The sequence below is a fragment of the Dipteris shenzhenensis genome, chromosome 17, assembly GCF_047967505.1.
Source record: "Dipteris shenzhenensis isolate YYH24624 ecotype China chromosome 17, Dip_SZ_1.0, whole genome shotgun sequence".
NCBI lineage: Eukaryota > Viridiplantae > Streptophyta > Polypodiopsida > Gleicheniales > Dipteridaceae > Dipteris > Dipteris shenzhenensis.
This window is the reverse complement of record NC_141612.1, coordinates 37,222,303-37,294,391: the sequence shown is the minus strand read 5'-3', so window position 1 is coordinate 37,294,391 and position 72,089 is coordinate 37,222,303. Positions and strand designations below refer to the sequence as shown.

Below are 72,089 nucleotides of genomic sequence, written 5' to 3'. Positions count from 1 at the left end.
GGAGGAGTAGAAGGGAGGAGGAGGGAGGAGGAGGAGGAGAAGGGAGGAGGGGGAGGGAGGACGAGAGGGAGAGGATGGGTTGCAATGTTGGAGGAGAGGGGAGGAGGAGCTACAAGGTTAGGACATGCTTTTGGATGTGGAGTGCAAGGAAGCAGTGCAAGGAAGCATGGACACTTGAGATAATTGCTTGGAATACCAAAGTAGAACTCAACACAATGCCCCAAAGAGTGTGGGCTTCATTCCATTATGGGGTATTCATACAAGTTGGAGATCTTCTCTCTTTGCTTGTAGGAATTGTGAGGCATTCTCTCTCTACATGTAGAACTTGCATATAGAAGTTGCATGTAGGAGTCGCAAGTTGCATGTAGGAGTCGCAAGTTGCATGTAGAACTGGCATGTTGCATGTTGCATGTATAACTCACATGTAGAACATGCATGTAGGAATTGCATGTAGGACTTGCATGTAGGAGTTGCAAGTAGAACATGCATGTAGGAATTGCATGTAGGAATTTCATGTAGGACTCACATGTAGGAATGGCAAGTAGAACTTGCATGTCGAGGATTCCTAAGAGAGATTATTCCTAGCCTTATGCAAGTACAAGCGAAGCTTTGCTGTGCTAATCTACACACATTCTGTACTATCTAAGTCCATGTTAGCACAGAGAGGATCTACATTGATGAGATCACATCCTTTATAGACCACCTAGGAGGTGAGGAATCAATGTTGGCCCAAGCAAAAATAACTCATACAAGCCTCGAAGGGGCTGAAGCAAAGCGCATGATGCTAGGGCCCTTGCCGCGTGCTACACTAAGCTAAGAACTCAAGAGCTCTAACAAAACTCAAATATAACTAAAAGATGGGCCTCAAAAGACAAAACTTGCCACTGTGGTGGCTTGCTGGTGGGCTAGGAGGATATATCGAATCTATGTATGCCAAGCTGCCTTTCACTGTGGTGGCGGGAGATGTCGTCTCCTCGATCTCTAAATCCCATGGGCCATGTCAAGAGTGATGCCTCGTCTCTGCCAGTCCCCTATGAGGAGAGCTGAGATAGGTCAGCTCGATTGTATGTGCTCTTGCCACTCTCCGTGTTGTGTGTGGTCTTTGCATCCCTCACTCGACAGGATCCTATCGACTCTCTCTATTGATCTATACTACCCTCTTGTTAGCTAGCCTCTCCTCCTCCACTCCACTGTGTCCTGGTGGAGCTGACTCAAATGTATAAATATGTGTGACATGCCTATGTGCTCGGGGTCTATCTTAATGACTTGTGGCACTATCACCTCATGTTGCTCTCTGATTTGTCACAATAGTGTCTCTCTTTGTTGTCACATCTCAATCAGATAGAGCCCAATGTAGACCTAGTCATGGAAGTGGATCAATCATGAGAGTGAACCAAAGCCATGCCCCTCCTAAAAGAGGCAGTGATATCATCCACATATCTCATAGTAGGAAGGGTCAATACATAGAAAATGCTCCTCTATGTCGACCTTCCCTAATGTGCATAACTTGCAAATCGCTACTCTCTCGATATACCTACAGCTCTCCCTAACTCAATTCTCATCTAATGGGACAAGACCTGCATCTATCCAATGGCAATCCTCAGTGTATGCGAGACTCCTCTATCATCGAGGTATTGGTGTCTTATGATGAGTCCATCCTTGATACTCTCAAGAAGTGGTCATGATACAATTAGATCTTGGTGAGGAACTGTTAGTCCCCTTCCCCAAAGTCCAAGACGTATGGAACTGGAGGAGATCTAACCATATGATATGGTTAATCTCATCTCATGGGATTGACTCAAGCGGTGCATCCATGTTGCACTGAAAGGGGGGAAGCCGGACCTTCTAAATACCATGGCTGGCAAACCATGTGGATATGTGTGCTTACCATATTGTATCAACCCTTCTCTCTACTAGTTGTCTGGATGACTCTAGTGCTAGTCTGGGTGGATTGAGGGATTACTCCAAATCATCCTAGACCCCATAGTCACCTGTAGTAGTGTGGGAGAGGAGAGCACACACAAAGGGTTAAGGAGACACCAAAAGTGGTGGAGCCAAAGCTACTCCAGCTTATTCCTCTATCATATATATATGAGTATACATGGGCACTATACAAGTGGGTGGGCACACTACCCTTTACCCCAACAACCACCCACTTAAAGGCAGTGTGCCTTTAAGGGAGTATAGTACACATATAATACAATCAGCCATAGGCTAAAAAACAAGATGACTAGACCGTCATCCTATGCCCATCGGCACTTTACAATGTGCAAAGTGCATAGAGGATAAGCATCAAGTTTGCAAGATAGAAAATGACAAGCTGTAGATGCCTGTCAACCAAGATCTCATGCCAGATCTCATTGGGAGAGTGAACTCTCACCACCATGTGCTCCTGTGCTAAGTCCATAGCACCCGAACAGTCACTGTGCAAAGAAAATGTCTATGTACCACCTGTGACCATAAGCACATGACCTACAATAGACCTCTGTTGGTCTACCCAACCTGCATCACCTACATGCTACTCCTGGAAGCATAAGGACCTGATGTCCACAACCGCTTCCCTATTGCCAAAATCTGCCATAATCATGCTACCAACTCCCATTGCAATGGAAGCAAGAACCGGAAGTGTAGCCCCAATGGCAAACATGTGAGAACCAAGTCTCAACACAGTCATGGATGCATGAAGTACTATGGCTGCCATATCAACCATAACTTGCTCCTCAACTGATTTGTGATCATCAAACCTGCTATGTTTCAAGTATGGAGCCAATACAGGCAATGGAGTACTCAATAACTTCCCCCTCTCCATACTGAAACAACCAAGTATCTGACAAACATTATCAAGACCATGCAGCTCCCACTGCAAAGCATCCCTGTCCATAAGGAACCATATGGCAAGTAACCTCAAAAGGATAGCAACCTCCTAAATACTGAGACCATAACCTGTCTCACTACGCATCACATCCTGAGCTCTCATAATGGTATCAAACCTATGAAGCCAAGCTCGAGGGGATTGCTTCTGGCCATGGAGGCACTTACAAAGCAAACATATCAATGATTCCTACCCATGCGCAATATGACCCGAGTCAATAACTGCAGAAACCACATCTGTCTTGGCATAACCAGCCAATGGATCATACCGGGCATCATTAGTGAAGGTATCCTCCTCACCATGCATAGCCTCATCCTCATCTGCAAGAGGCACTCTGCATCCTGGGAGTAAACTGTAACTGTCCATAGAAGATGCATCAACAATCTCCATAGGAGTATAAACCTGTGGAATACTCGAGACATTTGACCATCTCTGACCAAAATCAGGAAGTAATCGTGGTTGTCCCGACTTTATAAACTACTCACCATGGGAAAAACCTCCCACTCCAAGGGATATGGGCTGCCTCTGCAAAGAATTCAGAGGTATCATTGCACTTACACCCTCTTGGAACACCACTCTCCTGCTATCCACAGTCTTGGGCTGTCTAAACATAGCATCCTCTTTGAAATAGACATTATGGCTGCGTATCAACTCTCTAGTTGAAGAATCCCATAACCTGTAGTCCCTACTGGACTCATTGTATCTAAGGAAGATACAGCTCCTCGATCGGGAACCATGAGCATAAGCCTCGTAGCCAAACACATGTAAATGCTCATAACATGGTGCCCTGCCTGTCAAGAAGTCAAATGGCACTCTCCCATAGGCTCACTATGCCTCCTGTAGATGTTATTATATCTTTATTTCTTTCTCTCTCACACACACACTCTCTCTTTCTCTCTCTCACACACACTTTTTTGTGTGTGAAGACTCTCTCTCTCTCTCTCTCTCTCTCTCTCTCTCTCTCTCTCTCCCCCCCCCTCCTCTCTCTCTCTCTCTCTCTCACACACACACACACACACACTCTTATGATTTCTTCAGCATTATTATATTTGATTAGCACTCAAGGCTTGACCATGACATTAATTTAGTACAAACAACTGATAATCCTTGAAATCCTTTTTATGATAGTGTTGGACTGGCATTCACTGCTAGACCTTAACATTGATTTATTGCTGTTAACATCTGATAATTCTTGATATGCTAATCTAGGAAGTCAAAAGCATTAAAATAGGTTTTTCGGCCCATGTTACTACATAGTGGGAGCCGAGCATCATGATTGATGATATTTGCATACGGAGTCATATCTATTATATATTAATGGGAGCCTCCGGATGATAATAAAAGGATACGCCTTTTATGTTCCTTAAAAGAACAAAAATTCCAAACTACAATACAGGATTGTCTTAACAGTCCTCATAAGAATATATGGCTTTCATGTTAAAAATAAAGGGAATTTATAGGATTATTCATGCAAATTATACGTGATTTTACATTGAAGTGTTCACATGGAAACGAACGACATGCAGGGTTGGCCTGGGCATGAAATAGCTATATAAGCCTCACATACATGCCATAGCTTCTTAGAATGCATCTTCTTCTTCTTGGGCTAGAGCATGATACATATACTTCTGGCTCTCTCTGCCCTTAGCCACATCCAGTAGTCTTCTCTTACTATAGCTAGAGACTGATGGCTAGGCATAGTTAGTAGGAGATATCACATGCGATTTGAAGTTCAGCCACCGAGTGCTCATGCTGATATTAGTCACACCCAGATTTTAAAGGATCACCAAAGCAGCTAGTTACACACCCATAGCTAGCACCAAGACTCCTCAAGCACGGCATGGAGGACATTACCCTGGAAGGTGGTTCCCATAAGTTAGGGAGATGTGAGTGTCTAGTAACTCTTCTACAAACATCTAGGCTTAAGCCAAAGCTTATAATGGAACTCAGAGGACTATACTAGATGAAAGCTTCATGGTAAGAGGTGACAACCACAATTTAATGCCATTGTGATTACTAGCTTGCTCTTTTGAATCTCTTGATCTTCATGTCTTACGTTTGACATTGACGTAGCTTACAAACTTTTGATTATGGCTTCTATGCAGAAACCATCGTCATAATAGCCGCTAGCAATTACACTTCTTGGAGATTCCATGCTTTGGCGGCTTATGCAAATCCAATAAAATAGACCACCATCTCTACACTAGGTGTGTAGGTGGGAGTGTATGCGGGTTAGTCTACACGTGATGCTGTCCCATGGAAACACATAGAGAGGCATGATACTACCATAGATGGCTGAGTCGTTACTTGTTGACATAGCAAAGGATTTGGGTGACTAGTTATGACTAGTTATTACACTAGACTCTTATAGCTATATGGCTATTCAAGGGAAGCTCTTGTCGTGGTTAAGTACAAGACTAAAGTAGCTATTTTGCTACTATTGAGACTGAATCATCCTAACTATGACTTACATCATGGAAGTCAGCCCACATGCGTACATCATTACGTGGATAGGCAATTGTCCCACAATTGTCAGTGCTTGCATACTCACTACTGAGAGCACAAAGTAAAGGACTTTACATAGCAAAGTCAGGTGGATTGAGAGAGTTCATATTGTCTTCACAAAAGGTGTGATTTTTTTATTGATGCATTTTCTTATATAAGAAAACATCATTATGTGGCAATTTAATATAGATATAAACTTTATGTGCTATCTTACCATCCCATTAACGATTGCCTATGGAACACCATGGATATGGGAAACTTGTCCTATCATGGTTTTAATATCAAATAATATGTGTGTGTAGTATGAAGTATGAATGACTTGGGAAAGTATTTGTCTTATTGCATTTAAGAAAAAAACTACCTTAGCATAAAGAGGCATTTGAGGAAAGACAAGTATGACTTCCACATAGGAATATAACCCTATATTGTGATGATCATAGCTTCCTTTTTTTTAAATACCGTCAACTTAGCCAATTTTTATTGGGAGAAGTTACCATTCATAATATGATGTGAAGTCTCTTGTGACCCCCTACGTGGGGAAATTTGTTATATGGCAGTCCAGAAAGAGTGAATTACATACATCATACACATGGAGCATCTGGATACCTATGACTCAAATGTTTTGAGGTGCCACACGATGCACCACCATCCAAGGTCGATATATTTTACCATTATAAATGGCTTATGATGTTGTGACATCGATAATAAGTGGAGTTGCACTTTGAAGCCTATAGTCCCACAAGTAAGGATTCTTGTTATAACTTGTCCTTGTTGTGGATGGATGCATGCAAGTGAGTGGAGCTGCTTCAATATCATTCGGTATTTATAAATTAGCAAATTGCATGTTTTTTCATAAAACCCTCCTTGTAAAGATTATCTTGTCACGTACTATCTTGAATGATAAGTCTAAGATGGATAATGTTTGTCTTGAAATGCACGCGCACACACACACATTTTGTGAAATCTCTCTCTTATTCTCTCTCCCTCTCTCTCTCTCTCTCTCTCTCTCACTCTCTCTCTCTCTCTCTCTCTCTCTCTCTCTCTCACACACACACACACACACACACACACACACACACACACACACTCTTTGCACATTGCTTTGCGGTTGCATTATAGCACTCAAACTTTCCAATGGTTCGAGGCATATGCTTCTAGCATAGGTGCTGCAAAGTGATCATCCATTCATCATGACAACCCTTTCCATTTAGCATAACCTAAATCAATGCTCACGAGTACTTGTACTCACTTGTTTCCTTAATTATATAATGGAATTGTTCTTGCATGTATGTATCTTTTGACATATCAATCAAGATAAATAGTCCCTACCGACGGGGTTCTAGGCTGGTGGTTGAGGCTGGAGTGTGTGTGAGAGGGTGTGTGAGTTTGACCCCTCACTGAGCATTGAAAAAATATATATATATGAATTGCATTCAAATGGCCTACTCAAAATTATACTTTGGAAGTCTATGTACCAGGGATCATCAACTATAGTGTAGATGAGGGAATGGTTGGACCAGTATAGGTAGGTTGTACCTGTCATGTCTATGTACTAGGGATCATCAATTGTAGTGTAGATGAGGAAATGGTCAGGCCAATACACATAGTTTGTACCTATTATGCGAGGTCTTGTATCCCTTCTTGTCCATATGTGATCTAGAGTGGGCACATAAATTGTTGTTGGAATTTGTATTACTGATGAAGGTCTTCTCTAGAGTGGGCCATAAATTGTTGTTGGCATTTGTATTATGTAATGAAGGTTTTCTCTAGAGTGGGCCCATAAATTATTGTTGGCATTTGTATTATCTGATGAAGGTTTTGTGTTTCCATGAAGTAATTTACTTTAGATGTTGTTGTGTTATTACTGTGGTTAATGTTGAAGTCTCCAACTATATATATAGGCAATCAATCATCTATTTCTATAAAAAATCTTCTAGTGTTGCAAAAGATACACTCTTTTTTATTTGATTGATTTGTAGATATTAATTAGAACAATGGAGCAATGTGTTTGGGTTTAATGAATTATTAGTAGTGCATGATGTATTGTCCTTGCGGCGGCAACTAGCTGCATAGGGAATTGTGTGATCATGTTTAGGCTATTATAACCTACTTGGAACTCCTTGGTGCACTGGTACTATTGGAGTCTAGGTCTTTGGTGTTAACTCATTGTATAGGTAAGTGATTTGAATGCGTGTGTTCCTCCCAATGTTGTTGTCATTGAATTGGTTCCAAAGTGTTTTTGTGTTGCCACTTTTACCAAACCATTTGAATGTACCATCAGCTCCATTTACTAAACCATCTTTTGTGTTCAAGTTGCTAGAGCAAATCCCTATGAGCATCCCTTCTTTAAGTTTGATCTTAGTGTGTAATCCAGCTGTTGCTTTGGGATCATTTGGGATTTTGACTGTTTTGTTGCATGTCTTGTGCCGTTTGTCAAGTGCTTTCAACGTGTGTGTTGTTGTCAAAATTTTGACTACGCCATTATTGTGCCTATCCTTCGTAGCATTTGTGTAAAAAAGATATGGTAATGTGGGGGTAAAGTATGCCTTTGCGGCATTCTTTTGCATAATTTTGGTTGAGAAATGTAATTTCTTCATCAGCGTGATTGCCAACACGTATTTTGTTAAGTATTTCAAGGAATATTTGGTGTTTTTGATGCATTGGTCTTGTCAACTCGTAACACCTGAAATATTGTCTCCAAACCGAGGGTGCAATTAAGGGTGCAATTATTGTGCATGTAGGCTTGGTTGAGAAAATCCATGTGTCCTTTCTCAGGCTTGCTTGGCATGAGTCCCCACGTAACAAGATGTCTACTCCTTTGAAGGGTTTTGTGTGGTTGTGCTTTATTTTATACATATGCATGTTTGCTACAATGAATGTGTTCTGTCCAATTATTGAGACTTCATCAAATACTATAAGTTCCACGTTTTTGTATAGAGCTGTTAGCTCTACTACAACTTATGGGAGGATAAGCTTGTGTAGTTTGACATTAGTAGGTGCAAGTGCAGTGCCAAGCGTATGGTTGCACCCCCTATGTTGAATGTTGCTCTACTTGTGTAGGCTAAAAGTAACACACGTGGCAAGCCTGTGTTAGATGTTTGGTTGTGATTGTAGTGGCAGAGAAGTGCCTATACCAAAAGTAGTGTGAATATTTTGCATGTACCTACATTTCCTGAGAAGAACAAGTGTATTTTTGAATTGGGTCTCGTACACTTTTGCAACATCAAGTATTCCAAAAGTAGGTGTTCCTCTTTTGTAAGTTGCCTAAGTTTTTGATGGAATTCACGATTTGGCATTGTTGTACACGTAAGTTTGCTTGAGGTTGGGATCTCTTTCTTCTTTCGTACAAGATTAGTTTCGTTCACAAGGTCAAACCTCTAGTGGATATGTGGTGAATCTGAGTCACTCAAGGATGTGTTGGGAACCATATCTTGATCGAGATAGTCGATGTCTATGATCAAAAACTTATTGAATTTATTCCTGTTCGATTCAATTATTTGTTCCTTGCCCTTGTACTTGCCGTGTCATGTTGGGTATTCATTGTTCAATGCGTGCTCCTTGCTAATAAATGGTAAATACAATAGGCATAGCTCCTTGAAATGGTTCTCTGTGTTGAAATCATTGTAACTAATTATTCTTTGATACTTTTGTTTTTAGAGGATTTCCATTCATCTTGTATTGTGTCATGAACTCGGCAAGGCAAAGGTGCATCATGTTAATGTTATGCTTACAATACTTCTTTATTTGCTTTGAAAAACAAAATTGTGCTGTTTGGATCCATTCTCTTGAGTTGGAATCATCTTTTCAATAGGAGTGTTTGGGCTTCAGGGGCGCTCGTGTTTATGTATGTGAAGTTCCTTGTACTACTCATGAGTGGTAGAGACAATGCCAAGTATACCGCATGTTGTGCACTGATGTGTTGCATATTAAGGGTACCAACCTTTCGTACTTGCTTAGAAGTTGCCACGTTTGCATCTAAGGATGATGTCATTGCTTGCTTGATTGCTTGTGTTGTTGCTTTGTTTGCCTTTGTCATGTAAGATGTGCAATATGCAGATGCACCATGGGAGTTCAGAACAAATTGCAGATCACCCCATAGTGTTGATACCTTTGGGTTGAAGTTGTTTGTGAAGATGTCCTTTGGTTCTCTTTGCAAAAGCAATGTTGGTTGCGCTACCCTTGCAAACAATGCTTCAATGTATTCTTCATGCGTGAAATCTAGCTTAAGCATGAAATTGTTAAAGTCTAGTGTAGTAGTGGAAGGGTCCGCCAGTGCATCCTCAATCTTCTCTATCCTCTCTTTTATGACACTATTTATCATACCTAGTTGTAGGGGAAATACAATGAATGTTTCTCTCAAGGGAGGCCTAGGGAACCCAAACCTACATTGTTTATGTCTTCTCTTGCAAGTTCTTTTGTGCTTGTGCATTTGTAGCTCAATGTTTGTTGCTTGCAATTTACAATTGTTTGTAGTAACATATTTATCAACGAAGGTGATAATGCTTCATTAGCTGATACTTTGTACTTCAGAGCACCTTCAATCCACAGTAGCCCATGGTCATGCTGACTACCTCTATTTTGAAACTTTGTGAGACAAAGAAGTCATCTAATACTTTTCCCATAATTTTACGATCTCGCTTCAACAATTGTTTAATTACTTGGAACCTGTGGACGTAGTATCTTGTTGTGGTGACATGATCTGATCTAACTAGGTCCCTTAAAGATCGTTCCACTTGCAACAACTGATCTAAAGACTGTGAGCTATGATATAGGTCTTTCAAGCACATGGTAAGAGGGTCCCACAACTTCTCTAGGTGGTGAAAAGCGTGCGATGCCCCAACTATCGAATCATTGTAAATAAGTTCTTTTTTAACTTGAACTTGTAATCTAAGGATGTTTGAAGAGATGCAAAGTCATGTTATCCAATTTTCAATTGTAGAAGTTTATTGATGTTTGTGTCTTGTATTGTGTCCTTCGTTTGTAGTGTTTTGCCACGTAGTTGGCCCTTTCTCATGTGCATCCATGTGGAAGAAAGCACTTGGCGAACCAATATTTTCATTGTCTTGAAGAAGAGATTCTCTATCGAGTATGATTGACAATCGTTGTTTATAAGCTCCCATTGTGGTACTTCTTAATAACTTGTATGTGGAGGTATGTTATAGTTTTGTGAATGTCCACAAAATAAAGTAGGAATTTTTAGCTCTTCAAAAAGTTTCTCTCTAAAAATACCTAGAGGCAAGAAGCCTTCTGAAGGAGCAACAACGATTGTCTTGTCTTCAAAGTCAACTACTTGTTGAGCGGAGTAAATTCCGTGCACCAATGTGTCCATCTCATTTTCATCTTGTTTGAGGTCTGAGTGGTCACTATAAGCGCTACTTCCATGCTCTCTTTCAAACTCTTGTAAGTTAAGGATATGGTTAAATGACAAAGCATTCAATGTGACATTATTTTGCTTGTATAGTGGTGTCTCTAATTACTCTTGCAAAGCATGTATAGTTAACGTTGGATGTATAATGCCACTCATGTAGTTGTGTATATATTGCAATTTTATTCTAATTGCAACCAGTACGGTAGATTCGTGTGTCAAGAAATGAGGGAGTACTCTTTGCACTCTTTCAACATTTATGAGAACATTAACAATGCTTCCACATAAGCCATATTGCCCATCATACGACAATTCTTTTATTTGGACGAACATAATTCTTATTGCAATTAGCCTAGCTTTAAGTCTAGATGTGTATGCAGTTTTTTTTGCAAGACACATGTGAGACTGTGAAAGTATGGGCACTTTATTTTGCTTGACTTGCTGCATATTTTCCTTCCATCTAATGTAATACTTGCTTCAAGTAGTTCTTTCACAATTATGAAAGCAGCACATCGTTCACTTATTTTTCTTAGCTTTCGTTTGGACATGAGTGACCCACAACAAGTGCACACAAGCTGAGGAGTATCTTCAATTGTTCTTTTATATTCTTCTTGGAAACCAAATGTGTTCTTCTGTCTCATATACTTTCTTGATCTGCCTAAGAAATTGAGTAGGAATAACATCAGCTGTGTTAATTTGAAGAGTGTGTGCAAGCTTGATCCACAAGTAGATAATAGCATTTTTCATTTCTTGGTTGCTTCACATGAAACATTGTTGAAACTGAGTTTCCATCATACATTAAAACTTTAAAAGAAACATGAAATGTTGTTGAGAAGAACTTCAAAGTATGGAATAGTAATAACTTGGAATTTGATCCGCACGTAAGGAGTTCTTGAACATGCTCTCTAGGCAATGGCTCAATGTTATGATAATGCACGAACCACTTATACCAAGGAGATGTTTGGACTTCTTCATTGAGAATACTTTCATAAAGCAATTCAAATAGTTGGTCATATGAGAAATTAGTGAAGAAAGATTCCATACAGTGAATCGCATTTCCATTCAAAGGGTGTAGCGTGTTAACTTTTGTGATTTTACCTTTGTCCTATTCATTTAGACATTCTTATGAATAGTCCATGGCTTTTCTATTCTTGAAATCTATTAAAAGTACCAAGTGGCAATACTATTGAGTATAACATGTGTGAAGATGTAAGGAGAAAGCATATTTTATTTCATAGTAGCAATTGAGCTCGAAGAGCTAGTTGCATACACAAACATTTTTGCACACGATTTATTCAGCATAGGAACTCAAGCAACTCGCTTCGTGCTAATACATGAACATATCAAACATCTAGCTCATACGCTATGATGGAGTTAGCACTATTGATAGTGAATGTGCCACTTGTTCTGATGTCCAACAACATCGAATGAGTGCTATCTCAATACCATAGTACTCTCTCATACCAATACATTCCTTCCTACCTTCACATCTCCCATAGCCCCACCATCACCGATATGGCAAGAACAAAGCAGACTGGAAGGCCGGTTGATTCAAGAAAACTCCCAATTCAAGTCAATGTATACAATGCAATAACTAAAGATAGACGAAAGAGGAGGTAGGAGTAGGAGGAGAGGATAGAAAGTGATGAACACACAGACGATGAAGAAGTCGCAGATGCACTCATCGGGGAAGGATGGAAACAAATACAACGGAGTAAGAAATCAGAGATGTCACCTTCCAAGCTGTTCGACGGAAACTTCGAACACTCCCCTACTTCTATCGCAATAGTAAGGGGTGATAAAGCTGATCAGAATAAGTGAATTACACCAAAATAAAAAATCGATGGAACATCGATGCACATACACACAAGCGAATCACAACGAAATGAAAACTTACCCTTGAAGATGCTGCTACCCTCATCACAGTAGACGTCTATATCCTCGAAAGAACCTTTTGTCTTCACCGAGTTCTTCTCTCATGATTTCTCGAAACAGAGGAGTTTTCTCTCCAAGCCACACAAGCACAACAGTCAGTAATAAGCACATGCAAACACAACACTTACAGCTATGGACACGAATATACTAGTAGACTATGAGTTTGCATCGCCACAGTTCTCCTCAGTGAAGGCCCCAAACTTCCTCTCCAGGTTTGCAATAATTACATGATGAGCAAAGGAAGTTCGAAAGGAAGTATGAAAAAGAAGTGAAGGAAAATCAAATCGAAGCTATGAATTTGACAAAGTGAAAGGAACCTCTGCCAAAGGTCGTGCTTTCAGTGTCCATGGGCTCCACGGTGGCATCAGTTTTCTTGATTCCTTCCATAGTGCTTAGGAGAGACGAAGGGCGATAGAGAGCAAGCATAAACAAAAGAAAGCGACTGGCTACAACACAAAAGTGCATCGTAGTGGAGGAGCAGCCATGCTTAGATAGCAAAAAGGAAGGTTGGAAGCCTTGCAACCTTCATTCAAACTAAGAATATTGCTAGAGACAGTGGAATAGGAACAGAGTCCGCCCAAAAAACATAGCCATTGAACTTCCAAAGACATATCGCTCAACATTCTAAGAGGGCGCCATGCAAGAACTAAACCCACTGAGGATGACATCCAAACATCGCTCACATCGCCATGCACCAAACATTGTCAGGATCTTGAACATTCTAAAAAATCGCCATGCATCAGACATTGCCAGGAGCCATCCACGAAACACCGCCAGAGTATTAACATGACATGAAGGAAATATCGCCCACATCACCATGCATCAAACACTTCGAGGACCTCGAACATTTTCGAAAATCACCATGCATCAAACACCACCAGGAGCAACGCCCCATCCACCAAAAAACGCTAGAGTATCGACATGATTGAGAGTGAGAAGCCGCCATGCACCAACGGAAGGACGAAGAGGCAGAAGGCACCATGCATGGATCGCGGTCTTTGGAAGGCACCATACACCAACGGAAGGACACGGAGGCAAAACCCATGCATTTTTGGGTGGTTTGAGTTGTTTTCGGGTCGTTGGTGCTGTTTGGAGTGGGGCTTTGCACTACCGGTGGGGGAGAGAACATACACGTGTCAATTGCCACGTGGAATACTAAACGTAGTGGACCAATCAGTAAAGGAGGTAGCACTATACAAGGCGCACATGGAACAATGAACATGAGCGCCATGGCAAGTGGACCAATCCACGAATTCTGGGAATTTTTAAATGAATACTAAGCCCTATCGCAGGCCAAAAAAGAAAAGATTCGAGCTTCTACATCTTGAAAAAGAAAGATCTCTTTCTGTGTCTCTTTCAATCTCAAGACCGTACAGGTGCAATCATCTAAATTCAAGTTGCTCTTTTATGATTTAAATACCGTTGCTTGGCTGTCCGTAGATAGGGTGAAAGACACATCATGGTGAGCAAGTTAATAGTAGTGACGTGATGTGCACATGAATTGCAGCCATGTAGATTCTGTAAGAGATTGCATTATCGATGCATCTTTGACGAGTCTCTCTGTTTGGCATTGCATCATCTATGTTTGTGGAAACTACACTCAGAAATTCAGCAGACGGGTGGTATGGGTCTGCACTTTTACAGGGAATCATTGAAGCAAGACTTATGAAGTATAAACGTCTATATCTCACAAATTTATCAGAACTGAGCTATACTTGGCTGGAACAAGAGGCGTCGTTGAGATTGAGGGACGTGAGGCCTAGGGCTGAGGTAGCTGTTTAAATATACTACGAGATTTTTTGATCGTTCAGCTTTGTTGACACGTTCTCGAAATGCTGTATCAGCATCATTGTCTACAATTGTTGTTTTCCCAACCAAAGCGGAATGCAGGAAAGCAAGGCCTTTTGAGCAATTATTTGCGATTTGATCTAAATGCTTGCGTGCACCATCTACACATTTCCTATCATCTTTCTGCAAGATGACTCTGCTTCAGAGTTTGCCAGTGAGTTGTACTTGTTCAGCGTTGGATCTGTTACATCTGAGTTTGGAGCGATGCTGCATTGTTCTACCAGCGCCATCACCTGGCTGCTGGTGGAGGCGGGGTCACTGAGAGTCATCGCCCACATCCCAAAGGCCACCTGGCAATTTGCAACTGGAGCATGAGCTTGCTCCTGAAATTGCGATTTGCTTTTTGGTCTGTTACGGGCTTGGTTGTGAAGTCCATGCATCATTTTATATATATATAGTTTTTTTTCCAGAGAAAAGAACTTCTATTGATGCTTTGTAAAAAACGATCATACAAGTTGGCAAATACCATAAAGGTGCCAACCATGAAAATCAAGAAAAATTAAATGCTGGCTGTCAGAAAGACACCCCTACTGCCAGCTATCTAGGGATTCTCTGTACAGGGGCCAACAACCAGGGTGGTGGACTATACAACCATCTGATCCCTCTCGGGGTGATGTTGTAGAAAACACATGCAGGCCAAGCCTTGCAGCAATGTTCCCATCGTGCAACGGTAGCTTGAGAACCTAGAGAGCCTCGCTCCCAAATGGCTCAAAGCGTGAAGATGATGTCTCGCCAGATGGCTACCAAGGTAGCCAACGGTGGAACATGGTGCTGGCCCGTAACCCAGCTGCAGCGAGCAACCCAAGTCTTGCCAGATGGCTACCAAGGTGGCCAACGGTGGAACATGGTGCTACATGGTGCTGGCCCGTAACCCAGCTGCAGCAAGCAACCCAGATGTTCCATGCCGTAATGCTGGCTACTGTCTCCCACACGCTGTCCTTTGACGAAGGAACAGGTCGATGACTAGTGGAAGTTCATGCATCATTTGGGTGGTGTGCGCCAATGGTTTGACTGTTTGGATGATTGGTTGTTCATGTGCTGTGATTGGATGTTGGTTTGAATCTTCTAGTGGGGCATTCTATTTGATTGGTGATGGATTTCTATATTGGATTGAGAATACTAATTGTGGCAGTGATTTGATTCTAGATTCCGTAGATTGATTATTTCAGCTGATCTTTTAGGCTGAGTTTTGGCATCTACAAATAGGATCTAGTGGTATTCTACATCCTTGGCTTCACCAAGGATACTTCGGCATCTATTGTTCACTGAAGTAGTTCAACGAAGTTGTCGTTCATGTTGCGGCTTGCTGATATTGCGATAAATTCTTTCTATCTTAAGTGGTGGGCTACCTTAAGCTTTGTCAACTGGATTATCTTTTTTTCCAGAGAAGTCAACTAGATTATCTGCTATGGTCCTAAGGGATGGTACTCGTTAGAGAGTGTTAATCTGGCTCATAGTTTAAAAAGTAGTTCATTTGGTCAAGATGACCATATTAATGGGTGTTTAGTGTTAAAGATTAGTGGTAGTTTAGGCCATTGTAATGAGTTTTAGGTTTAAGTTTTTGTCTCTTTGTGGAGATCCTAAATGACTTTGTCACTTTGTGTGGAATAAGCTTTTGGCCTTACATGAGGGATAGTGAATTATTTTGGCATTTAGCTTGTATGACACTACCTTTATTAACATCATGTAATATTATTTAAATGAGGAATGTCTTGCCAAAATGGCCAGGTCCCCACTCATATTTAATGGTCCATCCCCTCTTTCAGCTATTTTCTCTCCTCTCTTTTCACTCATCTACCTTTCCCCATATTTATTCACCTTCATTTGCATTTTTCTCTTTCCCTTTCCTTTCAATTTACACCTTTCGTTTCCCTTTACAAGTTATTGAAAAATATTTTAATATTTATTTAAGTTACTTCACATTTTCTCTAAATGGGGACTTGGTGATTGTGCCACCATGTTGAAAGCAAGGTCGTAGTAGTAGTGACCTCAGCATAGATACCTCTTAAAGAACACCACAATCAACAAATTTACAAACCATCATGGAATACATTCGCTTCAACTCAAAGAACCACCAACTTACGACTCTCATCACCATATTTATGGAGCAACCTTAACAATCCCAACAAACAAGCAGGTACCTCATTCACATACTGGACAAACCATTCCATACTTTTGCACATAGCCTGGAAGGTGGCCGGTGCATTAGTCAATCCAAAAGGCATCACCTTTAATTCATACAAGTCCCGTTCTGTGCGGAAGGCCGTCTTGTGCTCATCTCCTTCTTTCACCCTGATTTGATGGTAACCAAACCTTAAATCTATCTTCGTGAAAAATTGAGCACCCTTGAGTTCATCCAACAGGTCATCTATCTTGGGGATTGGAAACCTGTTCCTGATAGTCGACTTGTTTAGATCCCTGTAATCAATGCACATGTGGTACGATCCATCTTTCTTCTTCACCAGAAGCACCAGGGAGGCAAAAGGAGAAGTGCTATGAGAGATGAAGTCTTTCTCAAGCAATTTCCGCACCTATACTGCCACTTCCTTCCGCTCAACCTTAGAAAGATCGTATGGGGCTTTGTTTATGGGCTTACTGCCATGCTCTAGAACAATGGCATGATCCACATCCCTCTTGGGAGGCGATTGGGATGGCATATCAGCAAATACATCAGCAAACTCCGAGAGCAACTACTGCATATCACAATCCTCAACATGGGAAATGCTAGCCCCCTGAGATACTGACACATTCAATGCATAGAGGGCACTTTCCTTCTTGAGCTCTCTAGCCAACTGCCTTGCTGAATGATGCACGATTTCGGAGTGGCAATGCCATGCAATGCTACAGTTCTACCCCTGTGGACAAAGCTGAGTGATAGGGCATTTAAATCCATGCTGATTTTACGGAAAGATTTTAACCAATCGCAGCCCATGACAGCATCTATTGGGCCCATGTCCAGTGCCAAGAGATCCTCGGGCAAATTCATAATCCTTAGAGAGCTTGATCCTTGCATCTTGGCAACAAAGTTTACTAATCAAATGTTGTCCATTTTCCACCTCTACTCTCAGCCCATGATCAATCTCAGTAGCAATTAATCCCACCTTCTGTAAGGTCTTAGAATTGATGAAACTATGAGTGCTACCTCTATCCACAAGCATGTGAACATTCCTGCCATTTATTTGCCCTTTCAATCTGATAGTTTCAGCAGCCCATGACAGCATCTATTGGGCCCATGTCCAGTGCCAAGAGATCCCCGGGCAAATTCATAATCCTTAGAGAGCTTGATCCTTGCATCTTGGCAACAAAGTTTACTAATCAAATGTTGTCCATTTTCCACCTCTACTCTCAGCCCATGATCAATCTCAGTAGCAATTAATCCCACCTTCTGTAAGGTCTTAGAATTGATGAAACTATGAGTGCTACCTTTGTCCACAAGCATGTGAACATTCCTGCCATTTATTTGCCCTTTCAATCTGATAGTTTCAGCACGCCTAGCGAATACCTCTTGGGAAAAGGGTGTAGAATACGCCTGCCGGCCAAGTCTGGCGGAAGCGCTCCCGCCTCTCGACAGTCGCTCTTGAGCCTAGAGTACCGCACTCCCAAATGGCGCGCAAGTTGGAGATGATATCCTACCAAATGGCTACTAGGGTAGCTGTCGGAGAAGTCGTTTGGCCTCCCATCACCCGGTTGCATCAAGCTACCCAAATGTTCCATGCAGTGATGCTAGAAATAATCTCCCAAACACCATCCTCTAGGAGAGGCGGTGGGCGTGGGCGGGAGCGCTTAACTACATCATGAACCTCAATCTGGGAAACCTTCTGCCAAGCCGGCGAGATAGGATCGATCGCAAAGGCGTGTGAGCCAGGCCACCATCCCCCACGTGAAATCCCTCCCACATGTGAAATCCCTACCCATCCTCCACGTGCTAGCAACAATCCTGAAGTATGCTAGCCATATCCGTTGTGCGATAGGGCAGCCCTAAAGACAGCTCATTTTAGGTAGAAGTGGAAACAATCTTCCAGCTTCGTAAGCCACTCCTCCAGCTCATTAGGTGTGCGAGTGTCCCCTTTGAACTTATACACTGTGAGTTTGTCCTTGTCATGTGCACGGATTAGTATCTGTCGTGTACTGGGTACACAAGACTAGCTCAGGTAGCCTGGGGAGGCTTGGAGCTAGGCAGGCTTGATTCTCGGGTTGAGTGGCAAGGGTACGAACCAGTTATAGGTCTTCGCTATTTTTGGCGCTTGGGGCCCGAGTCTATAAAAGGGGCCTAGGGGGTTCAGTTCTCAGTGAGCCGATGGGAGCAAGTTTCGTTCCCAGGTGCTAGGTCTGATCCTGGATTGAGTCGCGGACGCGCACTTGCATCTTAGCGTAGCCCAAGGCCCAGTAGCAGATCCCAGGCTTCACAGCGCCACCTGGTGGTATGGGACACCAGGCTGGTTTGGATCTGGTTGGGAGTTCGTGCCAGTAGCTCAGCTCGTGGCTCGGAGGGGACATCTCCTGATTCGGGATCATATCCCGTAGATGTCATGGTTGGGTGGTGAGCAGCCTGCTCAGTTTCTCACGTTGTGTGTGTGTTCTTGTGTTTGCTTGCAGATCAGAGGTTTCAGGAGTGCTGGGACGTGTCAGTTGGTATCAGAGCCAACTCTTGAGGTAGGAACTTCTGATGCGAAAACTTTGGACGATTTCTTCCTCCAGGTATGCCCTAATTTCGAAATTTGCTGCTGCAAGATCTTGTTGGTTCATGGGTTAGCGGATGTGGTCAGGATCTAGGGAAAAGGTAGGAAGAAGGAGAGTCTTGATTTCGAAATTGCTGAAGGGAATAGTGAGAGAGGGATGAGGCGTAGCTAGGAGAGAGTGGAGATGTAGGTAGGAGAGGCGTGAGAAGAGCTGAGTAGCAGGCGAGGAGTTTCCGTTTGCTGGTCAGGGCTGTGTAGAGGTAGGTGACGTAGGTGCGAGTGGCTTAGAGGTGCGCCATAGGCTGGAAAGGATTTTGGCTAGGTAGGGAGGTGCGCCAGGGGCTAGAGCAGGGTGCAGCTACACTGTTGGAGGAGCTGCTTTTTTCGAAAAAAGCACCACCCTCCAAGTTTGGGAGGGTGAGCTTTTCTCGGAAGCATAGCTTCCTAGATTAGCTGCACCATCTCCTATATAGTCTGGCAGGATCCTAAGCTCAGCCATAGCCTCAGGTAGAGTGCGCAAGAAGATCTCCTTGCACATCTACTTGATTGCGCCATCTAGGAACGGCCATAGCCTGCGATAGGCTACCGTATAGCCTACGTCAGATATGGTACAGCTTGCGACAAGCTACCGTACAGCCTGCATCAGCCTCCGTACAAGCTTGCGTCAGCCTCTGTACAAGCTTGCGCCAGCTTCCGTACAAGCCTGCGTCAGATTCCGTAACAGCCTGCCGGGGGGGGGGGGGGATTTTCGTACAGTACGGACTGTAGCTGACTTCCGTACATTGCAGCCTGCACCGAAACCAGCAAGGAGAGACCACGGGATCATCTACGCCAGCTGATCGACAGCTCCGGCATCTTCTTTTCGGCCAGCTCCTCTTCTTTCGTCACCTCCTCTTGGGACGGTTTTTTTCCTCTGCTCCCCACTCCTTCTAGCTTCGATTTCCCAGTTATTTCTCTCAGTTTACTACTCTTTTCAGATCAGATTTCAGACATGGCTGATTCTGTAAATCCTGAATTTGCCATGGGAGATAAGGATTTGGACTACCCTGCTGAGGAAGACCAGGGTCTTTACGATGATCTGATTACGAAGGCCTTCAGCGAATTTACCACTGCTCTAGATGGAGAATTTGAGCAGGTTAATGCGAATCAAACGGGGTTGACACAGCAACTCCAAGGGATTCAGGCTACTCTCACACTTCTGACTAGCACTGTGCAGGCACTCACGCATGTGGATGCCATGGCTACAGTGTTAGGTCCGAACATAACTCCAGACCCTTTTCCCGGAGATCAGAAGTCTCGAACCAAGGAGGTTGTTGACACTTGGTTGCACAAGTGGCAGATACACTTCCAGTTCCACCGGTACCTAGATGAAAAGAAAATACAGCTTGGAGCGGGCTTCATGTCAGGAAAGGCTTTGTTATGGTGGAAGGAACTCCAACCTAAGCCGGTAACATGGACAGATTTCGAAGGGGTCTTCAGGAAGGAGTTCCTGAAGAAGGAGGACGACTATGATATCGTAGGCAAGCTTAAAGCCCTCGATATGTCTAAGCTGAACTTGACGTTTGAAGTTTATCTTCAAAGGTTTCGAGATCTACAGACCAGGGCCACAAAAATGGATCCAGTGACCTTGTTAGGTTTCTTTGTGGATGGTTTGCCAGATTCGTACAAGTTGCAGATAAAGAACAGCAAATGTACAACGTTGCAAGAGGCCATGAATTACGCACGTATTTATGATGATACCATGGCCAGTGCAAAGGCAACTACAGTTTCCGACAGGAGTTGGAAGAACAAATGGAAGTTCTTCCAGTCTACGACTGGTACCTAGACAACGCCTCCAAGAAACACTTGACTCAGGCGAAGAATGGTCGAGCTCGTTTCCTTCGTACCTTGAAGCTTAAGAAGGAAGGACGTTGCTTCTACTGCGAGGAGCGGGGCCACACCAAGAATGAGTGTCCAAAGCTCAAGAATCAAAAGCAAGCGCTGGGACCGAAGCTCCAGGCGGGTCCAGGACCCAAAGCCAAGGGAGCGAACCAAGTTTCTATGACAGGTATTTCTGTAAATGTCATTACCTACCCACTTTCTTGTAATTGCATTTTCAATACTTCGTTATTTGGTTCCCATGATCTTTTCCGAGTTTATGGAGAAGTTAGGGACCAAAGAGTTCACATTCTCTTTGACCCGGGCAGCTCTCACAACTTTGTTAATTACAAATTTATGCATAAGATGGGGCTGTCCACGATACCTAGCGATCACACCTATGAGGTGCAGCTTCGAGCTGGGAAGCAGTTTTGGGATCGCAAGATTGAAGCGCTTCCTATCCGGATTCAAGCATACACTGGGGCTCTTACGTGCTATGTTATGCACTTGGAGCATGTGGACTTGTTAATCGGAATAGAGTGGTTTAAAACCCACAATATTTGGATTGGATGGACGGACCATACCCTTTCTTTTGTGGATAAGGACACCCAATTTTGTATTCAGTGTGATAATATTCCCTCTTCTTAGGGACCTATTGTATCTGCGATGAAGCTTCGGAATATATTAAACACTTATCATTATGATGTCTATCAGTGTGTTTTGATTCCGCTTTCTTCATTTGTTGTCTCTGTAAATAACAAGAATGATTTAAGTGTGTTTGAACACAGTGAATTGAGAATGTTGTTAGATAGTTTCAAGGATGTGTTCCCTGCTCAACTGCCGGAAGGTTTACCTCCAGAATGGGCAGTAGATCATCGCATAGATTTAGTACTTGGCGCTCAACCTATTAGTGTACCACCATCATATAGGATGAGCCAGCTTGAGGAGGATGAGCTAGCTACACAGCTACAGGATTACCTGAATATGGGCTATATTCGCGCAAGTAAATCACCTTGGGGTGCACCTGTCCTCTTAAAGAAGAAGAAGGATTCTACATGGAGTATAGGTTATAAACGATTAAATAAAGTGACAATTAAGAATCGATACCCTCTACCTCGTTCCGATGATCTGATAGACCGTTTGGCCGGAGCGAAGTATTTCACTAAGATTGATTTGTGTACGGGTTACCACCAAATCCGTATCTATGCTAAACACATAGATAGAACCGCATTCCGAACTAGGTATGGTCACTACGAGTTTCTTGTATTACCTTTTGGTTTGACAAATGCTCCTGCCACTTTCCAGCAAATGATGAACGATTTGTTCCGAGATTTTCTGGGCAAATGCGTTGTAGTGTTCTTAGATGACATCTTGGTCTATAGCCGACGAACGCTTAAGGATCACATAGGACACCTCCGGATTGTCTTACTTATTCTCAGACAGCATAAGCTCTATGCCAAGATGAGTAAATGTGACTTCTTTATGAAGGAGATCATTTACTTAGGACACAAGATTTCTTCTGAAGGTATTAGCATTGATCTATCCAAAAGGTTTTAGAATGGCCTATCCCTCAGACTGTGAAACAACTTTGTTCTTTCCTAGGATTTACGGTATTTCTACAGAAGTCTATGCGTGATTATTCACATATCACGGCATCCCTGACAAACATATTGAAAGGTTGCGGACGCAGGTCTACCCAGCCGATCTCTTGGAATGATGCATTGAACAAGGCTTTTGAAACCTTGAAGTTTTCTATCAAGGAAGCACCCGTTCTTGCATTACTTGATCCTAACCAGCCTTATGTTTTAGAGGTCGATGCCAGTGATTTTGCGATTGGGGCAGCTCTATTCCAAGAGGACAGACCTGTAGCTTTCGAGAGTAAGAAGCTAGACGACACCCAATATCGTTGGCCCACACTAGAAAAGGAACTTTATGCTGTAGTGTATGCCCTTAAGGTTTGGAGACACTACTTGTATGGTTCAAAGTTTCTTGTATTGACGGATCATAAGTCAATTAAGTATGTGTGTGATGGATCTGAATTGAGGGGACGGAAAGCTAGATGGGCAGAATTAATGCAAGATTTTGATTTTGAAATACGTTATCGAAAGGGTTTGTTGAACAGTGTGGCGGATGCCTTAAGTTGAGTCAAGTTTGTAAATGCTATGTCATTTACGGAAATATCCTCAAACCTATTTCAATCCTTGAGAGGGCTAAACGCAACTGATAGTCATTTCAGTTCTTATTGGCAGAAAGTCCAAGATGGGAGCTCCATGGTTGACCAGGACTCAGGGATTGTGCCACCTATGGTACAGGCGGCGGGAGGTCAGTAAATGATTAGGAACGGCTTGCTGTTCCGGAATGGAAAGATTTGTGTCCCAGATGTTCTGGACCTTAGATCCAAGATTCTCTGGGAGTGTCATGATGCTCCTAGTGCTGGACATCCGGGTATACATCGGACTCTGTCTCTTGTGAAGCATACCTTTTATTGGCCTAAGATGCGTCCATTTATTGAGAACTATGTAGTAGGTTGCCGGGTTTGTCAGGTTACTAAGGCAGAACGCCTTAGAAGCGCAGGTTTATTACAGCCATTATAGATTCCAGGTAATAAATGGGAAAGTATTTCCATGGATTTTATTACTGGTTTGCCTCGAACGCGCAAGGGTCATGACTGCATTTGGGTCATAGTTGACCGTTTGACAAAAATGGCTAGGTTCTTACCTACTCGCACAACTATTTCAGCTGTTCAGCTGGCTCACGAGTTTGTGGACCATTTGTATGGTTTGCCATCTGACATAGTTAGTGACAGGGACTCAAAGTTTACCAGTAACTTTTGGACACTTGTTTTTAAGAAGTTAGAAACTACTCTAAGTATGAGTTCCTCAGATCATGCACAATCCGATGGCAGTACAGAGAAGGTTAACCAGTTGGTTGAAGACATGCTTCGGGCATATGTATCTAAGAGACAGTCTTCATGGGAAGATTATCTACCTATAATAGAATTTGCTTACAACAGTGCAAAGCATTTGAGTACTGGTTACAGTCCTTTTATGCTTATGTACGGGTTTCAACCTAAGCCACCAGTTATGATTGGGTTAAAAGGGATTCAAAATGATGCTGCTAAGAACTTCTTGCAAGACATGCAAGAAATGTTGCAGTTTGCCAAGAAGTCTATTAGAAGTGCCCAAGATCGGGACAGATTTTATGCCAATAAACATCGTTCACCTAGAGAGTTCTCTGAAGGAACGATGGTATATTTGCGAATTCCCAAGGAATCCAAGAGCCTAAGTACTGGTTTGGTTCCGAAATTATCCCCTAGATATTGTGGTCCGTTCAAGGTCATTAAAAGAATTGGACCAGTTGCATATTGACTAGAATTGCCTCCTGATGTTAAAGTACATCCAGTCTTTCATGTCAGTCGACTGAAAGAAGTCTTGGGTGCGGATGATCAACTTGTTTCTCCTCAAGAGATAATAGAAGTTACGGATTTGACTTTTATTCCACACGAACCTGAGTGTATTCTTGAATTTCGTGAAAGACAGATTCGAAATTGAACTATCACGGAATACAAGATCAAGTGGAAGGATCGTGTTGAGGAGGATGCAACATGGGAGACATTACAAAACCTCCAAAGAACATTCCGGGTTCTTATTGAACTCAGGAGTGAGTTCTTAGAGGAGGGGAAGTATGTCATGTGCACGGATTGGTATCTGTCGTGTACTGGGTACACAAGACTAGCTCAGGTAGCCTGGGGAGGCTTGGAGCTAGGCAGGCTTGATTCTCGAGTTGAGTGGCAAGGGTACGAACCAGTTACAGGTCTTCGCTATTTTTGGCGCTTGGGACCCGAGTCTATAAAAGGGGCCCAGGGGGTTCAATTCTCAGTGAGCCGAGGGGAGCAAGTTTCGTTCCCAGGTGCTAGGTCTGATCCTGGATTGAGTCGCGGACGCGCGCCTGCATCTTAGCGTAGCCCAAGGCCCAGTAGCAGATCCTAGGCTTCACAGCGCCACCTGGTGGTATGGGACACCAGGTTGGTTTGGATCTGGTTGGGAGTTTGTGCCAGTAGCTCAGCTCGTGGCTCGGAGGGGACATCTCCTGATTCGAGATCATATCCCGTAGATGTCATGGTTGGGTGGTGAGCAGCTTGCTCAGTTTCTCACGTTGTGTGTGTGTTCTTGTGTTTGCTTGCAGTGTTTGCTTGCAGAGTTTGCTTGCAGATCAGAGGTTCAGGAGTGCTGGGACATGTCAGTCCTTGACATCCTTGGCTGCAAAATTCCTGTGTGTGTAGCCTCCAGAAGTGCAGGCATCGTCACGCATGAGGTTCACATAATCGGAGAAAGACATCTCAAGTTTGATGGCCTCAGGTAGGGCCTTATATGAATGCAAGGAATCTGACATCATCTCATCAAAAGTGGCCTGCTGCCCACCACTTATCCCCTGCTGCATAGTAGCTGCTTCCATTTGATGCACTGGCTTCATCTGGCTATATGTGCTCACTGGCGGAGCGATAGGTGCATGAACCCCTGGCTGCGTCTGTCTGCCAAATGCATCTCTCCGAAATGATGGCATGCCAGCCAAAGGGTTGAGAAGAGGGCTGACCTCTCTCCTAGGAGTGTGGGCTGCCATATAAACCAAAACGAGCTCCATGCATACTCGGTGGTGCGGTGAAAGGAGCACTAATAGGATGCATACCAACGGGTCGACCCAAATGGGACGGCTCGGCTTGCATAGATGCAGGAAACTGAGAGTCAAAAGATGGCATGACACAAGAAGGTGCTCTGTGGCACAGGCAATGCATCATTCAAGTCCAAATAATTGCCATGTTGGGCTACATGCAACAGCCTAGAAGACTGATGCTCATATGCACGGTGGGCATCTGCCACCATAAAACCCCTGCGTGGAGCAGAAAAAACATCCTAATTGTCTGAGTGGTCCCCTTGCTGGGGTGTGGGCTGCTTGCCCTTGTCTTGCGCGATTTGCTGTCCCATTTGGGCAAGAGCTGCATCCTGCGTAGTGATGGCCGTGGTAAGCTGCTGGCTGAACTCCTATCCCATCTGGCGGAAAGCACCCTGGAGCATAGAACAAGGGCATTAAAAAAACTGTGTCTACGTTGCTTGCGCTTCTCGAGATGCAGGAGAGAGAGGTTGAGTTGTAGGGATCTCTGTACCACCAGTGGATGCACCCACTATGGAAGGCAATTGCTCATGCTAAGCAGCATCATCACCATCATGCAATATATCAGGAGGGGCACGCTTGGGTGCCATGGTGACTGCCACGAGAGAGAGAAGCTCAAGTGTAGGCAAGGAAAATGAAACGGACTCAGAGAGTAGACAGCAAAACCCTGCTGTAATGAGTACCTGTTAGAGTGTGTAGAACCACAAAAAAGGCCGATGGAGAAGCTCGGGAGGCAGATTGATGAAGAGGCTTCAAAATGGGGCTATGAGAGGCCCCTAAAGAGGCTGGAAAATTGAACTTTTTGCCTCTCTTTAAAAAAAAAAAGGGACTGTTAGGACTTGGACCTAAGACTCCTAGGACTGCTAAGACACTTAGGATGCTAAGTTAGCTGAACTAACTTGACCACCACATGGACTAACCCTAGTTAGCTTAACCCCACTAACCTAACCAACCCCAACCAACTAAACCTAACTGACTAAACCAAATCTAATCAAACTCAAGTAACCTGCTTAACCCAACCTACTAACTTCGGCTACACTAACCTAGGACTTAATTAAAGATAATGTATGGTTCTTGCAGGGCGTGAAGGCGACTGCAGGCGGCGGCGAAAAGAGAGACCTATACAGAGGCAAGCGGCGCCAGAACAGTGCTGGGACTGCACAAAGCGGGAGGCGAATTCGACGGAATTGATAGGGTGGGTCGACGTGGGACTGACAGGGCGGGGCAGACGGAACTGGCAGGGCGGGTCGACACGGCTGTTCGACTTGGTCTGGTACGATTTGGTTGACGGGACTAGAAGGAAAGGCAGCTGCTTCGTCGAATGCCCACCCTCAGGTCCCCAGTTTCACCCCGGAGGAAAATCACTGCATCACTAGCCACTAGCCTCTTCTGGCTGACGACACACTCCATCCCGTGGTGAGCACTGTGTATATCATTTGCGTTGGACTTGGCACTAGACAGCAGTGCGTTGCAGCCTGCAATCCTCATGGGATTTTCAGTTGGGGTTTTGAAGCTGGTCGTCGACATTGTATTGCTCCATCTTTCAATTGGTCTACGTTATCCTTGCTTGACGCTGAACTGCTTCTGCTTGCATGGAGTCCAGTAGACAGCATTGAGAATGAGAAGCACAGGGCCCTAGGAAGGAGCTTTGATACCAATGCAATGAAGGGGGTAGGGACAGATTTGGTGAAGGGCCAGAGATGGCAGAAAAGGGGAAGAGGATAGGGGAGAGGAAAGAGGAGAGAGAAATAGGAGGGAGAGGAAGAGAGAGAAAAGGGGTGAGGGGAGAGAGATAGAGAGAGATTGGAAGAGAGAGTGTAGGCAGCAGGTAGGAGGAAGGAGGTGGGAGTAGATAGGATTAGATATCACATCAATAAAGCGTACAATAAGGGGTGGATGGGGACTTATATAGTCCCTCCATATTTCTCACCTAAGAGGCCGCTAGGTCCTCTAAATTGGCCCCTTTTCCCCCTTCATTACACCTAGCAGCTCTTTCAACTCCCACAATAGTTCGAATTGTAGTTTCCCTAGAGGTCAAGCAAGAGGTGTACAGTCAATGCAAGGTAGAGCAGTGGTGGGTCGCATTGTGGGCCCTACACCCACGAGGAGTCTGGCTTGAGATTGGATTCAGGGGAGCCTCGTGCAAGAGGGTAACCACATCGAAGAGGTTTTTTCTTCTCTAGTTGAGCTCCTCCCGTAGAATCACGTGGGATAGAATAGATGCATCTTGGAAGAGGAGTGAGAGCACAAGATGTAACCAAAAAGTTGTTCACTATAGATTGTGAGAGAGGTGACTCTCTCTTATAGAAATGGGGAGAAGGTGGCACCTTTCCTACATCAGTGGCAATCAGCCCCTACATCAGTGGGACTGGCCTAAATAAAAGGAACCTCCCATGTGGGGGGCCTTTGGCTTACATCATCACTTAGGTCACACACTAGATACATCATAGCACTTGATGTGCCTCTACAACACACACAAACACACATGTGACTCCCCTAGATGCACACATGCACCATAGAGCAAGCCCTTGATCACACTTATCTCAACATACCCCTCCTCAAGGGGTTGCCTCTTGCAATGTCAAGGATACATCTAGTCTCATAGTTTCTCATGCCATCTCATGGTGGTCAAGGATAAATCTATGGCTAGGAGATTCCTTTGGCATTCTGCAGAGTAGCTGCAGCCCTATGTTATCTCACCAAGAAGAATTTAAGTTTAGATGGGCTTTTAGAGAGAAGAAGCATTTCAAAAGTTAAACATGCCTTAACCACAGGACCCGTTCTGATCATTCCTAACTTAGGTAAACCTTTCCTAGTGTAGCTAATGCTAGTGGTGACTGCATTGGAGCTACTCTAACTCAAGATGCTCATGCAATATCCTATGAAAGTAGAAGGTTGAAAGATGCTGAACTTCATTACAACATCTATGAGAGGAACTCTTGGCAGTAATACATGCCTTAAAGATTTTGGAAACATTATTTGCTAGGAATAGACTTTCTTGTTAAGATGGACCATCAAAGTCTACAATATTTTTGAAGCAACCTCTCTTGAGAGAGGCATATGAGATGGTCTATTTCCTGCGATCCTTTCATTTCCAAATTCAGTACACTCCTAGAAAAAGAAATGTAGTAGGTGATGCACTTTCTCGTAGGCCTAGACTTCAGCATATATCAGTTACATATCATGATGAGTTGACAGCTCTTAAGGATATGTATTCAGGAGATGCTGATTTCTCTCAAGTATGGACACATTTGATGACCGGAGGCACTCACGATGCCTCTGACATCAATGAAGGAGCTTGTATATGCAAGAGAAACTATGTATTACAAAAGAACTCCAACCAAAGGTTTTAGAAGAAAATCATAATCCACCCTATGCTGGTCATAGGGGCATTTTGACCACATTTGCTCCCCTAGATAGACTCTTTTATCTGCCAGACATGAAGAAAGACACTTTTGCTTACATTTTAGCGTGTGTATCATGTCAAAAGGCAAATTACAATACAGGAAAACCCAAAGGACTACTACAATCCTTGCCTATGCAGAAAGACCATGGGAGCATATCAGCATGAACTTCATTACTGGAATTCTTAGGACTAATCAAGGACATGACGTTATGTGAACCATAGTTGATAGATTTAGTAAACAAGCTCATCTCATTACATGCCAGAAACAACTAAAGGCTCTTGAAGTTGCACACTTATTCATTAGGCACATCTTCAGACAGCATGGGATACCCAAATCTATAGTTTCTGAAGAGATACTAAATGGACTATTAATTTCTAGCAAGCATTGTTTGAAAACCTTGGAACCCTTGTGAGTTTTTCTTCATCATTTCATCCTCTACCTGATGGTCAAAGGAAAATTATAATAGCACCCTACTAGATCGGCTCAAAATTATTTATCACCCTACTGATTTCCTTTGATCTTCCATCTATAGATGCTAAATGGATGGAAAGAGTAATGTTTCAGAAGTTTCCTGACATTCTTGATGCATATGAGGAAGCACTTCAGTTGAGGTCAACAAAGTAACAGATGGAGGGAATTTCACTTCTCTTCACAAAACACATATCTGTTAGCTTGGTAATTCATTTATAGCATATCTTTAATTTTCTGACATTTAAAGTTCTTTAAATTAGGATTTTTGCCAAAAGAATGCATATGTTTTCCTATAGATTAGTTAGTACTAGCTGTCTAGGGTCTAGCATTTGAGGGTGTCCTATCGAATGGTTTACGAGCATTAGTGTCCCACAAGTTGAGATGTATTTCTGTATGAGAAACGTAAAGACCACACCCCACCCAAGTATCCCAACATGGGACCATCAAATGCATACTGATCCAGCAACTATTAAAGAGAATGTTTGGAGTAGCCTTGGGTGTGGGCCTGTGAACATGAAAGATGACAAACTAATATGCCTAATAGGTTATGTGAGAAGGCCATACAAATTCAAACTAACCGTAGACTAGCCCTTTTAATAGAGCTAACTGCCAGAAACGTAAGGGTGAAAACAGAAGTAATATTGGAATAGTTTTAATCCCCCAAACTGAACTTTTAGTTAGGCAAATAAAGAGCATTAAATCAACCTTACTCCACAATTTTAGCATGACACGTAGCATGTTGATGTGGCAGGCTGAGGTGGCAGCCATGACATGTGGCATGGGAAACATGGCAGCCCATGAGTGGCACAGGGTACATGGCAGTCTGTAGGGACATGTGGATGGCCATCGGGACCCATAGCATTGTCACCGTAGGAACTGAAGTCCCCATGCAGCCTACCAACTTACAAGGAGCCAGCCCTCCATTCTAGAATAGGCACCAATTCCCACGTTTGAAGCTGCCCCCTCCTACTGTTAGAAATGACCCAACAGAGGGTATGCACAACGGAAGACTGATAGAATAGCCCAGGAGCTCACACAGTGTGGTGTGGGGTGTGGAATCACAAACTTCTTAAACCTATGTGCATAACATAGGTGTGCAAACTCATCAATAGACAATGAACCAACCAGATAGAGAAACCACCAAAATAATATATTTCCGTCCAAAGCTATGGACACAATACAAAAGCGATAGATCCAGAGTCCCACCAATGATGTGGTCCTCTGATCTTACCACAAAGCTCCTCCTATCTGCTGCCTAGCAAAGCTATTCAATGACGTTGTTTGCCTTGGCTTCCCTCACACCTGGACACTCAACACCATCACTATGGATCACATACTCACACTCAGGAGTGTCATTGAGGAGGCCAGATCACGGAAGGAGAGGGTATATTGCTGCTTTGTAGATTTCTGCAAAGCCTTTGACACAATACCTCGAGCTCGTCTCATCACACACCTACAAATACTGGGATTTGATCAGGAGATCATCTGGGTAGTCATGGCACTGTATGAGAGAGTCTTAGGCTGAGTTCAAACAGGCATAGGTTGGACAGATGAGATCTTGAGTACCATAGGAGTCAAACAGGGTTGTCCCTTATCACCGACCCTGTTTGGCCTCTACATCGATGAGCTTGAGACTTTCATGGGGACGTTCGGAGGGACCGGTTGCTCACTTGCCGGGATCATCATTAGGATTCTTCTTTATGCAGATGACGTGGCACTCTTGTCGTCCACACCCGACGGGCTCCAGCGACACCTGGATGCACTGCAGGCTTTTTGTTTATCCCATGATTTGGAGGTCAACCTTGGCAAGACCAAGGTCATGATCTTTAACACCTCTCGAGCAAACATGCAACGGAAGCAGTTTACTTTTACTTTCGGTGGGTCACCAGTTGAGATCGTATTCTCATACACTTACTTAGGGGTCATCTTCTCCAGCCCGATCTTCACGATGAGACCAGCGATGTAGGCCAGACTGAGCAGGGGATACACCTCACTAGCTCGGCTAGAGATACAATGCTTCCACTCCCACTTCTAGGACCCTCGAACCAAGGCTCTTCTCTTTGACTCCTTGGTCCGACCAGCTGGTATGTATGGCAGCCCTTGTTGGGGGCCTGGTATGTCAGAGATAGAGTGGACACGGGTGGAGCGCCTGCAGATCCTCATGCTCTCACGGATGATCCGGGGGAAACCATCTGTACCACATCACATCATTCAGGCCGAGTTTGGTGCTTCTCCACTCCAACTAGATGCAGCCTTTCAAACCATTATATATCTACACCAGGTTAGATTGTATGGGGACTGCACATTAGGGAGACAGAGGTTGCCATGGTTGGTGGCTCTCGATTCCTCCATGAGGTTGGAAGCAGAGGGAGACGAGCGATGCTGGTATGCACGGACTCACAGATGGTTTGTGAGACTAGGGTTCCACATCGATAGGATACCTCCTTTTCAGTACAGTTTAGATGCCCCTCCTATACTCCCACCCCCATCCCGATTGGGCCACACACCAACTAGGTCATTCGTGAGGATCTTCTGTAGCTACATACCTTTAGGACCTAGTTGGAGCTGAGGGAGCTTCCAGTGAAGCTGAGTTTCTACAGAGATTATTGTCTTCGTATCTCGGAGGAGGGATTCATCACACCACCGGGGTACACTGAGCTTCATATGCCTCACTCACTATGGATCTCCATCGGATAGTTTCAGGTATCATCACACCGCCTCCGCATAGAGAGCGGCAGAGCAGAGGGGATTCCTAGGGAGCATCGCTTATGCATATTGTGCGACTGTCGAGAGGTCGAGTCGGAGGAGCATTTTATTTTCAGGTGCCCAGTATACTACGAGATTTGAGGTCGCTACCACTGCCTCTTCAGAGACAGCTCTGGGCTCCTTTTCAGATTCCTCGCCTACCCAGATCAGAGATGCCTCGCGGCCTTCATTCACGAGGGGGCCAACACAGAGAGTACTTACTCAGGCGACGGGGCTTGGCCACATCATCAGACACCTCTCAAAGCAGGATCACAGAGTGCTTCCCATCGAGTGACATTGATCGTCCAGTCTCTAGCCGCAGACGTGACAGAGACCTTGACCCGACGACTGCAGCACGACACACGAGACATCGAGGGGACACACATATCACTCTGGGGGACCTCCCGTCATTGTTTAGACCCGGGATACGTCCCATAGGAGTCACGGTGGCTTTGGTCTTGCGTCAAGCCTCGCCCAGGAGACCGAGACGTACAGCACCCCTTGACGGGCACCAGCGTCCCATCACCGGCTATGCACCAGCTAGGGCGACATGACATATGGAGGATTCCGCTCCGCTCCAGTCCTTTTCTTTTCATTGTTACATCCAGATGTATTTGATTTGATTATGTATGATCAGACTTAGGATTCAGCATGGGTGATGATGCTCATTTCAGTAGCTCCATCCTTACTGTGATTTGTATCAGGTTTTCTTTCAGTCTCATAGACCCATCGGTCTTCCGAAGACTCTAATAAAATTTCTTTCTTTCTTTCTTTTCTGTTAGGGGCCTGTTCTAGCCCGTACACACACGCCTTGAAGGGCCTCTGCCAGGCTGCTGTGTGCTGCCCACATGGCAGCCCTTCTGCCTTTTTCTTGTGAGGTGCTGCCCATGTGGCAGCCCCCTCTCCACCATGAGTCTCCTGCCCACATGACAGCCAAGATGCTGTCCATGTGGCAGGCCATTCCATCTCTGGTCCATCCCCCTAATGCACTCCTCATTTGGGGGCTCACCGATGGGGAGGTGACCATTCCAACACCTACATCTATAAAAGAAGGCCTTCCCTCCGAGGGTACTTACAAACATGGAGTGCTGATTTTAACTGGTGCCTCTAAACAGAGGCCTAATCAGCTGAAACAACTGCGCACTGGTAGACAAAACACTCGTGCAGGCAGAGGACTGATTTACACAGGCGGACAGTTGATGATACATGCAAGTGAGCTTTTTCGTTGCATTGGCAAGGTAGTCAACTGCACATATGTAGGTTGAAATAGTAATAGATGTCTAGGGAGAGCTTAGTACTAGACCACAACTGGACAATAAGCACACACAGATGCAAAGTCATCTCTGGAGTAAAGTCACAATATTTAATTAGGGAAAGGCTGTAGACATTGGCACATGTGCTTCAACCTTAGGTGTAGGGTTATAATGTTAGCCTTATTTATACTTAATCAAGTAATCAAGGTTTCGAATTTTGAAAGAACTATTTCTTACACTCTTTTGTGTTTGGAGTTACCTTTGGTGAGACCAGCTTAAGATTTCAAATATGCTCTCTGTTTTGCCAAAATGTGGTGGCAATCACATAGGAGTGTGATTCGTTAATTGACACTAATGGCAACGTAGGCTATGTGTTAGGTTAAGCAATTTAGAGAGTCATGGCATACTTGAATGCCCTTTTAGTATACATGGTATACCCCATCATGGCTTTTCAGAATCTCGGATGAGATCTATTGGTTCAATGTGACCGCTATCATTCATTGAGGTCCTGTTCCTTGTGAGCAAACGTGCATCCAGGGTTACGTCTAGACCTTCATCGATTTATCCTCTAGTGTCTTATCTATTCTTCTTAAACTGTCTCCTAGTTATCTTACGTTATTGTATCAGGCCCTTCAGGATCATCAATTTTACATGAGTAGTCTTAGATCTTGGGAACTGTCAGTCATATTTATTGTTATGATCATCATGAGGCCTTTTATCTTAGTGCGACTGACTGTTATTGTTAATGCAGTTCATGTATCAGGGAGACATCACATCTTTCACCTTTGCTTACTGACATCCTCCATATTCCCATTCCACCAGACCACAGTTATTTTCACCTGAGTTTATTGGTCTTGAACTGTTGACATGGATTTTAATGAAGATCATCTAAGTTTTCTGAAAGTGTGGAATTGATACTGTTGTTGACCCTTTTGTAAGATTTTTGAAAGGTAATCGATCATCTGTTTTCAAATTCGTACAAGTCATAAGAGAAGAGCTGCAGCAAAAAAGGAATGCTTAGATTTAAAAAACTGGGCAGTCAAATGTAAACTGGTTAGAAAAAATGTTTATTTCCATTGCAAATGCTAAGAGCTAGAATTTGAGGAGGGGCAATGGGCTTTCTTTCTGTACTAAGGAGTTGTTCTAATATCTCAGGGTAACTCTCCATACACACTATGGATTCTTGTACTAAGTTTAGGCTTGCAACTATCCAAAATCATCTCACTTCTTTGGGCGCTGCTCATGTAAGTTCTGCTTGGGATTATTTGATTCTTATTGCATACAAATGTTTGATGCTAAGTTTTTCTTCTTGACCTTTTGAATGAAGAGCAATGAAGGATCGTTTGTTGTGTAGATAAGCGCTGATAATGTGAAAGCAGCTGATAGGCTAGGATTCAAGCTAGAACCCAGTGTACGTCGTGCTTTCAATGAAGCATCTCCTGTAGTTGCTCTTGAATCCACGATCATTACACATGGTAACTATAGCTTTCTCATTGTTGTGATTCTTGAATGCAAAGAAGGTAACATACTGAATTTACTGACATAGAAATGCCTTATTGTAATTGATACAGGCATGCCTTATCCACAAAATCTGGAAACTGCCAAGATGGTGGAGAACTTGATAAGAGAAAATGGAGCTATTCCAGCAACCATTGCCATCCTAAACGGTGTACCATGCATAGGTAAGGCATTGCTGGTTGGATGAATTATTGAAAAGCTAGAGAAACTTGATAGCTTATAGTTATGTTTTAGCTCTACGTCATCAATGAGAAGCTTTTGCTTTTGAACCTGCATTTCATTTGAATACTTGCTTTCACAAAATCAGTTTTCTTTTAGTTTGAAGGACAAGTATGTCAGCTTGGTCTTTTAAAAATCTTTGGCATATAGCTAGGTCTAACAGCCAGTGAGTTAGAGGAGCTGGCTCAGAATGGATCGAACTTTATAAAGACAGCACGCAGGGACATCTCTCATGTGGTATGCTAATTTTCTTAATGATCACATGGAATGCGAATACGAGGCTACCTGCCATCTAGTTTCTGTTTTGGGTTTTAGGGATGTAGCTTAAAAAATATTTGATTGCACGGTTTTGTTGTTTTAATGGACTCATTATGTGTGTTGGTATTAGTTGTGGTATATAGCTTCAGGTTGTATTTGTGTATACAATACTTTCTTTGGTATTGCTTACTACTTGCATCACAAGTGTCTGTTTGTTACATTTGTTACTTCCGCCATAAGGAAGGAAATACAATTTATCTTTTCAATGGATGGATTTTGACCAGTTTTGGGGAGTTGCAATTGGCAGGCTGCATCGTTTATCTTCTTGTGATTGGGAACAGACTACAATATTGAGCAGATAAACGATTCATAAACTCATAGATGACGAACTTATTGCAAACACCCCAAAGTTTAACGATTTCATGCACAAAGATCCAAATTATATAAGGGAGGAATTTATTATTGTGAAGTTTGTGAACTTAACTGTACATCTAGTGGAAGCGGTTGTAATTTCTTAGATCGTAGCATGACTCGATCTTCTTTAGGTTTATAAGTTGATGTCTATGATAAACAGAAACAACCTGAGTATGGTATGTTGAATATCATACGAACGTCTCAAGCTGACTCAAACATATCTTATATGGCTCAATTCGTAGTGATTACTTGCCAATTCTATAGACTCTCTCATCTTTGCACAAGCAAGAGTGCTTTTATCTCTCACTTTAGTGTTTTGCTTTGATGTATGTCCCTCCCAAAACACCTTGTTTCCTTTGTGTTTCTTTTGGCACATTCTATAGACTCTCTCATCTTTGCACAAGCAAGAGTGTTTTTATCTCTCACTTTAGTGTTTTGCTTTGATGTATGTCCCTCCCAAAACACCTTGTTTCCTTTGTGTTTCTTTTGGCACATATCACATTAGGAGACCTTCCCTCCATGCTCATCAGACCGGAGATGCAACCTACATGCGTGAAGGTGGCACTTGTTTGCTGCAGGGCTATAGCCAGGAGACCACAGCGGGCCACACACGTCAACAGCTGCCAGTGCTCCATCACAGGCTTTATGCCACCACAGTAGCCTCATACATTGACGATCCCCTCTTAGGGTTTATGCCCCTGCCAGCTCCCATTCTCTCCATGAGCTCGGAGAGTTTTCTCCCTATGTATCGATGCCGTTATGATCATGATTATGGGTTTCTTTTGTATTCATCATGGGCATTGATGCCTGCTTAGTGGCTTCACCTCTCAGCTCATTGTATCACTTTCTTTTAGTCTCATAGACCCTTTGGTCTTCCGAAGACTTTTAATAAAAATTCTTTCTGTCTCTCTCTCTCTCTCTTTCCACACACACACACACACACACACACACACATTTCTCTTTTTTGTTCTACTCCTTTTTGCTGTCATAGTTTTTGATTATTTGGTTTGGGGTTTTATAGCTTGATAAGCACTTGTTTACCAAAACCCAAATGACTACTTATGCTTGGGTGATGAGAACATAAGCGTAGCTTTGCTTAACAAGTTATTTTTATTTTTCTCTTTTATTGTTAATTTCGTTTTTTGTCTCTTCCAAACCCCCTTCTCCCTGCGTCTCATTTTTTCTCTCCTTTGCTCTTTCGCTTGTTTCACATAAAAATAAAATTTTAAGATTGGATGTATTCTAGTCTTACGAACGTATATATGTAATGCTTCCTAGTTCGCATAGTCTTAGAGCCCTTAGGAATTGGCGGTGCTCCTTTAGTTCCAATGCTGAAATTGATCTCAACAACCTCAAATGTGCCATAGATGTTATCATGGTCTGGTTTGATGGCATTTTAGCACTTATATTCTATCCCTTTGCATGTTTTTTGCCTTTAGTCGTTGGAGCGTCAATGTGTTTACTGAGTGTCAAGACCCAAATCTTACTGACCTTAGCATATGGGTTATTTAATGACGTGTCCATGGCTAATCCAAGAATCTTGATTAAAATCTTCTACCTCATTACTGCTTGCTTACAAGTTACCACAAATGTTACTTTTTTTTTTGCAAAAAAATCAAATGTCCCCTCATTTTTTAAAATCATTTGAAAAATAGAACTTTTTCAACAAGCAAGGTGGTCGATTTGTACATTGGTGAAGTTATTCAAGTTGTGGTGTGCTCAAATGCTATTTTGGCATTGATCGTCGTGTTACTTGTTTCACAACTAAACTAGGGATTTTACCTTATGTTTAAGCTTCTTGCTTAGTATTGGGTTCCTATGGACATTTAATGGCTCAGGTAGAGGGTTTGTCATAGTTGAACTGAAAATTTCTAAATTGAGCTAGTCGTTTGCAGAGCAAGCGACTTTTCTATGAGTGTGAGGGTTAAGCATTATGTTTACATCTCGCTATCATCCTTGTTTTGGTGCTTGACATTCGTGTATTCTTTAAAGCTCTCTTCTCATCTTGAGTTATCTTAATCCCTCATTCTGCATACGGTTTGAATAGTTAGTTATAGTTTAATGGACCTCCTACTCTTAGTGGGTGTTTTATTCTGCAACCCGTTGTGTCTATGTGCAATAAGACTGTGTAAGTGCACGTGTGTCAAGCCCGTATGTGTGTAATTGTGAAAACGGGATTCTATGGAGTAGAGTTAGTAGAATTGAATAGCAATCTTTGAGTAACGCGGCATTCACATTGTTTAGATTGACATGGATTTTGAAAGAAAAAAACTGGAGAAGATCAGTTTGTATGTTTTGTCTCATAGATTGCTCAAGAGGGTCTAGCTCGTGGATAGAGGACTCTGTAGAATCCCTAGGTTATCAATGGCTAACTTGTAAGGGATGTTTCATTTGGTATCAGAGCCTACTCTATCTATTTGCTTCGATTTGTCTACTTGCTTCCCGTACATGCTTGAGGATTGCGATTTCAATTTTGGTTTTTGCAGATTAAGGATGTGAAATTAGGTTTGATTGTGTTGTGAATTCACAACAAGAGCAGAGCTCGCGCGTGCTCCTTTTGGCTTGTGAAAGTCTATGGTTTTTAAGGATTGTCAAGCTATGAATTGTGTTTTGCTGTATTATGGCAGAAATTTGCTGTTTGAGGGTAGACCGATGTGAACTTAGTTTTTGTCTTTGTCTTGTATGTGCTGAATTTCAAGGTTGTACGGCTGATTTGCTCCCTGACAAACTGGCATTTGCATCATTTGGTGCTTGCTGAATGTGGTTGCAACTGCTTGCAAAATGTTGCTAGGGAGCACTTGTGTGCTGGAAGGATGGCAATGGCAGAAGGGGGTGTATAAGCTGTTTGCAAACAGCTCACATGGCCGTTTTGGCTGGTAGGGCAGCAGTCTAGCCTGTCTGTGCAGTTCTCGCTTCCTATGCTATTCTGGAGGAGCAGCGTTGGGCTGTCCATACTGTTTTGGTGGACCAGTGACTTGTTTTGGTAGACTTTTGACAGGGTTTGGCAGGCTGCAGTGTATCTGCATGAAGGTGCATGCAGAGGCAAGGGCTGTCTGCGTTTGTGACTTCGTGGAGCTAATTAGAATCAGGAAGTGTAGTTGGTATGGCACCTTGCAGGCAAAGTTGCCAAAGGGCTAGCGGACAACAAGGAAGATGGCTAGGAAGAGGGCGAATTTGCAAGAGAGTAGTAGGGAGAGGGTGCAAATTTGTAAGAGAGATCATTAGAGTGCTTGGAACTGATCCCAAAGTTCTTATAGACCTTGGGTGAAAGGAGAAAAGAAAGCACAAAAAGTAGGCTGAAAAAGCTGAAAATACGATTTCTAATATCTTATTTTCTAATTGTAGTACTTGATTGGTTATTCTAGGTTAGAATAGTTTTTATGAATTATTTTAATCCTTTAATTAGGTCTCTTAAACCCCATGACACCTCTACCCATGCACACAATTAATTGAATTAATAGGCCTAGAACAAATGCACATCATAGGTTTACTAGGCTCATAATTGACCTAGACAACTCAGAATTTACCCTTGCTGAATGTTTGGTCTGACTAGATTGGCATACAATGGAATTGACCTTCAGTTCCTTCCAAATATTACGTTATATAGTGGACATTCAAGTTGAACATGTTGCATATGTACAGCTTGTGGACTTAGAGTTGGCTTGGATACTCAAGTGGATTAGGATTTGGTGGAATTTGCATCCTTTCCGGTATTGGATTGTATGTTGTCATTACCCTTAGATTGTTGTCTATTGGTAGAGTGGATTATGAGTTGGGTGATTTTTATGTTGTAGAAACAATTGCTGACATCATGTCCATGTACATTGCTGTGGGAAACCATAGCATCCAACGCTGACTTCAGCCATAATCCTGCTCATTGATAGCTCATCCAAACATTCAATACTACATAGAATCATTCTCCTTTGCAAGGTCTTGGAGGCTATACCACTTTTGGTCGAAGTTGGTGAACATCAAAATTTGGTGCTTGACTATGAGAGAACGGCCAAAATTGAAAGAACTTGAGGTTTCACAGCATAAGGATCAGGTGTCCAAAGCTTACAAAGGCCCAATCTATGCACCTGTAGGGGGGGAAAAGTTTTCCTGAAATTTTAAGTCTCAACTATTTTTTGTAGGTTTATAAAACATTGCAATACTGCCGCAAGTGTGTCAAAACACTTCTTTACTCATATTCCACCAATCTGAATTGTTTATAGAAATTTTCTAATTGTAGCCAGGGGTTGGCTAGAATTTATTTGTTTGTCATCTAAGATTGGTTTGTTTTTTATTAGTTTTTACATGGAACATGCCACTATATCGTGCCTGCTTTCATTTTGATGGTCCATCCTTAAAGGTTTTTGTTGGCTGGCAGGTTGCAAGGAAACATAATGGGGCCACTACTGTTTCAGCTACCATGTTTTTTGCTGCTAAGGTTCTGGGTTTGCGCCTGCACAAACACATCATGCATGCCAAAAGATCCGTGTGTGTGTGTGTGTGCATGCATGTCCGTTGTGTGTTTTCTTTTTCAAATCACATTTCACATTTTGTGTAGTTCAAGAAACTGTCCTCTAGAGACTTTAGCAACATTTCTTTTTTTTTGTCAATCTGCTAAGAGAAGGATGGGCATAGGTTGGCATTCATGTTTTCGTTACTGGTGGCATTGGAGGAGTGCATCGAGGTGGCGAAATAAGTAAGTCTCCTTATTTTTGTTGTGGTGGTATGCAGAATAAGTGTAATTGTTTTTTTTGTTGTTATCCAAGGATTTCCCAGCATAATGAAAAGAGCATGGTGGCCTTGCAAGGGCCTCTTCCATGTTCGTAGCTACACAAAACGAGGTGATGGAAAGAGGGAGTGGAACTTTGGAAGGATTTGGAGCTGCAGGAGGAAGGGGAAGTCAAGGGCTGCCAGGAGGCAATAAGCATACTGCAGGCAAGAAGAAAGGGGCCGAGTTTGCTGCTCCAGCCAAGCACCAAGGAGTCCAGCCGCTAGTAGTAGGAATCCTTCCATGTTGGAGCTTTTTTTAGAGTTGTGACGAGAATCTGGTGAGAACCTTCTCGTAAATCATGACTTCTTCCTCATTAAAAAAAACCCCGGGTGGAAAAGATGGATGGGTGCCACACCCTTGGGTCCAACTATACCTCTCTAATCGGGCACACCTCCCAAAGCCAAAGCCTCCACTTGCATATCCTCTTTCAAGGTCAGGGGTTCAAGGCCCCAGCACTTGCCCAACCTCCTCATCACTCTAATCCTTTGCCACTGTAACGAAGCAACCACATGATCATCAAGAGCTGCTTGAGAGCAATAGGAGGCTCTAAATGGAGGACCTCGTCGGGTCGCATATTGTAAACTTCTGGTGAGGGCTCATACTTCAATATCCCATTCTCACCCCATCTCTAGTGCCCAGGCAAGGCAATGGACACAGAGGGGCACTTCAGTCTTGGAGAATTATCCCATCTAGAGTGTTTTTGAGGTGTGCCATTCGGATGTCAGAGACCCTTTGTCCAGGCCTCTGGAATAGCTGCCTCAATGTCCTTGATCCGTCGTGTGGCCCTCCGCATAGGCCTTGAAGCACTGCGGAGCTCCTCTGGTTGCGAAGGTAGGCAGCTTCAAGCCTTCATGGACCATACTAGGTCACTATGCTGTTCTGCCCAACAAGGCGCTCCCTGGTCCCCTATGAGACCCTCCAAATCCTGAACCTCAGGGTGTGAGATGAATGACTGTCCTTTGATCTCTTTTCAGTAGTGTGGGCTGGCCCAAATGAGACATGCAGAATGATGCCTGCACACCCTCATATCATCTGGGAGCCCTTCTTGGTCAGTAGGGCTTCTATGAAGATCCAAATTGGTGAGTAAGGCTTCTATGAAAATCTAGATATTAGAAGGCTGCCATTGCCCTCTTGTTTTTGGGGTGTTCTAAAGTAGACCTTGCTGTAGGAGGAGCTTCCAAGATTGCCCAAGAGGGATGGGCTTTCCATCTTTGGGTCTATCATGGACAATATTCCCTCGGTATGAGGTAGGATCACTGTTTGGCAAGCGACCTAGCCCTATTGTCTCATGTGCCATTCGGTCCTGCCTAAAGAAAGGTGCACACCAGCTGTCGAAGCTGTCCCATGTAGGCCATGGCAAGCAGTACATGATTCACCATTAATGCTATACTTGCAAGGGAGATTTAGGCAGAGGTCCAACACGAGTGACACGGCTCTTTGATAGCGACCCTTGGTCTAGTTAGAGGGGCTCCATGGCAGCACCCTCGAGCCCCATAGCTGTCAAAGTGCTTCTTTCACGATTGGATAAGCAACTGGTACAGCAGGCAGTGAATCTTCTTCAGGACAGGGCAGTGATAGGCAGGATCATTGGCCTCACTCCTTCAAGGAGACAGATCAGGGATTGGATCTTAGCCAGCCTGGCAGTAGATGGTGACCACATTCAGGAGGTCACATGGACGCGTACTTTTCCTCCTACAGCTTGGCTCCCGGATACTGCTCTGGCTCTCGTGGAGAGGAGCCCTATTCTCCTGGGCCCTCACTCTCGGTGTATCTCATCCCTTGGTACCATGGATTCACGGTGGAGGACATGGACTCGACTCACCATGTTCCCCGTTCTTTGTGACCTTCCGCTTCCCGGGGCTTCCAAGGGAAGACATGTCCATCCTCCCCTCCATAGGGCGGGCCTTTGGCACAATTTTAGAGTACCCCTCTGAGGCAGAGTCAGTAGTGGTGACACAGCTCCAGCCAGGTGATCATTGGAGGCCATACATGTGTGATCTTTTTGCTCTCCTGTTCAGTGAGACAGGGATGTCCTTTGGCTCCGTATCTTTTCCTTTTTCTGGCAGAAGCCTTGGGCTATTTTCTGCGTTCTCAGGCATTTGGCCTTACGGGGATGAGGTTGCCAATCCGATAGGAAGGAGCTCCTAGATTCGGAGTTTGCAGATGATACGGCGCTCTATATTGATGGTTCTACAGCTAGTCTAGAGAAGGTCAGAGGTGCATTGTCCATTTATTGCGAGGCTTCCGGAGCTGTCATAAATTGGACCAAATCCACAGGCACAGAGGAGAGCTAGGAAGTTCGAGGCTGGGGCACAGATTTTTGCTTTTGGTGGATCCCGAAAGGAGAGACGGCTAGATACGTGGACTTCCAGGTGGGTATCGACATTTCAACAGAGCAGTAGTTCAGCCCGGTTAGTTCAGCCCGGTTCTGGTGAGTGTTCGACGGAAGCTCTTATACTGGAGCTCCGCAAAACTCTCTCGCAGGTCAAGCTCTAGTGGTGAAACCAGGTTCTCCTTGCCACATCCTGGTACATCGCTTCTTGTTGGTGCTTTCACCAAGGTTGCATGGGATAGCTACGCCGATTGGTTCACAACTTCCTCTGGTTGGAATCAGATGATGGCACCAAAACACCAGAGCCAGGGTGGCCTGGCAGACGGTGATTTTGCCCCAAGCACAGGGTGGACTTGGCATTATTGATCCTGAGATGTAGAGTAGAGCCCTCTTGGGCAAGCTGGTAGTGCGAGGCCTCACCTCGAGGACGGAACGTTGGAAGCTCCTACTACAGCGGGGGCTTCTTGGGAACACGCCTCTCATTGGGGGTCAGTGGCAGTAGTCCTACAGGTGGATATTCTCTGAGGCAGCACGGTTCTCTGCTGATGCGGAGTCTCTACATAGTGTGGCAAAGATTGGCAAAACGACTCATCCGGGCTTGGCCGTCTTGCCGAGAAGAGTTTGAGAGGCAGCTGCTCATCTGGCACCCGGAGGTCAGAGACCTCAGAGACTCAGAGGGGCACATGCTTGGGCAACAGACTCATATTGGATGGGCACAGTGGGACAGTGGACCGCCGGCCAGATCCTTCGGAACTTGGAGACGACTTTCCAGTGAGATAGAGGCTCAAAGACAGGCTCCGAGGAGCAGGCACCAGGATACAGGAGTCCCGGACTCTTGGTGGGAGGGATTACGGAGCCCTTGGACCCCCCATTGCTGGTCAGGACAGTTCTCACGGACAGGGACACCGCTCCGAATACGCTTCTTTCGGGAGACTCTTGGCTTCCCCAGTCTCGCTTTTACCGAGTGAGACCAGGAGTCTCTCTCTAGGCTGAGTCGGAGATGGAGGAGGAGATAGAGGTGGACTTAGAGGACTTAGAGTGGCAGAGGGTCAGGATCGTGGGCCGCATGGGCAGGGCATAGTACATCAACCCCTCCATAGTCTTATCGACCCCGGAGGAACAATATGGCGCTTATGGATTTGGGAGGGCAGTGACCTTCAATGGGACTCGGGGGAGTGGTTGTGGCTAGCCTGCATCGGGCACTCGGACTAGGTGAAGGAGGTCTCCTTCTTCTCGTACACTACTCGTATTGGGCACTGTTTACAGCTTGAGGCAGCAGCATGGTCCCCCATGAGGGAACGTCATTGGCTAGAGCAAGATGTCCCATGAGAGGTCATAGGCCGCTTTTGGCCCCGCCTTTAGACGAGTTTGCACCCACGAAAGATTTCTTATTTCTTTTGGCTGTTGGCGCATGGGTTTGGTAGAATATCATATTCACCCTGCGCGCCATTTGGGAGCGCGGTACTCCAGCCTCAAGAGCGACAGTCGAGGGACGGGAAGCGCCGCTTCTGCCAGATATGGCTGGCATGCATCTTCTACACCTTGTTCGCGAGAGGCATTCGCTGGGTATATAGACCACCACCATGGTTGCTAGCTCCTGTTTCGGAATCTCTATAGGCAAGGTGCCTTGAGATCCGAAAATGGGTGTTGTTCCTTGTAGCTCGGCCACTTGCTCTTTTTCTTGTGTTCATCGACAGCTCCCTTTTTTTTTTTTCAAGAAAATTACTTCATTAAGTATGAATGAAAACTGCGAGAGCAAGCTCAAATGCAGGAGTACATTATGCAATGCATGAGGGAAAAACAGCTCAAAATGAGCTAATAAAGAACCAAGGTGGAGGCTGAAAATGCCATCTCAACCCTGAAGGAAACTCAGAGGAGAAAGGAGATCCCCTCCAAACTCTGAAAAAAGTAACTGTCCTGGCAGTGACTGCTCTGGAGCATCCCTGCATGCTCGCCCAAATGGCCATCAGATTGTGTATTGTGTCAGTCCAAATATTGTGACAGCTCCTTTTGGAAGCTGGTTGTATGGCTTTTCAAGCATTGATAGAATTTCCCTTTCTTTGAAAAAAAGAAGTGAAGAATGCCATTGCCTTGTGCTGGTTGATCTTGGTGCTTGAAGCCACTTCATATATCTCCAAGAATCTCACCCTCTCTAGGCTAATAACCATGCCCTTCACAAGGAGGGCTTTGTCGTCTGTGAGAACTGAGTCAGTAGCTGTTCGTCTCTGCAAATTGGGTGGCGCATTCCAATCAGCCTTGGCTCTTGTTGCGACATGAGAAATTATCCCAAAGCCTCTGCAACAAAGTGTCGTGTACCCTACAGAAGATAAGGCATGCATTGTAGAAGCAACAGAGAATGTTTAGTGAAATCAAAGAACAAATGTATACATGATTACCAGTCAAAAGGTGAAACCTGAAACTAGAGCATGGCACAGGCTCTCATGTGAAAGAGGCACATGAAACAACATCTCATGCCTTGGGGAGAGCTGTCCAAGCCGACTTCAAATGAATAAGACAAAAGATACAAGTCTAATGGACTACCCTCTCTATATACAAAATCCTAAGGGTTGCCCCTCCCTTTATCCTACAACCAATCACACCAGTATTTTAATGTACTTAGGGGGACTCACCATTAATGTTTATGGTTAATAAGCCCTCTAAAATACTAAGTACGACTAGCCATTGGGGTAGAAATATCAAAATCTCAGTCTGTACGTTGCTTTGGGCTCCCTCAAATTTGGCTATCTCCTCCTAGTCCATGACACGAGTAACATAAAAGGGGCAAGCAAGAACCTTGATGTATTGAGTGTGCTTGTCACTCCACCCCTCTTTAGGAATACCACTATCCATAGTTTATAGCAACAGTGGGAGTAGAAACTGCACGTGCAACTTTCTAAGCTCTAGGAGCTGCTGCCACTGCTCCCTGGCTGCCCCACCGCCCCGCCCCTTGTGCCCCTGCCGCAGCCTCATCGCCTCTCCTCCGCACTCCATCCCCCTCCATCAGCTCCGCCCCCCGTCATCTCTCCTCCCCCCCCGTCATCTACGCCCCTTTGCCTCCTCGGCCCCTTCCGCCTTCTCCTCCACTCCCTCCTTCTCTCCTTCACTGGCTCTCCTCCCCCACCTCCTCTGCGCTCCTTCGCCATCTCCTCCTCCCTCCTTCTCTCCTTGGCCATCTCCTCCGCTCCCTCCTCCTCTTCCGTCGCCCTATCACTTCTTCCACCTCCTCGCCTTCTCGTCCCCTCTCCTCTTCTGCCTTCCGTCGTCCCCCCCGTGCCTTCCTTGCCTCCCCTCCCGCCCTCTCCACCTCTCTCCCCCGTCTCTTCACCTTCTCTTCCCCGCCCCCCCCGCCTCCCCTCTTCCTTCTTCCACCTCCTTCTTTGCCCTCTTCCTCCTCACCTAACCTGTCCTCATTCGCCCCCCGCCTCGCCTCGTCTCCGCCTCCCCCCTTGACATCTTTCTTACTGACCCCCCCCCCCCCTTTTTCTCTTCTTCCTCCTGCAGCGGGAGTATTTGTGCTTGTTAAGGTGAAAGAAAATATTGGTGGTGACCCTTGGTCTGGCCAAAGGGGCTCTATGGTAGCACCCTCGAATCCCACAACTGTTAAGGTTCTTCTTTCCCAAGCTGACAAGAAACAAGTATAACAGGCAGTTCAGTCCCTCCAAGACAAGGCGATCGTGGGCATAATTGTGGGCCTCATTCCTACAAGGAGATAGGTGCAAGAGTGGATCTAGGCGAGCTTGGCATTAGAGGGTGATCACATCCAGGAGGTCACCATCTATGGAAGAGGTGTATTCCTCATCCAGGGGAGCTCCCTCGACACTGCCTCGATACTTGTGTAGATTTCTAAGTTACCAGGCTAGTGTCTTTTGCAGACAGATGGGTCACCTAGCCAGAGATTGCCCCTGCGGCCAAGGCCGATCCCCTCCTCCCCCACCCCCACAAAGCAGACAGAATCAGAAAGCGAGAGCCCAGCACCCCCAGGCAGGAGCAGTAGGAGTCTCAGACCCCTTGGGTGACCCCCTCAGAAGGGGACGAGACCCTGGTTAAAAAGAAAAAGAAACCAAGCAAATTGGCCCACAAGCATCGCAGGTAGAGGACTAGACACAAAGAGCGAGACATGGCTTTTCGAGAGGCACCCAAGGAGCAGCAGTAGTAGGAGCCCTTACGTGAAGATCCACCTCCCATAGCGGAAGGGGCCACTGCCTAGCCAGAGGATCGTGCCGTTATGGAGGTTCAGCACTCGCACCCACCCTTGCATCAGCAACGAGTCCCAGAGCTCCTGATGCGGTGGAAGTGCGAACGTTAGCCCGTCAGCGCGGTCGAGGAGGAGCGAGTCTAGAGCCCCAGTGAGCCTAATCAGCAAGGGGGGCCTGTGGCTGCCCCTACTCCCCCCCGCCCCCCTCCCCCTCCAGATCCTACTCCCCCTCCACTACCCCCCCTTCCTCCTGGTTTTCCCCCACCCCCACCCCCTTCCCCTCCCCTCGCCCCTCCTACTATGATCACCCTCACCACCTGCCCCCCTCCCTCCGTCTCCCTCCCTCCCCCTCCCCCCCCCCCCCAACCTCCTCAACAAGTTCTTCAGCCTCCCACTTCTCCCCTGCTTCGACACCCTTGCCTGCTCCCCCCCCCCACCTCCTCAACAAGTTCTTCAGCCTCCCACTTCTCCCCTGCTTCGACACCCCTGCCAGCAGGCAAGGGTAAGACGACATCCCCTTCCGCTTCCTCACCGCAGCATCCGGACCAATCTGGGAAGGGGCTCGGCCTCCTGGTCAGCAGCTCCCAACTGAGCGTCCCTTACCGCAGGACTTCTGGAGATTGGGACCTTGAAACTATCTCGAGATTCTAGACTCTTACCCTCTACCCCTTGAGGTAACACTAGTGGTCTTGCAGCCTGGAAAGGGGGTTCGATCAGCATAGTAGGCTCCCAGACACACCCAGTTTGCAGATTCTAGTTCACATCCACAAGGTTGGAGAAGTCGTCCCCAGTGGTGTTTGATGCTATTATGGGAGATCAAATTTCACGCATGATCGATGAGTGGATGGGGCCACAGGGACTGGACCTTTGGCACGCCCATGGTGCGAAGGTTAGTTTTCAGCTAGGCTTCACGCGAGAGGAGCCGATGTGTGGTTTGGCGATAGGAGTTATTAGATTGCCACTTGAGGCAAAGGTTGATTAGGCATACTACTGGCCACTCCAGAAGTGTGCGGAGTTGTTTGGGGTTGAAGTCTCCTTCATGATGAAGTGGGCACAGAAGATTGGTATTGAGCCAATGTCCACTTTAGTACGTCGTCATACAGACACGAACTACTTGCCCTCCAAACCCCCGGCAAAGTCACATAAGACAGTCTTTCTGGAACAGGCACCCACTCACAGGAGAGCCTTGTTTTATGCATCCCTATCCTCATGAGTTGAACCATAGTGAGTTGGAACGTGCACAGGCTCCAAGACCGTGCTCGTAGTCAACGGCAATACCTGATCCTTTGGCAGGAGTTACAGAGGGCAGTGGTAGGGTGGACAGTGGACTTCCTTTTGATTCAGAAGCATATGTTCTCAGCATCAGACATCAAACGGCGACATAACCTTCTCCCAAGGAGAGGTCTAGAAGTGTGGTCCCTACAGTCGGACGGAGCGAAGGAGTCTGCATCTCGGTCTCACAGACAGTGGCTCCTGGGGCCTATGATTAGGGCGAGCTTATCACAGGGGATGGGCAGTTTGGATGGGAGAGTCCAGGATTGGGATCCTGAACATGTATGCCCCAACGTGCGGATAGCACCGTCTGGCTTTTTGGAGGAGGCTCTTAGAGTGTCTTCTGGATGTAGATTTCTGGATTGTTGGAGGGGACTTCAACAACCTGGAGTTTGGGGAGGACAAGCAAGGCGGTGCCTCCTTCTCTGAGATGCCAGCAGCAGAGCGGAGCACCTAGGAGCAGTTCATTTTCATGATCAATGGCAGAGACCCGTGGTGTGAGCCGGATTTCAGCAGGATACCTGGCAGCCTCCTCTTCTCTTTCAGACAGAGGAGACAGGATGAACTGCTTGAGAGGCTAGACCGCTTCTATGTTGGGGACTGGGCACTACACAGAGGCGGCTCTACTGGGATTCTGGCAGGTACCACAATGTCAGATCACTCTCCAGTAGTGCTTCTCTTAGAGCAGCCCCACAGGGGTCTCCCCCAAAAGGGGGTCCGCATTCCAGAGGACCTCCTGCAGGACGAGGAGATCCAACACGTCATGGCAGGGATTTGGCAGCAGTCAGAGACAGCACCGTGTGAGGGCATGGGTGGCCGATGCGATCCAGAGGAGTAGTGAGGGGCTGCATGCTTATGCCCTTAGGCGGAGGAGGGTTCTTCAGGAGCGCGAGCGGACACTGAGGAGAGACCTTGCCTCCATAGAGCGGCTCAGGGACCAGGACTCAAAATCTCAATGGCTTAGGGATAGATTTGAGAGCGCTCGCCTTGAGCTTCAGGACACGGGGATTCATCGGGCTGAGTTCTCCTATCTCTCTTCCCGAGCGGATGGGTAAAGCAAGGGGACAGGATGACGAAGCATTTTTTTCAGACCACTGGCCACGATTGGCAGGCACGCAGCTGTAGCGTATCCGAGATCCACAAGGCATTATGCACACTGACCCGCTGGAGATTTTAGACTTGTTCACAGGTTTTTACAGCCAGCTCTTTCAGACAGAGGATGATTGCAGCTGGTCTTGTGGCCTGGGAGGTAGTTTGGGATCACGTTTTAACGGTAGTCTTGCAGGATTTGTGCAACAGTCTGGAGGAGCCTTTCATGGATGAGGAGCTCTGGGAAGCCCTTAAGCCTCTCCCGATCCAAAAGTGTCTTGATAAGGATGGTTTGACTCCGGCCTTCGTCCAGAACTTTTGGGAGATCATCTCCACCCCTTTCTGACTAGCTTGCCAAGAGATTTTCGACATGAGCTCCCTACCTCATTCCCTGAGCAGGGGGTGGATTTGTTTGATCCCGAAAGGGAGAGATAGGTCAGATATCCGACAATGGAGACCGATCACCTTGCTTGATACCGCATACAAGATCCTCGCCAAGGTATTGAGTTTGTGGTTATACGGTCTCATCTTACTGACATCATTCACGACACAGACCGGATTCGTCCAGGAGCGCATCATCCTAGACAACATTTTCACGTTCTGGGAGGCATTGGTTTTGTCCAGGGAGGAGTCACAGCCGTTGGCCATCCTCCTCTTGGATTTCGAGAAGGCCTGCGACAGGGTGCAGTGGTCCTTTCTGGAGGGCACTCTGCAGAGATTGGGTTTCTCAGACAGATGGGTCAGAGGAGTTTCTGCACTTTATCCAGGGAGCTCTAGCCAGATGCTTATCGAAGGACACACAGGTGAGGCCTTTCCTCTTTCTCGCTCGGTCCACCAGGGCTGCCCCCTCACTCCCTTCCTCTTCTTGTTTGTGGCAGAGGCTCTGGGCTACTACTTGAGATCACAGATGGCAGGCCTCACAGGGTTGAGGCTCCCAATCAGGCAGGAGGAGTTGCTCGACTATGAGTTTGCAGATGCCACGGCCTTGTATGTAGAGGGCACCATAGCGAGTTTCGAGAGAGTCAAGGGAGCTCTGGCTATCTACTGTGAGGCCTCGGGTGCACAGATCAACTAGACAAAGTCCATAGGTTTCTTCAGAGGCTCTAAGGAGACACAGGAGATCCGTGAGTGGGGGAGCGACTTTGGCTTTAGATGGATTCCACGGGGACAGACAGCGAGATACCTCGGATGCTAGGTCGTTATTGATATTACAGCAGAGTAGCAGATCACGCCGGTCCTTGAGAGTGTACGACACAAGCTTCTCTACTGGAGCTCGGCCAAACTCTCCCTAGCAGGTCGTGCCTTAGTGGCAAACCAGGTCCTTCTTGCCACGACCTGGTATATCGCCTCCTGCTGGTGTTTTCACAAAGGGTGCATTGGGCAACTCCGACGGTTGGTTCGGAACTTTCTATGGGCAGGTTCGAACGGCACACAGAATATTGGCAGACGGTGATCATACTGCAGGTACTGGGAGGCTTGGGTATCATTGATCCGGAGATACAGAGCAAAGCCCTCTTGGGCAAGTTGGTTGTTCGCGGCCTCACCCCAGGTACAGAGCCTTGGAAGCTCCTCTTATAGCGAGCGCTTCTCAGGAACACCCCACGCACTGGGGGGCAGTGGCAGCTTTCACACAGATGGATCTTCTCAGAGGCTTCCCTCACAGGGAAGGGTCCCCCCTTGATGAGGAGCCTCCATAGGGTTTGGTAGAGGTTAGCAGGGGGCCTCATTCGTGCTCAGCCCAGATGCAGAGAGGAGTTCGAGCATCGGGCCCTTGTTTGGCACCCTGAGATCCAGGATCAGGAGGGGCGTATGCTCCGACAGTGGACTCACATTGGTTGGGCACAGTGGGATAGTGGACTAGCCAGTTCCTTTGGCAGATGGAGCAGATTACCCATGGAGGCAAAGGCGAGGCTTAGCGCCGTAGCGCATATGCGACGAGGAGCAAGGCAGCGGATGAGAGAGATTGACCTAGCCATCCTTGAGTCTTGGAGGGAGGGACTTAGCGTGTGGATGGACAGCAGATGGTTGAGCCAATTTTCTCGGATTGGTGTCCCCTTGAGGATGATGATGTAGCGAGGTAGCACGCAGCCGATTTTTTTCCGTGTAGGACCTGGAGGCCTACGAAGGCGCTCACTGAAAGAGACCCAGCAATGGATGGGACCTTGATGGGATTCACTGGCAGATGATCAGAGTGGTGGGACGTTTGGGGAAGGAGTGGCACAATTACCCTCCTAGTATTTCAGAGCAGGATGCCCCCAGATGACGCCTCTGGCTTTGGGAGGTTAGGTGAGGTCCAGTGGGATCCGGGAGAGTGGTTCTGGCCCTCTAGGGGCGGCCTTGGTGAGCAGGTGGACGAGGTGCCCTTCTTTTCCTGCACCACACGGATTGGCAAGAGGCTTCAGATGGACTCTTCGATGTGGATCCCTTAGGGGGAGAGGCATTGGGTGGCCCAAAGAGTGCCCCGGAACGTCCGTTCCAGGTTTTGGATGCGGTTAAGGTCCAGTTTGTGGCCGAGGAAGATATCCTACTTCTTCTAGCTGGCTGCCGCCCTCGGAGGCTTGCCCATCGGCCCGTGGTTGGAGCAGATGCGGGTGGAGGGGCAGTGTCATTGTTGCTTTGCTGGTTTTCTGGAGACGATCCCGCATTGCCTCTAGAGCTGTCATAGCGCAGCGAGGATCTGGATGGGAGCCCCAGGATCATGACCCGTATGTAGAGTCTTCAGAGAGACTACACTTGGGGATGGTGGCGTGGTTGATTGAGGGAGGACATGCGTTTCAGATTGATGAGATCTCCCCAGCTTACCGGATACAGGGTCAGAGCATTTAGAGGATTGAGCTCCATGAGGAGGTCCCGTGATAGCTTGGTTCCTCCTCCTTCGGAGGACAACGTATGGGAGGTAGTAGCCAGAATTACTGCATGGAACATTTGGGTTGGTCGCTGCAGTCCGGTGATGGATGAGCATTTGGTTCCACCCTCGGGTACCCTGGTCGCCATCTGCCAATATATCATCTACACCTCCGCTCCACCTTGGAGCGTGGGACCCCAGGCTCCAAGGCGACTGCCGCGAGGCGTGTTCGTTTCTACAAGGCTTGGCTTGCAATAGTTTTTTACATTTTTCGCGAGGGATTCGCTGGTTGTATAGTCCCCCCACCTGGCTGTTAGCCCCAGTACCAGAGATCCCCTAGGCAGTGAGCTGGGTTTCTCTGGAACAGGCCAATTTTTCTTGCAGCCTTTTTGCGGTTTTTTCCATACTCAGCACCTTCAGGGCTGCTGTTTTGTATGAAGTTTTCAAGCATTAATAGAAGTTTCTTTTCTTTGGGAAAAAAAAAAGATGTATCGAGTGTGAGAGAGAAAAGACCTCCCTCGTAGGGTGCGCGGTGAGTAGCTTGACTTGAGTTGCATGCATATAAGGCCAATACCCCTCTACTCCAAAGTGCTGAAAAGCCTAGAGAGAGAGAGAGAGAGAGAAAGGGGGGGGGGGCATCTACGTTGAATGAAAGATCACTTTAATGTATATTGGAGTATTTGGGTATTTCTATGTCAAAGGGACCTAGCATCTTGCTGGCGGCCTCGTATAGGAAAAGTTGTCTACAGTAGGATATTGTCATTTTAAGATCTCTTCAGGGTCAGTATGTAGCGGGTAGTGCTTATCCAATAGTAGTTGCAACTGCATCCGTGCTGATCTAGGGCTAGTTGTAAATTATCACATCGTTCTTTTCCCTTGCTGTGTCCTTTTGGCTCTGGAGGAGTTATAAGAGTATTCCGCATGCCTAGCCTCAGGATCTTGTAACACTAATATGGGGTACACTCGTATTGGTTTGTCAACCATCGTGAGTCTGGTTGTTGCTCCCTAAGCCCTCGACATAGGCAAGATCTCGCTAGAGTGCACTCTACTTTTCTTGAAGGGATGAATGGTGACTGAGTGTTTGATCTTGCATGCTACCTTTCTCGAAGGGACGGATGGTGACTGAGTGTTTGATCTTGCAATGCTATGCTTCTCCTTCGAGTGGCCCACGCTGTCCACTGAACATAGCCATCCTGTGAAAGAAAATAGGGAGGTTGACTAGATTGCGATGCCCTCCCATAAATGTAGAGGTAGAATCAGAAATGCAAACACAAAATTGAACTGTTGCAATGGAATGCCAAGCTTTGGCTACAAGATTCACAATCTGGAAAATGCAGCAAATTGCCGAACACAAGAGGCAGTCAATAGAGCGAGCGATAAAAAGCGAGCGAGCCCAAAAAAGCGACCGACAATTAGTTGAAGTGGTTGGAAAATCAAGCAAGCAAAGAAAGAATCTAAGTTTTTTATAAAATAATTGCTTGAAGTACAAAGTATTCAAAAAGGTGGTTGTGTCACAAAATTTATATTCTGATGCACACAAGTTTTTTAGATGGTGCAAAAAGGCATGATATTCATCTAAATCATGCCTTGTCATTTGATTTGATATGTAACATTATGCCATTTATATTTGATAATCAAAAGATGCAGGGATGTAAAAAACTCATCTTTTGGGCCAAAACAATCAAATGTTGACATCTTGCCAAAATATAGGGATGTGAAAATGTCCTTTTTGGGCCAAAACAGGGGATGTGAAAATGTCCTCTTTTGGGCCAAAACAGGGAGCGCGTTAACGCGCTCCCTGTTTTGGCCCAAAAGAGGACATTTTCACATCCCTGTATCTTTTGATTTACAAGTCCAAACGGGGTCATGTTACATATCAAATCAAATGGCAAGGCGTACTTTAGATGATTATCATGTCTTTGTGCACCATCTAGTAAAATTTAATGCACCAAAAAATGAATTTGTGGTCAATTTGCTGCATTGGTAAGATTAGTGGGAGGTAAGAATAAATCATTAGGGAAGGATATTTTTGCAGTAACAAAGAAACATGGGTTTTGTTCCAAGAGTGAACAGAGTTAAAAAATCTAAGCATTTACATATGCATGGAATCTAGACTAATCCATGCAAGGAGTCCTTGGAAAGATGATCTCAATTACTCTAGTGGAAAGAGAGAACTTGATTGCAGTAGGGTTTGTCTTTGATACAAACAATGACTTGGAAGTTAAACATACAAACTGTCTCATGGATGATGTGAAATTAGTGTTAATGGCTTTAAAGTTATATGCATGTTTAACCTTCTGGCATTGAGGGAACATATGCACTTTTGAATAAGTTATTATTTTTTGCTACTAAAATGGGGGATTTATAAATCTTTTATTGTTTTTTATCGCTCGCCTTTTTTGGCTTGCTCGCTTTTTGTCGCTCGCTTTTTGGTAATCCTCCGAACACAACAATCAATCCACATACATAGCCTAGTTTGAGAGGAGGTGTGAGGACAAACCCATCCTTTGAACTGTAAGGAACATCAGGCCTCAAGCCTTCCACGTGGCACTGACATAGTGTGTCCAATCAAAATGCATCAACAGACATGCATGGTTATAATACTCAAATCTAATCCACTGCGCTACAGTTTGTGAGGTGGTAAGTGTATTGGTTGTGTGACATGTGGCAAAGCCACTTAGGTTAGCTCAATGACATCCATGGTGGATGCATGTGGGTATGCCACCTCATGTGGCCCCTCAAAAATCTCTAACACGTGCCAATGACATAATGTCATGGGTCAAAGATGAACCAAAATGAACTAACCCATAGTTCAACACTCACTTTTCCAACACTCCCCTTAATGAATAATGGATTTGACTTAACGCCATGATGATGGGAATTTTCTCTTGCTCAATGCTTGCAAGAGGCTTGGTTAGGATACTTGGCACTTGATCTTTTGTCGGACAATAAATCAGATCTATTTCATTGCTTAGAAGTTTTTCACGCACGAAGTGCTGCTTAGTCCGAGCATAAAATACTGGATTCTTGGCTAGTTGAATAGAACTTCGGTTATCTGTATATGATGGACCTGGATTGTTGGACAGTTCGATAGAACTTTGGTTATCTTTATGTAATGGAGCTAGATAACTTTCAATATCTTTCAAGATTTCTACTTAACCAAATGGCTTCACAAGTTGCATTCGTCGCTCTATTTTTATTCCACAAAGAATAGGGCAGCTGTATTTTGCTTCTTGCTGCTCCAAGATATCAGCCAAGATCCAATGTCAAAGACAATATCTGAAAGCTGGCCTATCTTTTAGAAGTCTCCATGTTGTCCCAAAAATGTTGACCATGATTGAGCTAAGCATAATGGTGCATAGTGACACGTCCCAGCACTCCTGAAACCTCTGATCTGCAAGCAAACACAAGAACACACACACAACGTGAGAAACTGAGCAGGCTGCTCACCACCCAACCATGACATCTACGGGATATGATCCCGAATCAAGAGATGTCCCCTCCGAGCCACGAGCTGAGCTACTGGCACGAACTCCCAACCAGATCCAAACCAGCCTGGTGTCCCATACCACCAGGTGGCGCTGTGAAGCCTGGGATCTGCTACTGGCCTTGGGCTATGCTAAGATGCAGGCGCGCGTCCGCGACTCAATCCAGGATCAGACCTAGCACTTGGGAACGAAACTTGCTCCCATCGGCGCACTGAGAACTGAACCCCCTGGGCACCTTTTATAGGCTCGGGCCCCAAGCGCCAAAAATAGCGAAGAGCTATAACTGGTTCGTACCCTTGCCACTCAACCTGAGAATCAAGCCTGCCTAGCTCTAAGCCTCCCTAGGCTACTTGAGCTAGTCTTGTGTACCCAGTACACGTCAGATACCAACCCGTACACATGACATACTTCCCCTCCTCTAAGAACTCACTCTTGAGTTCGCTAAGAAACCCGGAAATGTTCTTTGAAGGTTTTGTAATGACTCCCATGTTGCATCCTCCTCAACACGATCCTTCCAATTGACCTTGTATTCCGTGATAGTTCTATTTCGAATCTGTCTTTCACGAAATTCAAGAATACACTCAGGTTCGTGTGGAATATAAGTCAAATCTGTAACTTCTATTATCTCTTGAGTAGAAACAAGTTGATCATCCGCACCCAATACTTCTTTCAGTCTACTGACATGAAAGATTGGATGGACTTTAACATCAGGAGGGAATTCTAGTCGATATGCAACTGGTCCAATTCTTTTAATGACCTTGAACGGACCACAGTATCTGGGGGATAATTTCGGAACCAAACTAGTACTTAGGCTCTTGGATTCCTTGGGAATTCGCAAATATACCATCGTTCCTTCAGAGAACTCTCTAGGTGAACGACGTCTATTAGCATAAAATCGGTCCTGATCTTGGGCACTTCTAATAGACTCCTTGGCAAACTGCAACATTTCCTGCATGTCTTGCAAGAAGTTCTTTGTAGCATCATTTTGAACCCAACCATAACTGGTGACTTAGGTTGAAACCCGTACATAAGCATAAAAGGACTGTAACCAGTACTCGAATGCTTTGCACTGTTGTAAGCAAATTCTATCATAGGTAGATAATCTTCCCATGAAGACTGTCTCTTAGATACATATGCCCGAAGCATGTCTTCAACCAATTGGTTGACCTTCTCTGTACTGCCATCGGATTGTGCATGATCTGAGGAACTCATACTTAGAGTAGTTTCTAACTTCTCAAAAACAAGTGTCCAAAAGGTACTTGTAAACTTTGAGTCCCTGTCACTGACTATGTCAGATGGCAAACCATACAACTTCAACAAATGGTCCACAAACTCGTGAGCTAGTTGAACAGCTGAAATAGTTGTGTGAGTAGGTAAGAACCTAGCCATTTTTGTCAAACGGTCAACTATGACCTAAATAGAGTCATGACCCTTGCACGTTCGAGGCAAACCAGTAATAAAATCCATGGAAATACTTTCCCATTTATTATCTGGAATCTGTAATGGCTGTAATAAACCCGTGCTTCTAAGGCATTCTACCTTAGTAACCTGACAAACCCGGCAACCTACTACATAGTTCTCAATAAATGCACGCATCTTAGGCCAATAAAAGGTATGCTTCACAAGAGATAGAGTCCGATGTATACCCGGATGTCCAGCACTAGGAGCATCATGACACTCTTAGAGAATCTTGGATCTAAGTTCCAGAACATCTGGCACACAAATCTTTCCATTCCGGAACAGCAAGCCGTTCCTAATCATCCACTGACCTCCCGCCGCCTGTACCGTAGGTGGCACAATCCCTGAGTTCTGGTCAACCATGGAGCTCCCATCCTGGACTCTCTGCCAATAAGAACTGAAATGACTATCAGTTGTGTAAAGCCCTCTTAAGGATTGAAATAGGTCTGAGGATATTTCCGTAAATGACATAGCATTTACAAACTTGACTCGACTTAAGGCATCCGCCACACTGTTCAACGAACCCTTTCGATAACGTATTTCAAAATCAAAATCTTGCATTAATTCTGCCCATCTAGCTTTCCGTCCCCTCAATTCAGATCCATCACACACATACTTAATTGATTGATGATCAGTCAATACAAGAAACTTCGAACCATACAAGTAGTGTCTCCAAACCTTAAGGGCATACACTACAGCATAAAGTTCCTTTTCTAGTGTGGGCCAACGATATTGGGTGTCGTCTAGCTTCTTACTCTCGAAAGCTACAGGTCTGCCCTCTTGGAATAGAGCTGCCCCAATCGCAAAATCACTCGCATCGGCCTCTAAAACATAAGGCCGGGTAGGATCGGGTAATGCAAGAACGGGTGCTTCCTTGATAGAAAACTTCAAGGTTTCAAAAGCCTTGTTCAATGCATCATTCCAAGAGATCGGCTGGGTAGACCTACGTCCACGACCTTTAATATGTTTGTCAGGGGTGCCGTGATATGTGAATAATCACGCACAGACTTCCGTAGAAATATCGTAAATCCTAGAAAAGAACAAAGTTGTTTCACAGTCTGAGGGATAGGCCATTCTAAAACCTTCTGGATATGATCCAGATCAATGCTAATACCTTCAGAAGAAATCTTGTGTCCTAAGTAAATGATCTCCTTCATAAAGAAGTCACATTTACTCATCTTGGCATAGAGCTTATGCTGTCTGAGAATAAGTAAGACAATCCGGAGGTGTCCTATGTGATCCTCAAGCGTTCGGCTATAGACCAAGATGTCATCTAAGAACACTATAACGAATTCGCCCAGAAAATCTCGGAACAAATCGTTCATTATCTGCTGGAAGGTGGTAGGAGCATTGGTCAAACCAAAAGGTAATACAAGAAACTCGTAGTGACCATACCTAGTTCGGAATGCAGTTCTATCTATGTGTTTAGCATAGATACGGATTTGGTGGTAACCCGTACGCAAATCAATCTTAGTGAAATACTTCGCTCCAGTCAAACAGTCTATCAGATCATCGGAACGAGGTAGAGGGTATCGATTCTTAATTGTCACTTTATTTAATCGTTTATAATCTATACACATTCTCCATGTAGAATCTTTCTGCTTCCTTAAGAGGACAGGTGCACCCCAAAGTAATTTACTTGGGCGAATATAGCCCATATTCAGGTAATCCTGTAGCTGTATAGCTAGCTTATCCTCCTCAAGCTGGCTCATCCTATATGGTGGGACACTAATAGGTTGAGCGCCAGGTACTAAATCTATGCGATGATCTACTGCCCGTTCTGGAGGTAAACCTTCCGGCAGTTGAGCAGGGAATACATGCTTAAAACTATCTAACAACATTCTCAATTCACGGTGTTCAAACACACTTAAATCATTCTTGTTATTTATAGAGACAACAAATGAAGAAAGCGAAATCAAAACACACTGATAGATATCATAATGAGAAGTGTTTAATATATTCCGAAGCTGCATCGTAGATACAATAGGTCCCTGAGAAGAGGGAATATTATCACACTACTGAATACAAAATTGGGTGTCCTTATCCACAAAAGAAAGGGTATGGTCCGTCCACGGTCCATCCAATCCGAATATTGTGGGTTTTAAACCACTCTATTCCAATCAACAAGTCCACTTGCTCCAAGTGCATAACATAGCACATAAGAGCCCCTATGTATGCTTGAATCCGGATAGGAAGCGCTTCAATCTTGCGATCCCAAAACTGCTTCCCAGCTGGAAGCTGCACCTCATAGGTGTGATCGCTAGGTATCGTGGACACCCCATCTTCTGCACAAATTTGTAATTAACAAAGTTGTGAGAGCTGCCGGGGTCAAAGAGAATGTGAACTCTTTGGTCCCTAACTTCTCCATAAACTCGGAAAAGATCATGGGAACCAAATAACAAAGTATTGAAAGTGCAATTACAAGAAAGTGGGCAGGTAATGACATTTACAGAAATACCTGTCATCGAAACTTGGTTCTCCCTTGGCTTTGGTTCTTGGACCCGCTTGGAGCTTCGGTCCCAACGCTTGCTTTTGATTCTTGCGCTTTAGACACTCATTCTTGGTGTGGCCCCGCTCCTCGCAGTAGAAGCAACGTCCTTCCTTCTTAAGCTTCAAGGTACGAAGGAAACGGGCTCGACCATTCTTCGCCTGAGTCAAGTGTTTCTTGGAGGCGTTGTCTATAGACTTGTCTCCCCGGTACCAGTCGTAGACTGGAAGAACTTCCGTTTGTTTTTCCCACTCGTGTCAGAAACTATAGTTGCCTTTGCACTGGCCATGGTATCCTCATAAATACGCGCGTAATTCATGGCCTCTTGCAATGTTGTATATTTGTTGTTCTTGATCTGCAACTTGTACGAATCTGGCAAACCATCCACAAAGAAACCTAACAAGGTCACTGGATCCATTTTTGTGGCCCTGGTCTGTAGATCTCGAAATCTTTGAAGATAAACTTCAAACGTCAAGTTCAGCTTAGACATCTCGAGGGCTTTAAGCTTGCCTACGATATCATAGTCGTCCTCCTTCTTCAGGAACTCCTTCCTGAAGACCCATTCGAAATCTATCCATGTTACCGGCTTAGGTTGGAGTTCCTTCCACCATAACAAAGCCTTTCCTGACATGAAGCCGGCTGCAAGCTGTATTTTCTTTTCATCTGGGTACGGGTGGAACTGGAAGTGTACCTGTCACTTGTGCAACCAAGTGTCAACAACTTCCTTGGTTCGCGACTTCTGATCTCCGGGAAAAGGGTCTGGAGTTATGTTCGGACCTAACACTGAAGCCATGGCATCCACATGCGTGAGTGCCTGCACAGTGCTAGTCAGAAGTGTGAGAGTAGCCTAAATCCCTTGGAGTTGCTGTGTCAACCCCGTTTGGTTCGCATTAACCTGCTCAAATTTTCCATCTAGAGTAGTGGTAAATTCCCTGAAGGCCTTCTTCGTAATCAGATCGTCGTAAAGACCCTAGTCTTCCTCAGCAGGGTAGTCCAAATCCTTATCTCCCATGGCAAATTCAGGATTTACAGAATCAGCCATGTCTGAAATCTGATCTGAAAAGAGTAGTAAACTGAGAGAAATAAGTGGGAAATCGAAGCTGGAAGGAGTGTGGAGCAAAGGAAAAAAAACTGTCCCAAGAGGAGGTGACGAAAGAAGAGGAGCTGGCCGAAAAGAAGATGCCGGAGCTGTCGATCAGCTGGCGTAGATGATCCCGTGGTCTCTCCTTGCTGGTTTCGGTGCAGGCTGCAGTGTACGGAAGTCTGCTACAGTCCGTACTATACGAAAATCCCCCGTAGGCTGTACGGAATCTGACGCACGCTTGTACGGAAGTTGACGCAAGCTTGTACGGAAGCTGACGCAAGCTTGTATGGAGGCTGACGCAGGCTGTACGGTAGCCTATCGCAGGCTGTACCATATCTGATGCAGGCTGTACGGTAGCCTATCGCAGGCTATGGCCATTCCTAGATGGCGCAATCAAGTAGATGTGCAAGGAGATCTTCTTGCGCACTCTAGCTGAGGCTATGGCTGAGCTTAGGATCCTGCCAGACTATATAGGAGATGGTGCAGCTAATCTAGGAAGCTATGCTTCCCAGGAGGGTGGTGCTTTTTTCGAAAAAAGCAGCTCCTCCAATAGTGTGGCCGCACCCTGCTCCAGCCCCTGGCGCACCTCTCTGCCTGGCCGAAATCCTTTCCAGCCTATGGCGCACCTCTAAGCCACTCGCACCTGCGTCACCTACCTCTACGCAGCCCTGACCAGCAAACGGAAACTCCTCGCCTGCTACTCAGCTCTTCTCACGCCTCTCCTACCTGCATCTCCACTCTCTCCTAGCTACGCCTCATCCCTCTCTCACTATTCCCTTCAGCAATTTCGAAATCAAGACTCTCCTTCTTCCTACCTTTTCCCTAGATCCTGACCACCTCCGCTAACCCATGAACCAACAAGATCTTGCAGCAGCAAATTTCGAAATTAGGGCATACCTGGAGGAAGAAATCGTCCAAAGTTTTCGCATAAGAAGTTCCTACCTCAGGAGTTGGCTTTGATACCAACTGACACATCCCAGCACTCCTGAAATCTCTGATCTGCAAGCAAACACAAGAACACACACAACGTGAGAAACTGAGCAAGCTGCTCACCACCCAACCATGACATCTACGGGATGTGATCCCGAATCAGGAGATGTCCCCTCCGAGCCACGAGCTGAGCTACTGGCACGAACTCCCAACCAGATCCAAACCAGCCTGGTGTCCCATACCACCAGGTGGCGCTGTGAAGCCTGGGATCTGCTACTGGGCCTTGGGCTACGCTAAGATGCAGGCGCGCGTCCGCGACTCAATCCAGGATCAGACCTAGCACTTGGGAATGAAACTTGCTCCCATCGGCGCACTGAGAATTGAACCCACTGGGCCCCTTTTATAGACTCGGGCCCCAAGCGCCAAAAATAGCGAAGACCTATAATTGGTTCGTACCCTTGCCACTCAACCCGAGAATCAAGCCTACCTAGCTCTAAGCCTCCCCAGGCTACCTGAGCTAGTCTTGTGTACCCAGTACACGTCAGATACCAACCCGTGCACATGACACATAGTTATTGAGCTAACCTTGTGTAGGGGTAAGATCCGGTTTGCTGACCAATCATTGGGCATGTCCACCTCAATGGCTTTATTGGACGTCTCTAATCCATCATCTCACCCATGTACTTGAGTAGTTCAGCCTTATACATTAGAGATCAGCTGCCTTGCGATTGGATGGTTTCTTGAGGCCATATTTGATGTCTTTCTTGGTAGGAGATAGAGTGATTTGAGTGAGGCATGTTAGAATATAGAGGCTTGCTCAAATAGCCAAACCCCTGTAAGAGAATGATGCGTGCCCATGGATCACACTACCTCTAGATCACACACCAAGATGTGCACACAAGTAAATTGAAACACATGCAAATCTGGGGAATCATATAGCGAAGTAGACAGCTAGATTAGATGTATATATCCATGCTCCAGAACTGGAAAGATTGAGTAAAAAACATGGCCCTCAGTGTACTGACGCCCACAGCAAACTGCTGCCAAGGTTTGGTGTCAAAAGGGGCCATCACTGCTGCTCCTCCTGATGTAGATATCCTCCTGCCACATGCCCTAAGCTGAGAGCTTTTGTGACTACTGGGAGTGCTCCAGATGAGTGAGGAGAAAGGGCCAAAGAGCCCCTATTGATAGATAGGGGTGGATCTGCCTTCCCTTCAAAACTGGCTGACTGGCGCTTTAACACACCCCAACCAGGTCCTTAGGCCCCGACGGTTTCAAATGACCAGGTCAGCCAGATGGCCAACCTAGTCTGTACATCTGCTTGGCCCTGTCAGGGCTTCTTTTGCCCACGACCTGGCCTTATTGTTGGCCCATCCTGTGGCCCTATGGAAGGTTCTTTCCAGCCAGTCTCGAGCCTATATGGCAGTGATGACAGTCCCAAGTAGACTGTTTCAGTCCTAACCATGGCCTCCAACCAAACCCAACAAGGATGCTCCTTCCTCAGCCCATGTGGCAGCCAGTTGTCTACCCATGTCAGGCTATAGCTTGCCCTCTTTACGAATGTCTACAGGTTATCTTTGAACATAGATAGGGCATACTATTGCTATATGGGTTTCTCTCATCCCTCTCCCGTTGCAAAAAAGAATGTGTGTATATCTCTATATCATGTGATGCATGGATGATGACTTTGACATGATGTGGCATCCCATTTTGGGCTATATGTCCTAGTTCTCACAATGCTTTTATTACCGCAGCAAGTTACCCAAAGCAGCTAAGCCAAGGCTCATGCCATTAAATGTATATGCCAATGGGAAGTCAATTGAGTTGCTTGTGAATTATGTGGTTGCGTCTGGGTCCATGTTGCATATTTTATAGATAATGCATCTTTATGTTTTCGTTGACTGTAAAAGATAGCCCTACTATATCAATTCATTAAGGGGCCCCTCTTGGGGTTCATTTTGGTGAGAATAATTATTCAAGTTGTGGGTGTGCCTTCTCATGCTCCAGTGACATTGTTTCCTTTTAAAATTACCTACTAGCATTTCTTATGGATTCATGTATGCTTGGAGTTAGCTTCAAAACGATGATTCCATCAAAAGATAGTTTTCTTAATTCAGGGAGCACCCCTTGTCATAATAACTATTTTCGCATGACAACAATATGAATTCAACATGTCCTAGTATAAAGAGCTGTAAATTGAATGAGTTTATTTTTCTTCAAAAAATTTTGGGATATCATCAATTTTATTCAATATCATCATTTCTCTTAATGGATGATCGAATCATGCTTGATATATATTTTTCCTTTGCAGCAATGGATGTCTCTTCTGACTTGACAGAGCTTGGGAGAACTCCAGTAGCTGTTATTTGTGCAGGCGTCAAATCAATCCTTGACATTCCTAGAACTCTTGAGTATCTGGTAAGCTTTTGGCTGTAGTACGATTCATATATCTATTGGCATTTTGCAATTTATAATGAATAGTCAAAGATGATTCGGATTTGGATCTCAATGTTGCCTAGGATCAAATTTGTCTTATTCTTGTAATGAAGGTGAGGCTTTACTTTTCCTAGAGTATGTACATGGAATATGTTTGCGGCATGTAGAATGCGAAGATTCAAACAAGCTATTTTCACATTAGTCGAGTGTCTCTTAAAATATCAAGGAGAGTTTATGATAGATTAATCTCAAATACCGTTTTGATGACCATGACCATGACAGTCTGTCTTTGGGTGCATCTCTTTTTGTAGATCAAGGATAAGAGCATGTAGGGTTGCTAATCCATTTTTGCAGCTCCATGTTTGCATGTTTGAATGTTTCCCCCACCTGAGGGTCGATCCCTTGTGATGTCAAGTCCTCAACAAACCCACCTTGCTTCCGTGTGTTAGAAATTTGATGACATTTTGTAGGGAGTACAAAGGGGCTCCCTGAGACCATAGTTACTTGGCACAGATGGATGTGACTTACATGGTGTTTACACAGGGGTTTGCTTAAGCTCCTCTAGGGTTGCAACTTGGTATGTTTTGTACCACTATACCGGCTTTGCTACACACATCTTCTTATTTTGCAATCTACAAGACATTTTCTTTTGCAGGTTGCACCCATTTCAGGGGATCTGCTTGCATTTTGGTGGGTGGGCTGCAGGGCTGGTTAAATCTGCCAGGGATTTTCTGAAGGCATGATCCTCTTGGCTCAATATTCAGTCCACCCTCAGGACGACTTCTTCAAGCAATCGTGCTAGAGAAACATTATGAGAAACTGCTAGCTATTGCTACTAGCACTAAACTAAAAGCTCAGGACACACATATTACTATAGTTGTGGCCATTTTGCTGATCTTATCTAGGTATTTGAAAATTACTGTACACAGAGGCTGCTGAACATGTGCACTATGGGCCTCAGTCTATCTGTTATCTTGATGAATAAATCCCCTTTGTACTTCTTAACACATGAATCTCTGTAGAAAAAATGGAGATTGACCGTTGATCATTCAAGAAATTTTATTGATTTTTGTTTAGCAAAACAGTGGTGCTAATTCAGGATAGTTTATTTGAAAACTTGGACCGGCCTTTATCAGACTAGGTCCCTGTTTTTAATGTATAATGATGGTTTTCTATATATGCAAGGAAGCAATAATGCTATGAATGCGAATCTTCGGTTCTTGTTTAGCCTTTAGAGGTTGACTTCTATTTAAGTACCTTACTTGAAATCAAATGAAATTTAGCTTTTAATCTCAAAGTCACTTTCTCATTCCTTTCTTGCTCATTCAGTAATGATCACTACATGTTCTTGTTTTTGTCCTCAAAGACTTGCATTGTGAACACAAAACCTTCCTAGGAGACATCTGGCATTTAGTTTCATGAAAGTAGATCAACTGCCTGGCCTTTTCTTAAAACGTGACCAAGATCAGAATTTTCCTTTTGTATCAAAGTCAGTTTTTTATTTTTCATTGGACATCCATTGCAGTATATTCTCTTCTTGTTCTTGAGGTATTCGAAATGAAAGTAGGGTCTGTCAGCTGATGTTTATTTCCAACAGAAAGAATTCACTGGATCTTAAAAGGAGAATGGGTGTGTCTGTTGACATCTAAGTGATCTTCATTTCATGCTTTACTAAAAAGGCAGGTTCTTAGTCAATGTTTCGTTCGATTTTGCTAGTTCAATTTAAATGACAATGGGAAAAGATGAAGGTAATCACCTTGTGAAAGCAGGTTTTCACTGTTGCATTTAAGAGCTCTTTTCTTCTATTGTAGGAGACACAAGGAGTTACCATAGTGGGATATGGAACAGATGAGTTTCCTGCTTTCTTCACGAGAAGAAGTGGCTGCAAGGTAATACCTTGTACCAGAACTCCTCGTTTTCTGTTTGCAAATTGTTCAAATGTAAAGCTGTATTCTCTGACATTTCTTCATGTGATGTCTCAGGTGCCTTGCCGTGTTGACTGTCCGGATGAATGTGCAGAAATTATTGGTGAGAATCTCTCTCTCTCTCTCTCTCTCTCTCTCTCTCTCTCTCTGCAATAAAGAGGCTGTTTTTGCTTGAGTTCCATTAGGCATTAAAATGAGAATGGCTCTTTGTCCTGTTTCCTTTCAGTTATGCATGCTTGTTGTGTTGTTGTGTCACGGTTAAAATATAACATCAAAGGCAATCTTCAAGATGGTATTTGACACTTTTTGAGGCATCATATGACATGACATGTTTGGAAAAGGTGTGAGCCTTAAATTGGGCCTCCAAAGTGGAGTGCTCATTGGAGTACCTATTCCAGAAGCACATGTAGCAGCATTCAAGCCCATTGAGCTAGCAATCAATCAAGCTCTGCAAGAGGCAGCGTAATCTCTCTCTCTCTCTCTCTCATCTTCTTATGTTCCACCTTGTAGCTGATGGTAATTGATCTAAGGGTATGTTTTCAGGGACCAACATATTAGCGGGAGTACTGTGACCCCTTTTTTGCTAAAAAGAGTGAACGAACGGACTGGTGGATCCTCATTAGCTTCAAGTATCCTTGGATTCCCTGAGAATATTGTATTATTCATTTAGTTGTTGTATTGATCCATTAGAAGGTCTATGAATATTTTTCTTATGGAGAAGTTCTGCTTAATTCTAATGGTAGATATTGAGCTGGTGAAGAATAATGCTAGAGTGGGAGCGCAAATAGCAGTTGCCTTGAGCAGGCTAAGTGCAACACTAAAATGGTGACCTCCTTTGATTTGGAGATGCATAGTTTGCATAGCTCAAAAGTCTGTCTTAAGGGACGTAGGTCTGTTTTAAAATTTAACATATGAATGTTTAAACAAAGTAATGCAGAGCTAAAAGAGCTACTGCGACTGAGAGCTGGGGTGGAAAATATCTTTGTGCTTCTAGTAGAGAGACCCAAAGCAGTCCTAAATCATAATTCAATTTATGGACGTTAATCAACATGGTTTGAATGTTTCATGACGTTGTTAGGAAATGACAAACCTTTTTGGAAGTGATTTGGATGTCAGGTTAGAGTGGGTGGATTGTTGGCATTTTAATGTTGAGTAAAGGACCTACTCCATTGATGTTTTTGATGTTAAGTAGTGACGTTATGTTAATATTTCATTTCCAGAGTTCTAAGCAGTTTGTGTGTCTTTCTTTGTCAAGCAAAACTCAACCATGTCAATGAAGTTGGAAATGAAGAGGAACGCAATTTCTCAGTATGTGTCACCGATTTTCACAAATAATCACCAATAACTCTTGTATTGGGATGTCTTGAGAGCCTCGCATTTTGGTGTAGGAAAATTAAACACAATTGCTAACATTCAATATTGAGTAGAATTGTTTCATCCATTGCTATCTGACATTTACTCTAAGTATTACTGATGCTATTAATGGAATTCCCAATTGTGTTTTTTTGGTTTCATATATCCTTTTCTGTCCAATGACTCCAGTCATGTTCATAGAGTCAAAAAGCAATTTCATTTAGAAGCATAGTCATCAAGTCTTGGAATGGAATCACTTTTGTATTGGGCCATCGTATGAATCCTCATGAAGTCAGATTTCAGCTTCAGATTTAGCATCTGTTTTATTTGTAAGACCTTCTTTGGATTAAGACTAGGGTGATAGCATGATGTAAATGATGCTGTAAATACATGTTTTCAATTACACAGGTGATCAGGTTTAATACAAGAGAGCATGAACGCCCATGGGGACATGTTTGGAGCTACATCCACATCCGCATCAACCGGTGCCCCTCACCGTACGTTCAAGTGCCGTACAGTCAGCTCAACACCCTACCGCACAACTATTGCATTCAACTGCCATACAGTCCATGTCTTCAAGTTCGTTGTACAATCGTGCTGCATCAGTACAACTTTTGTTGTATGTTCGCTGCCATACAGATCTGCACGGCCAATACAATTCTGCTGTACGTGCCATTTTGCCATTCGTTCACGTCCGCTGTCATATAGATTTGAATCTGTTGAACTGCACTGCTGCATCAGTCAGCTGTACTCAGCAGACAGCCGTACAGGCACTCTGTACAGGTCTGTGTCTGGCTCATTTATATAGATTTCGACGTGCCTATCTACACTGCAGTATAGTGTACTTTTTGTTTTGCAACTGTACAGTGCTTGGACTTGCATTCCGTACAGCTATACTTGTTAGCTGTACAATTTGGGCAGCATTTGTTGCAGTCGTCATTCCTGCAGATTTGCACCTAGTACATGTGTTTGGAAAACACGTCCTTGCACTGTCAAATCTGTTGAGAACTAATTTTCACTCAGCCTGAAGTGAGAGTTTTGGAGATTTTATTTTCACGAAAAAAAAGTTTGGGGATGTAAAATTTGACAGATTTGGTCTCATTTGTTACATTGCAGGATTTGACAGATTTGGTCTCATTTCCACTCAATCGACTTGTTATTTGTAGTTATTTGGCAGACTAGGTTTACTTGTTGTTGCAGGCAAATTCATTGAGATTTGCAGACATTTGCAAGTGTTTGGAATTTTTTGGCCCAGGAGGATAAAATTGGATGGAACCAAGTATTCCCTGTGGAGTTTATGGTGTCGAATCTATCAGTTGCACATAGTCTAGTCTTTGGTGCTTTGTTACACACAGGTGAAGATGCCCGTTCAGAGGTGTGGTCATTGCACCTAGTACACCTCAGTAAGGACGTAATCCTTGTGATAGGCAAGAAACTCAGGTGAGGCTGGGTGCACCTGTTGCTTCTACTCAAGATCAAAGAGATGGGATGCCAGAGATGCCCGAGTTATGTCTGTCATTGCCTTGTCTATCAAAAGGTTTATCATACCTCATAATCATTCATCCAGGACTTCCAAACAAGCTTGGGATACTTTGGAGAATGTGTATCAAGCAAGGAATGAGGCCAGAGAATATGTATCAAGCAAGGAATGAGGCCAGTGTTTCTTTTTTGAAAACGCAACTTGATAGTGACAGGATGTAGAAAGTGATTCAATGTCAGATCACTTGACTAAGATCCAAGATCTTAGAGAACAGTTGTTGAATATCGATGAGATGATTTGTGACAATCAGCTTGTGTCCACTACTTTGAACTCATTGCTAGAGTTTTTTATGTCTTTTACAGTTCTCAACCTGTACATGAGGGGTAGTACAATTTCACTCACTTTCCAAAACTAGGGACTATTATTGCAGGAAGAACAGACAAAAAAGAAAATTTCTATAGACGTGCATGATGGGGATCGAGCCTTGTTGACAAAAAGCAAGTAGAAGCCTCATGTTGGTGGCCATTAGTCCACTATTAATACAACTCGCCATCAAAGAAAATTTTAGATAATGCTGGTCAGCCTAAAAACAAGGGTAAGCACCATTATTATAACACATCTGGACATCATATCAATGAAATGCAGGAAAAAGTTGGAGAAAGAAAAGAAAAAGAAGGAAGCTGGTATGACAGTTTCAAACTCCAATGCATGTGATGCAAACGAGGGTAGTGCTTCAGCAAACTAGTCCTTTGTGGTGATGCTAGATATGATGCCAACCATGAAAAACACTCACTTACTGTGAGTGGTTCTTCAGCTGCAGTCTGGTATTTTGACAGTGGTGGGGCTTCATGCACAGCACTTCAAAGAAGAATCTGTTGATTTACAACCTACTCCAGTTAGCAAGAGAGTCTCCTGTGCCAACAATGTTTTATACCGTGTGAAGGATGTTGGAAGGATATTGCTATCATCAGTTGATGTGATGATATATGCCTTCCAGATGTCCTTTGTGTGCCAAGTATTAAGAAGAATTTCTTGTCAATTTCCTCTTTTGGGAGAAGAGGTTTTATTGTATTTGATAGGATGACAAGTTGTTTGTGAAGGTTGGATTTTGCGAAAGACATATAAGAATGCCTTTCTGATAGACAGATCTGTTAGAGCTGAAAGAAAATTGCAGCTCATACACAATGATGTGTGTGGTCCTACAAGGGCGCCATCTTTGGGGCATCATTTGTATTTTGTTACCTTCATAGATAATATTTCTAGATTCTAATGGGTATATCCCTTATAAGAAAAATTAGGTGTCTTTCAGTACTTCAAGCAGTTTGTGGCTATGGTTGTGAATGAGTCAGGCTGCAAAGTGTGAACTTTGAGAACAGACAGAGGGGAGAGTGTCTGTCAAATGGCTTGAAAGATTTCTTGAAGGAGAAAGGACTTGAGCATTAACATACAGCCCCATTTTCACCTCAGAAATAGGTCTATGATGAAAATGGCTAGATGCATGATTAATCATTAAAGGGAAAAGATTGCCACAAAGATTTTGGATGGAGGCAATAATGTGAGTAGCACACATTTTGAACAGATGCCCAACCAAGGCCTTAAAACCATTTATTCCCTTTGATGCTTGGTATAATAGGAAACACAAGGTTGACTACCTTAGGCTGTTTGGTTGCACAGCCTATGCACATATGCCTAGTCAGTTGAGAAGCAAGCTAGATGATAGGGCCATTAAGTGCATTTTTGTTGGCTACAATAGTGGGAGCAAAGTTTATCATCTCTACAATCCTTAGGCAAAAAGGATTTTTGCCAATAAAGATGTTTTTTTTTGCAGAAAACTCACATCAGTCCATGATTGACAACAAGTTGCAGATAGGTTCTCAGGATTTGTTTAAAGGGATACTTCCATTGATAATTGAAGGAACTTTAGAGCAGTGTATTCAAGCTGCACATGCTGATGCACATCAGCCTTTGGATGCTCCCTGTCAGGTCCATGATCTATCTGTCACACATGATGATGTGCAGGAGATGGTTAGAGAGGAGAGAGTTGCTTCATAGGAATCTAGAAGTGTCCTTAGGTGGCGATTACAAACTGTATAGGACAACATACTTTCAATCCCTCTCTCTAGTAGGACAAGGGCTGGTTCAAGAGGAATAGGAGGAGCAAACTATGCTGATATAGCTTGGACGAGTTCATTGTACGATGCATATGAACCTTTCAGTTTTGAGGATGCTCAAGACAATGAGCATTGGGTGAGAGTGGTGTAGTCAAAATCAAATTTGATCCAGAAAAACATTACATGGGAACGGGTGGATTTGCCCATAGGGAAGAAAGCTATTGGGACAGGATGGGTGTACAAGATCAAGAGCAAACCTGATGCTACCGTTGACAGGTAAAGGCAAAGTTTTTAGCCGAAGGCTATTCTCAGCAAAAGGGAATAGGTTATGATGAAACCTGTGCCCCCATTTCCAGGGTGACCACCATCAGATGTGTAGTTTCATAGGTTGCTCGTTTTGGTTGGAAAGTACAATAGTTGGATATGAAAACAGCCTTCCTTGATCGGGAATAGTCAGGGTCTACAAAATAGTCCAACTAAGAGTAGCCTTTATGTCAAGAAGGACAAACAGGATTTGTTGATTGTCATTCCGTATCTAATTGATATGCTGCTCATAGGCACAAGTAACGAGAAAATTGCAGATTTCAAGAATGATCTTGAAGCTTCATTTGAGATATTCGATCTAGGGTTGTTACATGATTATTTGGGCATTATGCAATCAGATGAAGGCATTGTACTCAAAAAGTCCTAATATATTGAAAGACTATTCTAGAGGTCCAATTTTCAGGACTGCAAGCCCATTTTTATCCCGATGGAGCTTGGGTTGAGGCTGTCTAGACTCCATGCATTATGCAAGTAAATCTTTTGATACTATTAGATATAGTCAG

The 72,089-nt window shown here is 44.5% G+C and overlaps 1 protein-coding gene across 2 annotated transcripts; it reads left to right on the top strand.

Moving 5' to 3' along the window:
• The first annotated feature begins 13,959 nt into the window (after positions 1–13,959).
• Positions 13,960–68,051, top strand: LOC147892067 (indigoidine synthase A family protein). 2 transcript variants are annotated; one of them, XM_087388366.1, is made up of 15 exons: positions 13,960–15,330; positions 15,420–15,865; positions 34,761–34,849; positions 34,960–35,080; positions 35,177–35,287; positions 35,497–35,579; positions 40,384–40,443; positions 40,641–40,701; positions 64,269–64,375; positions 66,205–66,282; positions 66,376–66,421; positions 66,660–66,780; positions 66,862–66,947; positions 67,062–67,143; positions 67,574–68,051. In XM_087388366.1, the coding sequence occupies exons 3-15, from the start codon at positions 34,781–34,783 to the stop codon at positions 67,593–67,595; spliced, it is 1,047 nt and encodes a 348-aa protein (XP_087244492.1). In that variant the 5' UTR covers positions 13,960–15,330; positions 15,420–15,865; positions 34,761–34,780; the 3' UTR covers positions 67,596–68,051. The 2 variants fall into 2 exon arrangements, 1 of the variants encoding a protein (XP_087244492.1); XR_015542465.1 differs by lacking the exon at positions 67,574–68,051 and having other exon boundaries at positions 66,660–66,775; positions 67,062–67,555.
• Positions 68,052–72,089: the final 4,038 nt, after the last annotated feature.

What these genes read in the sequence shown, in the direction of transcription:
- LOC147892067 (XM_087388366.1), top strand. Translation starts at nt 34,781, where the DNA reads ATGGATTCTTGTACTAAGTTTAGGCTTGCAACTATCCAAAATCATCTC. An exon ending in TGAATGTGCAGAAATTATTG is followed by an intron (nt 66,422 to 66,659) that starts GTGAGAATCTCT and finishes TGTTTGGAAAAG; the next exon opens with GTGTGAGCCTTAAATTGGGC. An exon ending in CTAAGTGCAACACTAAAATG is followed by an intron (nt 67,144 to 67,573) that starts GTGACCTCCTTT and finishes TTCTTTGTCAAG; the next exon opens with CAAAACTCAACCATGTCAAT.